This window comes from Anguilla anguilla, chromosome 12, assembly GCF_013347855.1.
Source record: "Anguilla anguilla isolate fAngAng1 chromosome 12, fAngAng1.pri, whole genome shotgun sequence".
Lineage (NCBI taxonomy): Eukaryota > Metazoa > Chordata > Actinopteri > Anguilliformes > Anguillidae > Anguilla > Anguilla anguilla.
In genome coordinates this window covers 1,494,339-1,547,059 of record NC_049212.1, presented here as the reverse complement: position 1 = coordinate 1,547,059, position 52,721 = coordinate 1,494,339, and the positions used below count along the sequence as shown (strand labels likewise).

General features: G+C 44.2%; 1 protein-coding gene across 4 annotated transcripts; it reads right to left on the bottom strand.

Annotated features, from left to right (window-relative positions):
• Nucleotides 1-10,591: 10,591 nt before the first annotated feature.
• Nucleotides 10,592-33,899, bottom strand: LOC118210035 (NACHT, LRR and PYD domains-containing protein 12-like). Of its 4 annotated transcripts, XM_035385857.1 has the most exons (13): nucleotides 33,721-33,899; nucleotides 30,401-30,548; nucleotides 29,375-29,485; nucleotides 28,657-28,767; nucleotides 27,408-27,518; nucleotides 26,748-26,858; nucleotides 25,504-25,614; nucleotides 24,260-24,370; nucleotides 23,189-23,299; nucleotides 22,576-22,645; nucleotides 15,683-16,022; nucleotides 13,112-14,942; nucleotides 10,592-10,856 (listed from the first exon to the last, which is right to left on the bottom strand). In XM_035385857.1, exons 2-13 carry the CDS (start codon nucleotides 30,457-30,459, stop codon nucleotides 10,592-10,594), a joined length of 3,342 nt encoding a protein of 1,113 aa, XP_035241748.1. In that variant the 5' UTR covers nucleotides 30,460-30,548; nucleotides 33,721-33,899. The 4 variants fall into 4 exon arrangements, with proteins under 4 accessions (XP_035241748.1, XP_035241750.1, XP_035241749.1 ...); XM_035385859.1 differs by lacking the exon at nucleotides 23,189-23,299 and having other exon boundaries at nucleotides 33,721-33,898; XM_035385858.1 differs by lacking the exon at nucleotides 30,401-30,548 and having other exon boundaries at nucleotides 33,721-33,898.
• Between the last annotated feature and the right edge of the window lie 18,822 nt (nucleotides 33,900-52,721).

Below are 52,721 nucleotides of genomic sequence, written 5' to 3'. Positions count from 1 at the left end.
CCGCATTCATAATGCCACCAAAATAGCAAAATGTGCTGTGAGTTAAGACCTGGTCTGGATTGGTTTAAATGGAAACAAATGAACGCTGGTGCAAAACCGCCCTAGTAAGAGAGAGACTTTGCACCAAAGATACTGAACTGCTTTCTGTTTCCATGCGTCCACTCTACCTGCCTCGGGAATTTCCGCAGATTTCTGTGACTGTGGTCTATATTCACCCCAAGGCAAACGAAAGCATCGCTTCTGAACTGATCCTACAGATTGTGCAGAAACTACAGTTGCTGTCCCCCGATGCTCCTAATTTAATTCTGGGAGACTTCAACCACTGTTCGCTGGACAAAACTCTCAGGAGCTTTTACAAATATGTGTCTTGCCCCACCAGAAATGGCAAAATACTAGACCAGTGTTATGGCTCAATTAAAGGAGCTTACAAATCCGTCCTACTCCCCCCGCTGGGCACGGCTGACCACAATTGTGTGCAACTTCTTCCAGCATATCGCACATGCCTATGTCACACTCTGAACTGAAGACAGTGTACGGAGTAATATTCAGTTTGTTAATGGAGAGGGCATATCCACCTCCCAGCAGTAAGGGGGCGCTACTAACTGCAGGGCTCTACACTGTGATAGTTAAATCAGAGATTGTCTTCTGTTAATGCTATCTGTAAATGGTGTGGTAATCCTGTGCAGAAAACTCATATTAGGTCCATTTTGCTTCTGTTTTCAGAATTAATAAAATAATTAAATGTGATACAGTGGCAGTTTATTCTACGTCAGGCCTGTAACATATTTTGGTGCCGAAACCCGGGATTCCATTCATTAACTTCAGCAAGAAGGTTAATAAGAGGACCAAGATAATTTGTCTATTGCCCTTGCTCAGAAAAATGGAGCTGGAGGAGCTGCAGGAACAGGCCAGTGCTGCATTGGGGAAGCTTCAGAGAGAAGAGCTGGTCCAGGTCGGCTTGTGGGCGAAATGCAAGGGACTGGATGCAGTGGAAGGAGAGAAGCAAAGCAGACGGGCCTTGTTAAGCTAATTGAGGCTACCATTGATGAAGTGGCGGACAACGAGGAAAATGAGGTGGCTTGCCAGTTTATGAGAGACTTACTCAGCACCATGGAGGGTCTCATAGGCAGTGGAGAAGAGCATGAAGAGGTGCTGGAGATGAGAAAACAATATCTCACCTTAGAGTTGGAGCAGCAGAAAGCCAGAGTGCAGATGGAGCAAGAGATAAAGTCACTCAGTGAGAGGCTGGCTAACAAGAGAGCTGCCCCAGGGGGTGCCACGCTCGCTCCAGAGGTGACAATAAAGAAAGAGTTTAAAATCTGGGGTCAGATTGGAGAAGGTGGCCAGAAGGAGAAGTTGAGCTACACCAGCCTGCTCCACCAGATCAACGGGGGCCTAAGGAAATGCTACAAAGACTCTGAAGTCATCGAAGCAGTAATTCGAGCCATTAGCCCTGGCCTACCATTGCGGAGCATGCTGGAGTCTAAGAGTGACCTCACAATCTCCAAGTTGAAGACTGTGTTGAAAGGTCATTTTAAAGTAGAAAGCCCCTCTGACTTATATCATCAGCTCATCAACCTCCTACAAGAGCCCAAAGAAACAGCCCAGAGTTTCCTCTTCAGAGCTATTGAACTCAAAGACCGTCTCCTTGCCTCGCAGATGATGACGTGGAAGAGCAGTATGGTGCTGATCTGATCCAGAAGAAATTCCTGAGGTCGGTGTACACAGGGCTGCAAAGTGAATTACTGAAACTGGATATGAGGAAAGTGCTGGAGGACAAAGCAATAACTGATGAAGAGCTGACTGAACAACTGAACATGTCCTCACAGTTGTAGGAGGAAAGGAAACTGAAGTTCAAGAAAACTGCCCACATGAGGGCGGTGACCGCAACTGAGCTGCAAATGGATATGACGGTCCATTCCAGTCCTGTCAAGCTCGGGGAAGATGGGCAACAGTCAGACTCCCCGCAGCGGAGCAGTGCGGCAGTGAAAGGAAAAGCTGTGGCAGAAAGACGAGGTGAGGGTTCGACGAACGATGCAGTGCAAGAGTTGAGAGCCGAAATGGCAGAAATTTGAGAGCTTCTAAAAGACTGTATAGGGCAACATGGCACATTTCAGCCGGGACAGTTAGCGAGAAGAAGGCAGACCAGAGCCTGTGCAACATGCATGAAACAGGGACTCATGTGAGCACTGCTTCAAGTGTGGAGCAACAGGAGAACACAAAAAGCAGACGACAGGGTGAACAAAGAACAAGTCCAGGTACCCAAGATAGGCTATCTTAATCCTAAGAGTCATGCTAAATTAGTGGATGTAGTTGGAAAGAGATGCATGGTGCACTGTCTGTTTGACAACACCCCAGTACTGGCCTTGTGGGACACAGGTGCTCAATCCTGTAAGATGAATGAACACTGGAGACAGAAATTCCTCCCTCACACTCAAGTCAGACCCCTCAGTGAGCTGTTGGGATCAGTGAATCTTAGTGGGTTAGCCGTAAATAAAACTCAGATACCGTTTAGTGGTTGGGTGGAGATAGAAGTCAGGTTTGGCCAAACAGAAAATTCCCATAAAGTTATGCAGGTACCTGTCCTCGTGAGTCCTGATCCAAATGTGGCTGAAGAGCCCATTATTGGGTTCAATGTGATTGAGGGCGAGCTGGAAGAGGGCGTAACTCCAGAACTAATCACCACCCTAGAGGTAGCTTTCTCCCTGGAGCCAAAAGATGCTGAGACATTAGCATAAATACTTGAGGCAGAAGTACTTGGAGCACCTGGAGAGAATTATGGGCATCCCCCAGTGAAAGTGGGAAATGTGAGTATTAAAATACCACCCGGAGAACTCACCTTTGTGAGTGGCCGTGCCCTTGCTGGAATTTTAGAAGAGGATAAGGTGATGCTCTTTGTCCCAAATGGAGGACCGGAGTGGCCCGAGGGATTAAGCAGTGGAGAGATGCTGGTCACTCTACACAAGGGAAAATCAACACGAACCAGGATTCCTGTGATAAACACTACTAAACACACAGTAACATTAGATAGAAAAATGCAGATGGGCCACCTAGAGCCTGTGGGCGGCTTATACCCTGCCTCCCGCAACATCCTTGGGGCCAGTGATGATCGAGAAAAAGACGGGGAAAGGTTTCCACTGGCTATCAGTAGTGTCAGGGAAGAAACAGTGGACGACAAGCCCCCGGAAGAAAAGTGGGATCCCCCAGTACAGTTGGACCACCTGCTTGAGGAGCAATGGGTAAGAGTGCGGCAGCTGCTAAGGGAAGAATGTAAGGAATTTTCACGCAATGAGCATGACATTGGGTGTATGCCCTCATTGAAGATGCATATTACTCTCCATGACACGACTCCCGTGAAAAGAACATACATGTCTGTCCCTAAACCCCTTCATCAAGAAGTGAAGCAGTACCTGAGAGACCTGTTGGAAAAGGGGTGGATCCAAACGTCCAGATCGCCTTACTCCTCACCTGTGGTTGTAGTAAAAAAGAAAGATGGGGGGCTACGACTGTGTTGTGATTATCGAGAGTTAAATAAGAAGTCTGTCCCAGATAGGCATCCAATCCCAAGAATTCAGGACTTAATTGATAGCCAATGTGGGAGCTCCTGGTATTCAGTGTTAGACCAGGGAAAGGCTTATCACCAGGGTTTCATGGACGAGGAGAGCCGCCCCTTAACGGCATTCATCACACCCTGGGGCCTTTTTGAGTGGACTCGAATACCGTTTGGGTTAAGTTCTTCCCCTGCAGAATTTCAGAGAGCCATGGAGGAATGCCTAGAGGGGCTGAGAGACAATGTCTGTCTACCCTATTTAGATGACAATCTGGTCCATAGTCACTCCTTTGATGAACACTTGAACCACATTCGTCTGGTATTGCAAAGCTATCAGAAGTACGGCATCAAACTCACCGTCAAGAAATGTGAAATGTTCAAAAGGAGTGTTCGGTTTCTAGGCAGGATAGTGTCAGAGCAGGGCTACACCATGGATCCAGCAGACATTGAGCCAGTGCTGGCTTTGAAAGAGCGGAGACCCACCAACGTGGGAGAGCTGAGGAGATTACTGGGCTTCCTGTCATACTACAGACCATACATACAGAACTTCTCACGCCGTGCCAAAGCTCTGTATAGTCTGTTGTGTCAACTAAGTGAGGTGAGTCTGAAGACACAAGAAGGAGCTCCAAAGGGGCCCCCGCGTGAAAAGAAGGGTACAACAAAGAAACGCCACAACCAGCTGCCCAGTAGTACCCGCATATGCTGGACAAAAGAACATCAACAGGTGTTGGAGGAATTAGTTGACTGTTTGACCAATCCTCCAGTGTTAGGGTACCCTGATTTCACCCAACCATTTATACTGCACTGTGACGCTTCTCAGGAAGGTTTAGGGGTGGTCTTGTACCAGCGACAGAATGGTAACATGGTGGTGATCGACAGGGAAATTGGAATTTCTGGCGCTGAAGTGGGCGGTATGTGAGCGTTTCAAAGATTACCTATACCACGCTCCATCATTTACAGTCTATACGGATAACAATCCATTGACTTATGTTTTAACCACAGCTAAACTGAATGCAACAGGTCACCGCTGGGTGGCCGAACCGGCAGATTACAATTTCAATATCAAGTACCGCCCTGGTCGGGTAAACAGTGACGCCGATGGCCTTTCCCGAATGCCTCTGCAAAGTGAGAAATGGGATGAGGTATACACCGAGCAGACGCAAGTGGATGTGGTGAGTGCTGCTCTGAAGGGAGTGCTTGTACAGACGGAGACCCTCACCACCTGGATCAGCCCGGTAGCTATGGAAACCCTTGGCGGTGACCTAGCTGGCCCAACATTATCCCAAATACAACAAAAACAAGTAAAGACTGCTCAGGAAAAAGATGGAGTTATTAGTCGGACAATGTGGTACATCAAAAGGGTTAGACCACCCACAAATGCTGAGAGGACAAGAGAACACAGAGATGTAGTGGTGCTGTTGAGAGAGTGGAAGAAGCTGTACCTCGATATTGATGGCATCCTCTACCGTCAGACTGCCAAAAGGCGTCAGCTGGTCCTACCGCGAGAGTTCCACCCTTGTGTCTATAAGGAGCTGCATGAGGAGATGGGGCACCTGGGAGCCTAGAGAACCATGTCATTGGTAAGAGAGAGGTTCTTTTGGCCCCGGATGCAGACTGATGTTGAACATTATGTAACTGAAGTCTGTGAGTGCCTTAAGCGCAGGCAGCCATGTAAAAGAACCAGGGCCCCGCTAACAACAATCAAGACAACTTATCCTTTCGAGTTAGTGTCAATTGACTTCTTGCATCTTGAGCCATCTAAGCAGGGCTATGAATACATTTTAGTGATAATGGATCATTACACCAGGTTTGCCCAGGCTTACGCCACAAAGAACAAATCCTCTGGGACAGTGGCTGAGAAACTGTTTGAGGACTTTGTGCTAAAGTTTGGATTCCCTACTTGGTTCCACCATGACCAGGGTCGGGAATTCAATAACAAGCTAATGGCAAGATTGCATGAACTGTGCGGCATACAAAACTCCAAGACAACACCGTATCACCCCCATGGAAATGGGCAGGTGGAACGGTTCAATAGGACATTGCTGTCAATGTTACGGTGTCTACCAGAGGAACGGAAAGCAGATTGGAGGAAAACTCTACCCAAAGTAGTGCATGCCTATAATTGCACAAAGCATGACACAACCGGGTACTCTCCTTTCTATCTCCTTTTGGGGCACTCCCCAAGACTCCCAATCGACTTAATGTTCAACCTGAATCCAGACAACACGGAGAACACCTATGATGAGTATGTACAGCGATGGAGAAATCAAATGGCGGAGGCTTACCAGATTGCGTCACAAACAGTGGAAAAGCACGCTGAAAGGGGGAAAAGCCACTACGATAAGAAGGTGTATGGTACAGACTTGCAGCCAGGGGGCAGAGTTCTCATCAGAAATCTCAGTGAACGTGGTGGCCCCGGAAAATTAAGATCTCATTGGGAGGACAAGATCCATGTTGTGGTGGGCAAGAAAAATGAAGACAGTCCTGTCTTTGAGATTCGACCTGAGGATGGAAAAGGAAAAAATCGAATAGCTCACCGGAATCTACTGTTGCCCTGCGACTCACTCCCATTGAGCCCAGTTGTTGAGGCCAGGAAAAGGAAGAAACATGCAAGGCGTCCCCAACAATGGCACCACGCTAATCAGGGACCAGAGGATTCTGACGAGGAGTATGAAGGTGTTCTCATTCCTTTGACCTCATCAGGGAAGAAAAATAGTTCTACAGCAGAGAGTCAGGAGGACATGGACCTGGGAAGGAGACCAATGGATGGAGCAGGAAGTGAAGTCGTAGGTGAGCCTGAGCAAGCGCAGGATAGTGTGACATCGGCTCAAGAATCAAAGGCGTCAGAGACAGAGTCTTCAGGTCGGGAAGAACAGGACAGCTCCACTGAATTGTTGGATAATCAGGATCAGAGAGTATATCCAACAATAAATAGGAGAGCACCATTGACCTTAGTCTATGATAGGTTGGGACAACCTTCAGTAAGCCAACGAGACCCAGTGGTGAGAAGTCTGAGAGCATACTGCCACCAGCATCCAGCAGGTCATGGATTCTGGAGACCATGGCTATTGTGCAGCCCTTAGTACTTAGATCACAAAGACAGGGATTAAAAATAAAATGTTAACTGTTTCTGGATACCTTGCCACAGAGACTCTAGCGTATTTGAGACTGTGAACTCTTATGGACTGTTTGGGGACACTTCATCACAGAGACACTAATGTATTTGAGACTGTGAATTGTTATGGATGGTGCATCATAGACAGTGGAAGTAATTTTGAAAAGAAAACCTGTTCCTCGGGTTCATGGAGGTTCATGTATGAACATTTTTTTTCCTTCTTTTAGTGGGGAATGGTGTCACACTGAACTGAAGACAGTGTACGGAGTAATATTCAGTTTGTTAATGGAGAGGGCATATCCACCTCCCAGCAGTAAGGGGGCGCTACTAACTTCAGGGCTCTACACTGTGATAGTTAAATCAGAGATTGTCTTCTGTTAATGCTATCTGTAAATGGTGTGGTAGTCCTGTGCAGTAAACTCATATATGTCCATTCTCCTTCTGTTTTCAGGTAATGTAATATTTACTCCTGTAATAGGTTAATGTGTAGTGGAAAGTAGAAAGTGATATGTGGATATGTTTTAGTATAATGTTTAATTGCAACAGGATCGTCAGTGAGATTGTGGAGGGAATACACTGTGTTTCTGAACGCGGTCGCGATCCATTATAGAAAATATTCGGTGATGATGGTTAAATATACCATTTCGGAATGTAAACTAAAATAATTGGGTATGGATTGTGAAATATTCAGAGCATTAAGCGCGGTTTTGGGAAAGGAAGCGGGAAACGGGAAACATAATGGCCGCGAAAGTGTACAAAGCGTGTGTAGCCTGATGGCTACAGTAGCCTACCAAGTTATTTTACGATATGCTCAGTGACCGGCTGTGAGTAAATTCAAAATACCTCAAGGTAGTGATACTTATCGGTAGCCGGGGTAATATGACAGAATCATATAAAGCCTTGAAAAGAAATGGAAAGTTCGTTAAAGATCGGTACAGGGAAAATGCACGAAACTGTATTACCCAGTTTCGTGGGGAAATGAGGTTCGTTCAGTATGGCTAATGGAGTGCAAATAACTGTTTGTCCACTAGGTGGGAGTATTAAGTTAAAGTTAGAGTTATGGAGATTAATAAGCCTAAACATCTTTGTTAATTAGTTTTAGTGACTGTGTGAGATTGCTGGTCTTTTTGAATTGTGAAATGTGATACTGCTATGGAATTCATACTCTGTGGTAGACAACTGTAAGGAAATATGTTTAGTTTGGTAATTGAAACAGGCCCAAGGTAAATGAACCATAAAGGGTAAAGTGTTTTCTTTATTTTTGCAACATTGTGATAGTTAAATCAGAGATTGTCTTCTGTTAATGCTATCTGTAAATGGTGTGGTAATCCTGTGCAGCAAACTCATATATGTCCATTCTCCTTCTGTTTTCAGAATTAATAAAATAATTAAATGTGATACAGTGGTGGGTTTATTACACGTCAGACCTGTAACACCTGCAGAGGGGGAACGTGTTCACCAGAAAGGTGAAACTCTGGTCAGAGGAGGCAACGCTGACGCTGCAAGGCTGTCTGGACTGCACGGCATGGGAGGAGTTCATCAAATCATCTCGGGACATTAACGAACTCACAGAAGTGGTCAGCTCATGGGTATCATATTGCGAGGACATTGTTATCCCTGAAAAGGGAGTTGACAAAGACCAAGGATGTGTGTATTGAGTTTAGACGCCATCACTCCAACCCTGTCAACACTAAAATGAATGGTCAGGATGTAGAAATTGTTGAGTCATATAAGTACTTGGGCATCATAATTGATAATAAGCTGAGTTTTGATTGTAACACCAATATGTTGTGTAAAAAAAGCCAGAAGCGCCTTTTCTGTCTGAGGAAGCTGGCTAAGTTCAATGTTGACAGGTCTCTGATGACTTTGTTTTACAGATCTTTTATTGAATCGATTTTTACTTTTTCTTTTATCTGTTGGTATGCTTCTCTTAATTTAAAAAAGAAAAATGCATTAACAAAGGTGATCAAGGTCTGTAGCAGTATCACGGGTACTCAACAGAAAAGTCTGTCTGATTTGTATAACAAACAGTTGTTAAAGAAAGCAGAATACATCCTGTCTGACAGCACCCACCCCCTGCACCCAGAGTTTCAGACCTTGCCTTCGGGTTTCCGCTTCAAATACCCATTAGCCAAAACCAACAGATACAAAAACTCCTTCATACTGTCAGCCATTTCACTGCTGAACTCCAACAGAAAAAGGTAATACCAGCTGACCACCCAACCAGGCTTGATAATATTATGCACTTTATGTTTTTACAAAAATGTATTTTTATGTTTTTACTGTATTCTGTTTTTACTTGAATTCTATGATTTTTACTGCATTTTATGTTTTTACTTGTATCCTATGTTTTTACTTTTTATTATATGTTGTATTAATTGCCTTGGTACTGTTTCACTGCTGCACAACCAATTGCCCCACTGGGGACAAATAAAGTTCTACTTGACATTATTCAACACCGAACTTGCGCATCTGGGCATACATAAAAACATTCTTTTACCGCTAAAAATTTGTATTCTGTCATTGCAACAAGATAAAGCCAACAATAGCCGAAGGTATGCCAGTACAGCTGTGAAAAATGCTGCTCACTGAACACTTAAATAAAGAAGAGGAATTTTAAAAAATTGCCATGTCATTATACTGTCAATATCTGGGCATTAAAATGGAATAAATATACAACCTTACCATTGGATTTACGTGTAGAGATGTCCCTTTCAAGACTGAGTGGTCATATATTGTCTTGGACAATCCGTTTGTGAAAAATACACTTATTTGTGATGCCTGGGTACCTTCCAAAATAGCTGTGCTATTTTTTTTTAATTGAGTGTAATGTAACTGTAATTGTGATATCACTACTTTTAATGTCAGGCCTATATTTGAATTAATGACTTAAAGACAGTACACTATGTGTAAGTAACTTGGCATTTTTTTATGTTGAAAATGTTTTTCATCAGATATTTCTTTCTTTTTGTACTGGGTTTGTTATGAGTAACTGACAATAGCAATTCATATAAATTAGGCTATGAGAGACATGCATGCATATAAATGCACGCAAACAAACATTCTTGCTGAAAGAAACACATAGGCATAGATTTAATGTTTTTACATTACCAGTAATGACAAATAAATGAAAGTGTATGTCATTTTTAAATGAAAGTGGTTTTGATGGGCTATTGATATATATGATATACCTACATTTCCAATGAGGAGACGTATTCTTTGTGGGCCTGGAGCATTTATGATGATGTAAACTTGGCGGGATGGCATACCGTACCTGCCATCCCAATTAAACATTTAAACTATTGTTTTTGCATCTGTATAATCTTTGTGGAAAATCCATCCAAATGATTGCCTCTTAACATTGTTAAAGCTGTCTATTCCTGGTTATTGGCAACTTTCATATTTTGTCATATGATAAACTGTTTTCTCTTACACTGCACCAAACTACATGGCTCACTTATACGTTGACTGAAGTGTGCATCTCTGTAAGAACCAATCACTGCATTGGCCTCATTAATAAAGTTTTGGGGCAACACCATTACTGTGTTACTCAATGGGCATATTTGTTAATTACATTAGCAGCATGTGCAGCTCCTCTGGGACAGCTGCTAGAGTCAGTGTCCAGATGGATAAAATAATACAGAGGTCATGAATTGCTCACTTGTACGCTGACTGAGGTTTAAGTGTCAGAGAACACTTAGATGGCAGCAGTAGAGTATCTCTCTCTCCAGGGTGCAGTGTCTAGCGATAATTTCATATGAGCACACCCCAGTCAATACGCATGTATGCTAAATTGTATTCACACAAACATTCAGGTTACAGGTTTTGAAAATGAATGAAATCAGGAAATTTGTTTTCTTCCCTGTGACAAAATTCAAATCCTTACACAGCCACAACAGTTAAGGTCACACAGTACACAGCACTACTCACCCCAGTGTCTGTAGTTTAGAGTTTGGACTCATCAGTCCAGCACAGAGCAGCTTCACTCCTGAATCTCTCAGGTTATTGTAGCTGAGGTCCAGTCTCTCTGGTTTACAGTTTGGACTCATCAGTCCAGCACAGATCAGCTTCACTCCTGAATCTCTCAGGTTATTGTAGCTGAGGTCCAGATCTCTCAGGGGTGAGTTTGATGACTGGAGAGCTGAGGCCACAACATCGCAGGACTCCTCTCTGAGGTAACAGTTGTTCAGTCTGCAGAGAGTTAATATAGTATATTATGAATATTGTTTCTTTACTGTCAATTTGTTTAATACCACAATTAAAAATAAAGAAAACATTTCACAACTTCAACTAAGTTTCATTTATTTCAGACATGCACTTGATAAGATGAATGTGTGCTCACAAGAGAAACGGCTCCACAGCCAATCAGTCCCTGCTCTCTCATGCACTCTGTGTGCTGTAATCTCTTTCTCTCTCCCTATGAAAGTCCCGTAATGTCCACTCTGTGGGGTTTGTGTCACATCCAAGGTGTATGGCTATTTAGTGTATAACACAGCACACCACAAAGAATGCATGACTTTCTGAGGGCTGTATTGTAATGTACCACCCAACCCTTCCAAGCATCTAAAATACATTTTTAACATTCCAAACGTTCGCTCAATCATTGACCAATAACACGCAAGTTGGTGGTGTGCTGGCTTAATGTATGGAGAAAGTAGTAAAGGATGAACATTTTTTTGACTGTTCCCAGGCTTTTCACTGAAGCCTCCCTGCTCTCATAGGAAGCGCAGTTGTTTTAATTACAAATTTTTACAAATAATTCATCTTCAGTTTGATGACAGAATGTAATTCATTCAGTATTAGAAATAATCCACTTCACTGAGGCTACTGTGTCAGTTTAGTTACATGATCAGTTCTAAATGATGCTGTTAGCTCCATACAGATGCACTGCAAAAATAGCTGCCATTGGACTGCGTAAATGAGCACAGCTTGCATTTGAAACAGTCAAACTGAAATAAAATATTTCTCACATCTGTGTCATGCATTCACGTGTGTCGCATTCATAACGCCACCAAAATAGCAAAATGTGCTCTTGAGTTAAGACCTGGTCTGGATTGGTTTAAATGGAAACACATTATTCAACACTGAACTTGCACATCTGGGCATACATAAAAACATTCTCATACTGCTAAAAAATTGTATTCCGTCATTGCAACAAGATAAAGCCAACAATAGCCGAAGGTATGCCAGTACAGCTATGAAAAATGCTGCTCACTTAACACTTAAATAAAGAACAACCTTACCACTGGTTTTACGCGTAGAGATGTCCCTTTCAAGACTGAGTGGTCATATATTGTCTTGGACAATCCATTGTGAAATATACACTTATTTGTGATGCCTGGGTACCTTCTAAAATAGCTGAGCTAATTTTTTGACTTTGAGTGTAATGTAACTGTAATGTAAGCGTTCATTGGTTGCTAAGTAGTCATTGTGTTTAATGCATCGGATGAGAGCTGAACTGGAACATAGTGGCGGACAGTTGAATTTGTTTTAATGTCGTCCAATTCCCATACAAGGAAACATTACATACTGTAGAGTACAGGAAAAGATACAAGAATTAATGATTACACATTTAGGTACTGTTCCACATTGTGTGATAATGTTTTTGCATTATTTTTAATCTAATATCAATGCTTCATCTTAAACCTTCAAACGGGGCACGTTTATACGCTTTATAACAGAAAAAAACCATTTCATTTATTTCTTGAGAGATTTTGGATATGTTTCAGGACACCTAGATATGTTAGGCCTCTGTACCGATGGAAATCCTGTAATTCCCCCTTGAAAATGATGCAACAGCCAGTTTCCTCAGACAAAACAGTTGATTTGTAGTGAAATACATCATTTACAGCAATGCATCATTTAGACATTTTGGATAGTTTTGGAGACACTGGGTCCACTGCTTAGTTTTTGCTTCATAAATCTATAGTAGTTCTACATTTCCACCCTTAGATTTTATGAACTTGTGGTCAAGGAGTTTTTGATCCAGGACATGTGTAGTGTAACCTGTTTTATACATGGGTTCTCACAGTATTTAATTGCAAACTAAAATAGAGCAAATTCAATTTGGATTTTTTTGCCCAGACAATTGCATTTGTGGCACTTTATTTCTTCCTACATTATGAATATAAATAAATCTTATTTAGTATTGCAAATGGTAGAAATGTCTTTCTTCATCGAAGCCATTATTCAAGTCTCTGTTTTGCTCACGTCTGGAGTTATAAAGCTTTAAATAAGGTATCCCGTGAATGGACAACGATTGGGCAGATTTGGAATGCGCGCAAAGGGTTTAAATGAGGGCACTAACTGTTAAAATGATCCAGAAGTTATCATTTATACCAAATTTTCACTTCCCAGACAATTTTATTGTACTTTACTCTCCCTAGAAACATTAAGTGTGAAAATACACTGTTAATCATCTACATTATTAATGACATAATACTCACGTGGCCTTCCTGCAGTTCCTGACTACTGGTACCAGTCTCTGACGACCTGCTGCTGATGTGTTGTAGGTCTTCAAGTCAAACTCATCCAGGACCTCCTCTGACATCAGTAACACAAAGGCCAGAGCTGAACACTGGTCTGGTTTCAGCTCGTTCTCAGAAAGTTTTCCTGATTTCAGGGAATTCTGGATTTCCTCCACTAGAGAGTTGTCATTCAGTTCACTGAGACAGTGGAACAGATTGATGGTCCTCTCTGCTGAAGATTCCACTCTGATACATGTCTTAATGTACTGGACTGTTTTCTCAATGCTCTGTGATCTGCTTTCTGTCTGTGTCTGTAGGTCTGGTACAGGTGATCTGCTTCCTGTCTGTGTCAGTAGTCCTCTGAAGAGTATCTGACTGGACTCCAGAGACAGGCCAAGAAGGAATCGGAGGAAAAGGTCCAGGTGTCCATTCTTACTCTTTAAGGCCTGATCCACTGCAGTCCTGTGTAACTCAGACAGCTGCACTCTGTCACTGTGAGGTTCTGATTCTTCTGCTCCGAGTACATTTCTGTTCTCATTTACACATGAATGAAACACAAACAAGGCAGCCAGATACTCCTGAATGCTCAGATGCACAAAGCAGTAGACCTTCTCCTGATATAACCCACACTCCTCTTTAAAGATTTCTGTGCACACCCCAGAGTACACTGAAGCTTCACTGACATCAATGCCACTCTCTCTCAGGTCCTCTTCATAGAATATCAGATTGCCCTTTTCCAGCTGTAGAAAAGCCAGCTGCCCCAGTTTCAGGATGATTTCTGTATCTGATGCTGACATCTTCTTTGGGTCTGTCTCATCAGTGCCATGATACTTCTGATTCTTCACATTAGTCTGAATGAGCAGGAAGTGTGTATACATTTCAGTCAGAGTTTTAGGCAGATCTCCACTCTCTGTTTCACACAACATTGTCTCCAGAACAGTAGCAGAAATCCAGCAGAAGACTGGTATGTGACACATGATGTAAAGACTCCTGGATGACTGTATGTGTGAGATAATTCTGCTGGCCTGGTTCTGATCTTTGATTCTCTTCCTGAAGTACCCCTCCTTCTGTGGGTCATTGAACCCGCGTACCTCTGTCACTCGGTGGACACACTCAGGAGGGATCTGATTGGCTGCTGCTGGTCGGGAGGTGATCCAGACGAGAGCAGAGGGAAGCAGATTCCCCTTAATGAGGTTGGTCAGCAGCACATCCACTGATGATGATTCTGTTATATCACAGCACTTCTTATTGCTTTGGAAATTTAGAGGAAGTCGACACTCATCCAGACCATCAAAGATAAACACCACTTTGACCTCATCACCTTCAACACTTTGGCTCTCTTTCAGTTGTGGAAAGTAGTGCTGCAAAAGTTGCATCAGACTGAATGCTCTTTCCTTCTTCAAATTCAGATCTCGGAAAGGAAGAGTGAAGATGAAATCAACGTCCTGATTGGCTTTTCCTTCTGCCCAGTCCAGAATGAACTTCTGCACAGAGACAGTTTTCCCAATGCCAGCGATGCCCTTTGTAAGCACAGTTCTGATGGGTTTCTTTTGTCCAGGTAAAGGCTTAAAGATGTCATTGCAGAGGATTGCAGTCTCATGTGTGGTTTGTCTCTTGGATGCTGTCTCAATCTGTCTGACCTCGTGTTCATTATTGACCCCCCCACTTCCCCCCTCTGTGATGTGGAGCTCTGTATAGATCTCATTGAGGAGGGTTCGGCCGCTCTGCTTTGATAAACCTTCAAATATGCATTCAAACTTCCTCTTTAGATGAGCTTTAAGTGCCTTCTGGGCTATTTTTATGGATTCATCTGAAGAGAGGAAATATGAGAAACAATTATGTTTAAAATGTGATAAACATTTCCCATTAAATAACAGATTTTTTTTAAACTGCCAATAAAAATATTAATAGACTCATTCTTAACAGCATTTTACACACATCACAGTGTTACATAAGTCTAACAGTGTGTTATGCCTCTCACACAGTGTTGTACATACCTCAAACAGTATGTTACACACCTCTCTCACAGTGTCTTACACACTTCTCACACAGATTATATTACAGAGTTATGTAATACTATCATAAATACATCATATCAGCTAGGAAGCACACACTGTTGCATTTGTACACTACAGATGAAGGGAAAAAACATTAAAACACTGAAAATGGGTTCAAATGTGCTTCTACACTTCATGTCTCAGGTTTTGTTACATGGTAATTTTAAAATATAATATTGTTATCCTGAGTGCTCTTTAGCCCTGGATACAACCTTGGGGCAGTCTGTCTAATGGGACAGTGGTTTAGTCACTGGCTTTTGATTCCTGCTTTGAATCCCCCTCAGGGACATTTAATCTCATGTACATTTGCTTACCCCCATAATCACTGCTTCATGCTATAATTTAATTGCAATGCCTTTGTGTGCACATTGGTTGTGACACTTTCTATATGTAATGTTAATGTCAATATAAAAAACTATTATGAAAGTGTGGATGCTATAGCTAATTCCAGAATTTGAATGGACACACATTCACAATGAGAGAAAACTCTTACTGCGCTGCTCATCTCTCTCCAGTGAGTCAGTGAGATCCTTCTGCTTCATGTTCCTCAAGATGTGGAGTGTGATCTTCAGAGACCTCTCACTGCCACAGGTCTCCAGCAACTTCTCAACTATGTACAGGGCCTCAGGATCCTTCTGCTCTCTCTCAATGCATTCTGGGTAATCTTCAATTCGATGACTTTTGAACAATTCCTTCATCTTCATAAACTTAACCAGTACAGAAGGATCTTCAGACAGAGTCTTAAAGCATTCTGGGCAATCCTGACTCAGATGGCTCTGAAACTGTTTCAACTTCTCATCCTTCTTCAGCTTCATCAAAGTGCGCAGGAGAGACTGAAATAAACACAGGAAGAGGTGTGCTGTATCAGTGTGAAATAAACACATGAAGATGTGTGCTGTATCAGAGTGAAATAAACACATGAAGAGGTGTGCTGTATCAGTGTGAAATAAACACGTGAAGAGGTGTGCTGTAACAGTGTGAAATAAACACACAAAGAGGTGTGCTGTATCAGTGTGAAATAAACACATGAAGAGGTGTGCTGTATCAGTGAGAAATAAACACATGAAGATGTGTGCTGTATCAGAGTGAAATAAACACATGAAGAGGTGTACTGTATCAGTGAGAAATAAACATATGAAGAGGTGGGTTGGTGAGTATGTCAATTCCTCATAATTGACCATTAATCATATTATAATCAAATAATAATTAGATAAATGTTACAAAAATGTTACCAGATGGATGGATAGAATTTTGTCTTGTTTGTTTTTTCACTGCAAAAGGACTTTATCACAAAATTCTACTGCAAAAGAACTCTGTCACGTCTGGTTTCTACTTGTGTTCAACTGCTACACACAGGTGGGGGCCATAAATGCCTAAAGGATGAGACCTGCAGCTAGGAAAGCAATCAATGCATCCTGCATGGGACTGTTTACCACACCGTTTATTGCGGAAGAGCGATCTTCTGCATTCTTCAGCCATCTTGCCCTTTTGAAGATAGGGCTCTGGACATACCAACTTGGGGATCAATGGACATACAGCTCACCCTCCTGCCGCTTGGACATGCCAGGCGGACAAGGCGAGGCTGGACACCACTCACGGACAGTGCCACAGTGCCTCCATATGGTGTCATTGGGTCAGGTCACCCTCAAACAGAATCCTAAATAATTCTGGGGCATGACATGTTCTGTAAATACAGTATTTATTAAAACATTTGAGGCAATATAAAATATACTGAGGTGGAAGAGGCTTGGTTGGATGTGGGTCTGATGGTAATATGGAAAAGATGATAGGATTTAAGGTGTTTGAAGGATTGAGGAGTGAGGGGGATGAATTTGCCTACATAAGTGACTGGATTGTAGAAGAACCACCACCTGGGGCCTCCACAAAATAAAGGTATCAAAATCAATTTTCACAGGCCATCGTACAAAGTATCTTAATACTATCATCTGGATAATGGCTCCCCTGTATCTACAGGGGAAGAAGGGGGAAGGGGATCTCTGGTTGGTGGAGCCACAGTGCTACTTTTGTTCAGCCTTATTTGGGCAAATTGAGGGAAACGTGGAGTTTGGGAGGTATGGTCGGGATGACATTTAAGGGGAGCAAGGAAGCAGATCTGGGAGAAGCCTGCTTATCAGATTCTCCGGGTACCATACTCTTGTCCGTACGGAAACATGCTGGGTATGTGACATATATGTTTGTTTATTAGAATGTATCTATGTTAGAACTTAAATGTGTGAGAAGACTCTTATGTTTCTACTTTCCATATATATATATATATATATATATATATATATATATATATATATATAGTAACAATAAACCACTATGTTTTCAGTATGATCCATAATTTCGTGAATAACCTCACTTTGTCCACAGCATCACCGGCCATATGCTAACCCACTAATATCAGTGCATACAAGCTGAGGTGCGGTGTCTCAGGGCACTGTGGTAAGTGTTCCTGAGCCTCTAGTAACATGTTTAAAGGCTTTAGACCTTAATATAAAAATCTCAGAGTACAAGTCTAGTAACATGTTTAAAGGCTTTAGACCTTAATATAAAAACCTCTGAGTACAAGTCTAGTAACAAGTTTAAAGGCTTTAGACCTTAATATAAACACCTCTGAGTGCAGTAACAAGGTTAAAGGATTAGGTTTCTAGCCTATGAGGAACAAATAAATGACCAGTGCTAAGCCGGGTGCATAGCCTAGGCTCCTAAGTTCCAGCCTGAAAGCAGAGTCTGATAAGTGCTGATACTAAACCCGGATGCCTGGGTCCCACGGCGGTACACGTCTCAACCCCTCTGAGAGTGCAGCTGAGACTGTCCGGTATCTGTCCGGAGGGAACCACACCTTTAAGTCTCAGAGATGGAGGCCGGTACTAGTGGTCACTGGACCTCTGAGTACCGAGCCCACTTTTGAATTCCATCCTGTCTCTATCACCTACCCTGCTAACCTTTATATTATTGTTATTTATCGCCCCCCGGGGCCCCTGGGAAGCTTCCTGGATGAGCTAGACACCCTGCTCAGCTCCTTCCCTGAGGACGGCACCCCGCTGATCCTCCTTGGAGATTTTAACATCCACCTAGAAGCCTCCCAGTCTGCTGCCTTCCTACCACTACTTCACTCCTTTGACCTCTCCCTACAACACTCTCCTCCAACCCACAAGGCAGGCAACCTCCTAGACCTGATCTTCCTGAGGACCTGCTCCAGCTCCAATCTTACAGTTACCCCCCTGCATACGTCTGACCATTTCATCTCCTTCTCCCTCCCCCTCTCTCCACACCCTCCCTCTCCCCCTCCCATCCCCACTGTCACTGTCTGCCGTAACCTCCGCTCCCTTTCACCCTCTTCTCTTGCTCCCAGAGTGACTGCTTCCCTCCCCCCTCTTCAGTCATTTTCCAAGCTCCCCACTAACTCTGCATCCTCCACCCTGACGTCATCTCTCTCCTCAGCACTCGACTCCCTATGCCCCTTCGTCCCTAGGCCAGCACGTTCATCCCCTCCCAGTCCATGGATGTCTGACATCCTACGCACCTCCAGGGACACCCTCCGCGCTGCTGAGAGGAAGTGGGCTAAATCCAGGGACCCATCTGACCTCTCAGCCTATGAGTCTCTCCTGACAGAGTTCTCTTCTTCTGTCACTGCCGCTAAGGCAAAATTCTACCAAACCAAAATTCATAACTCCATTTCTAACCCTCGTCAACTTTTCTCTATTTTCTCTTCTCTCCTCAGCGTGCCACCTCCTCCACCCCAGTCTTCCTTCACTGCAGATGACTTTGCAGCATTCTTTGACGAAAAGATTGCAGACATCCGCAGCTCCTTTGCCCCCTCTGCGTCCTCCGCCCCCTCTGCGTCCTCCGCCCCCTCTGCGTACTCCGCCCCCTCTGCGTACTCCGCCCCCTCTGCGTCCTCCGCCCCCTCTGCGTCCTCCGCCCCCTCTGCGTCCTCCGCCCCCTCTGCGTCCTCCGCCCCCTCTGCGTCCTCCGCCCCCTCTGCGTCCTCTGCGTCCTCCGCCCCCTCTGCGTCCTCTGCGTCCTCCGCCCCCTCCGCCCCCTCTGCGTCCTCCGCCCCCTCTGCGTCCTCTGCGTCCTCCGCCCCCTCTGCGTCCTCCGCCCCCTCTGCGTCCTCCGCCCCCTCTGCGTCCTCCGCCCCCTCTGCGTCTTCCGCCCCCTCTGCGTCCTCCGCCCCCTCTGCGTCCTCCGCCCCCTGTTTCTCCACATTTTCTCTCCTCTCAGACACTGAAGTCTCCCAGCTTCTGCTCACCCACCGCCCTACCACCTGCGCCCTCGACCCTATCCCCTCATCTCTCCTTCAAGCAATCACACCAGACATCCTCCCTTTTGTCGCCTCCCTCGTGAACTCATCCCTATCTTCTGGATGTTTCCCCTCATCCTTCAAAAAGGCCCACATCACCCCGCTGCTGAAGAAACCCACACTAGATCCTTCAGTCATTCAGAACTACCGCCCGGTATCTCTCCTCCCTTTGCTATCCAAAACACTGGAACGTGCTGCATCTAACCAGCTCTCTGCTTTCTTCTCTGAGAACAACCTGCTTGATCCCCACCAGTCTGGCTTCAGGCCTGGCCACTCGACTGAGACTGCACTCCTCTCGGTCAGTGAGTCACTCCATGCCGCACGAGCAGCCTCCCTCTCCTCTGTCCTGATTCTTCTAGACCTCTCCGCTGCATTTGACACTGTGGACCACTCTACCCTCCTGTCCTCCCTGGCAGCAACAGGGATCCGCGGCACAGTCCTTGACTGGATTGAGTCCTACCTCTCTGACCGCTCCTTCCAGGTTGCCTGGGCGGGTAAGGTATCACCACCCCGTCCCCTCACCACCGGAGTTCCCCAGGGCTCAGTCCTTGGTCCCCTTCTCTTCTCCATGTACACCAGATCCCTTGGCCCTGTAATATCTGCCCATGGCTTGTCCTATCATTCCTATGCCGACGACACGCAACTCTTTCTCTCCTTCTCCCCATCGGACACACAGGTCCCTGCCCGCATCTCCGCTTGCCTGAGGGACATACAGAGCTGGATGGACAATCACCACCTGAAGCTCAACCCGGGAAAGACGGAGCTAATCTTTATTCCTGCTCTATCCTCTCCCCTCCTCGACTTTTCCATTTCCTTAGGGGACACCGTAGTGACATCACCACCCTGCGCCAAGAATCTCGGAGTGATGATGGACAACAGGCTGTCCCTCTCCAACAACATTGCAGCAGTAACCCGGGCATGCAGATTTTTCCTATACAACATCCGCAGAATCCGCCCCTTTCTCACCACCTACTCAACCCAGCTCCTGGTCCAAGCAATGGTTCTATCCCGCCTGGACTACTACGTCACTACACGTCTCCTGTCTGTTCTGGCCCCACGATGGTGGAATGACCTCCCTGTGGAGGTCAGAACAGCTGAGACTGTGACCCATTTCAAACGACGACTGAAGACCCACCTCTTCAGGCTGCACCTCTCCCCATTCCTCCCTTCCCCCCTGTAAATGACTAAACTTAAGGTTGTAACTAGGCAGCTGTTTCATAGGTGACTTAGTTGATGCGCCTGTCTTAACGACTAATTGTATTTTTATTTATTTTTATTTTTCCATAGATTGCGTTGTTGCCGTTCTCGTTGTTAGTGTTAATCAGTTTACCCATCAGGGTCCAAGTTGAACTATGCGGTTGTTCCCTGTACTTGGACCGGTACTTCTCTCTAGGGTTTTCGTCATACTTGTTCCTGGTTATGGTTATACACTTTGTTGTACGTCGCTCTGGATAAGAGCGTCTGCCAAATGCCTGTAATGTAATGTAATGTAATGTAATGCAACCTCTGGGTGCCACGGCAGATACAAGTCTCCACCCCTCTGATAGTGCAGCCCCAGGCTACAACAAGAATCTGGAATCTGCCCCATGTGGAACCCATGTTAAAACCTCTAAGACTGGTGCAAAGTGTCATAGCACACAACTTCTGAATTTCTGAGGTGCTGGAACTGAGTCCTCGGGCCTAAACCACCTGTCCCAGTAACTCGGGTTAGAATACAGTATAATTACAATCCTTTGGCATTAGAGTCTGAAAGAAAGTAACTGAATGAGTTCAAGTTCCGAGGCACAAGGATACTGCCGAGCACTGAGGTGTATGTACTGTGTAACTCTAACAACCATAACAAATTGTCCTCTCATAACCCTGCCTCACCAGTAGGTATAAAATTTCCTTATAGCTACCTTGCTAACGACTCATTGGATGCACACGCAAAATGACATGTATAGAAGTGCACTTGTTTAAAACCACAAAATTCTGCTTATATATCTCCTTCGCTAGTGGCTCACTGGGTAGCGTGGCTGCCTGCAGCACTTTTGGAAGTGTGCAGGCAGCTTCAAGCCCCCCTCTGACTCATGAAAACCTCTCGGTCATTACACTGCCTTGCTGGATAACTAAAAATAAAACATTAAACTATTGTTGTTGCACCTGTATAATCTTGCCGGGAAAGTCATTCATATTTCTGTATTTACACAACTACAAATAAAATATACCCACACTTTACACAATTCCACGTCTAGCATTTTTGGCATCACAAGGAGGAAAATGACAAATATATAAAATTGAATCATTAACTATTTATAATAATATAGTGCCCTTTATAGTACTTCAGTATCTTTTATGCAAAGCGTTTGCCAATAGTCAAAGCTCTACTAAAGTGTGCGCTAAGCTTCCACTCATGCGCTATGTGAAAATGCAAAGTGAAAGCAAGTCAGTACGCAGTAGAATAACTAAGCTGTAGTTTCAGCTAGAAGGACGGCGTAAGCTACGTTTGAAAGCTACAGTATGTAAATGAGCTTGAAGAACTCAACACTGTATGATTACTGTAACGTATATGAGGCTTCCAAACAGGGTCAAAAGTCACGATGGGTTGATCTTAGAGAGGGTAGCTGTAGTTTGCTTTTAGGTCATTTACTTGGCACTGGAATGTCTAATTGCAATGTTTTTTTTTTGTTCATAATGTAAAAAGTTGTTTTTTTGTTTTTGTTTTTTTTAAAGAAAAACCACACTTTCTGCTTTTGACATTCTATTTACGTGCATAGCTGAAAATCTGATATAGTACATAAAAGCTGAAATAAACCTGTCTCTTAGCTATTTTTTTTAAAAGACCTCTTATGGAAATGAAGTAGATACTCTAATTGACTTAACACAGGGAATGTATGGTAACATGAAATGTGTGCTGTAGTAAAAAATAGAGTTTGAATGTCCATAGCTTAGATGTATGTAAACGTTTGGCCACAATTATGTATTCTATGTATTCTATGTATATGATGCATGCATTATATATTCAAAAAAAACTTTTACAATTAAAAAATAAAACACAAACTAAGTAAAAACAATTGAAAAAAAACAGAACTCACCTGTCTTGGGGAAGAAAATCTCTCTGAACTGTTCTCTTCTAAAGAGCAGGACTGGAGTGACTGCGGAATCCTGCAAAAAAACAGCTTCCAGTTAAATTCATCCTCAAAGTGTAGATTAAAATTGAGCCCTTGCTCCGAAACACGCCAGAAATAAAACCTGAAGGCATATTTAAAACGTTTAAATAAAAGCTGGTTTATTGTGTTTGTGTGATATTCCACTGTGGATTGTAAAGAATAATATTTGGCACAGGTGCAATAAGTTATAAATGTATAAGACAATCCTGTTCCTGCAGCTCTAACTCACAGCACATGGAGACAGAGCTTCCAGTAAAACTCATCCTCTTACTGCAGCTCAAACTGACAGCACATGGAGACAGAGCTTCCAGTTAAACTCATCCTGTTACTTCAGCTCTAACTCACAGCACAAATGAATATGACAAAATACACTTCATCTACACCTGAATGTGATATAAATCATAAACCTACAGCTATATGTGCAATAATAACCCCCACCTAGATCTGAAAGTCTTAATACACCCACCGCCAACAGAAAGGTGCCAGTAACACTGAAGTATAATTAAACAGTACTGTCAATTTGAACCTTTTTAATTACCTTCGGTCACCGGTGACCTTTCCGCTTAATGTGATAAGACGATCAATTGAATGATCACTCTTCATAGACAGACAGCTGGGTACAGGTGAGCCTGCTCTTTCTACCTGGACTCTGTGAACAAAACATGGAGACTCAACATCCAGTTAAACTCATCCTCTTACTGCAGCTCTAACTCACAGCACATGGAGACAGAGCTTCCAGTTAAACTCATCCTCTTACTGCAGCTCTAACTCACAGCACATGGAGACAGAGCTTCCAGTTAAACTCATCCTCTTACAGCAGCTCTAACTCACAGCACATGGAGACAGAGCTTCCAGTTAAACTCATCCTCTTACTGCATCTCTAACTCACAGCACATGGAGACAGAGCTTCCAGTTAAACTCATCCCCTTACTGCAGCTCAAACTCACAACACATTGGGACAGAGCTTCCAGTTAAACTCATCCTCCAAGCGCAGACTAAAATCGAGCCCTTGCTCCCAAACACACCAGAAATAAAACCTGAAAGCATATTAAAAACGTTTAAATAAAAGCTGGTTTATTGTGTGCGTGTGATATTCCACTGTGGATGGTCAAGAGTAATATTTGGCATAGGTGCAATAAGTTATAAATGTAAAAGACAATCATCTTACTGCAGATCTAACTCTCAACACATGGAGACAGAGCTTCCAGTGAAACTCATCCTCTTACTGCAGCTCTAACGCTCAGCACATGGAGACAGAGCTTCCAGTTAAACTCATCCTTGTACTACAGCTCTAACTCACAGCACATGGAGACAGAGCTTCCAGTTAAACTCATCCTCTTACTGCAGCTCTAACTCACAGCACATGGAGACAGAGCTTCCAGTTAAACTCATCCTCTAACTGCAGCTATAACTCACAGCACAAATGAATATGACAAAATACACCTCACCTACACCTGAATGTGATATAAATCACAAAGCTACAGCTATATGTGCAATAATAACCCCCACCTAGATCTGAAAGTCTTAACACACCCACAGCCAACAGAAAGGTGCCAGTAACATTGAAGTATAATTAAACAGTACTGTCAGTTTGAATCTCTTTAATTACCTTTGATCACCTGTGACCTCTCCTGTGAATGTGATTAGACGATCAACTGAATGATCACTCTTCATAGACAGACAGCTGGGTACAGGTGACCCTGCTCTTTCTACCTGGACTCTGTGAAAAAACATGGAGACACAACATCCAGTTAAACTCATCCTCTTAATGCAGCTCTAACTCACAGCACATAGGGACAGAGCTTCCAGTTAAACTCATCCTCTAACTGCAGACTAAAATCGAGCCCTTGCTCCCAAACACGCCAGAAATAAAATCTGAAAGCATGTTTAAAATGTTTAAATAAAACCTGGTTCATTGTGTTTGTGTGATACTCCACTGTGGATGATCAAGAGTAATATTTGGCATAGGTGGAATAAGTTATAAATGTAAAAGACAATCATGTTCCTGCAGCTATAACTCACAGCACAAGACAAAGCTTCCAGTTAAACTCATCCTCTTACTGCAGCTGTAAATTACAGCACAAGAAGACAGAGCTTCCTGTTATATCCATCCCTTAACTGCAGCTCAAACTCACAACACATTGGGACAGAGCTTCCACTTAAACTCATCCTCCAAGCGCAGACTAAAATCGAGCCCTTGCTCCCAAACACACCAGAAATAAAACCTGAAAGCATATTAAAAACGTTTAAATAAAAGCTGGTTTATTGTGTGTGTGTGATATTCCACTGTGGATGGTCAAGAGTAATATTTGGCATAGGTGCAATAAGTTATAAATGTAAAAGACAATCATCTTACTGCAGATCTAACTCTCAACACATGGAGACAGAGCTTCCAGTTAAACTCATCCTCTTACTGCAGCTCTAACGCTCAGCACATGGAGACAGAGCTTCCAGTTAAACTCATCCTCTTACTGCAGCTCTAACTCACAGCACATGGAGACAGAGCTTCCAGTTAAACTCATCCTGTTACTGCAGCTCTAACTCACAGCACATGGAGACAGAGCTTCCAGTTAAACTCATCCTCTTACTGCAGCTCTAACTCAGCACATGGAGACAGAGCTTCCAGTTAAACTCATCCTCTTACTGCAGCTCTAACTCACAGCACAAATGAATATGACAACATACACCTCACCTACACCTGAATGTGATATAAATCACAAACCTACAGCTATATGTGCAATAATAACCCCCACCTAGATCTGAAAGTCTTAACACACCCACCGCCAACAGAAAGGTGCCAGTAACACTGAAGTATAATTAAACAGTACTGTCAGTTTGAATCTCTTTAATTACCTTTGATCACCTGTGACCTCTCCTGTGAATGTGATTAGACGATCAACTGAATGATCACTCTTCATAGACAGACAGCTGGGTACAGGTGACCCTGCTCTTTCTACCTGGACTCTGTGAAAAAACATGGAGACACAACATCCAGTTAAACTCATCCTCTTAATGCAGCTCTAACTCACAGCACATAGGGACAGAGCTTCCAGTTAAACTCATCCTCTAACTGCAGACTAAAATCGAGCCCTTGCTCCCAAACACGCCAGAAATAAAATCTGAAAGCATGTTTAAAATGTTTAAATAAAACCTGGTTCATTGTGTTTGTGTGATACTCCACTGTGGATGATCAAGAGTAATATTTGGCATAGGTGGAATAAGTTATAAATGTAAAAGACAATCATGTTCCTGCAGCTATAACTCACAGCACAAGACAAAGCTTCCAGTTAAACTCATCCTCTTACTGCAGCTGTAAATTACAGCACAAGAAGACAGAGCTTCCTGTTATATCCATCCCTTAACTGCAGCTCAAACTCACAACACATTGGGACAGAGCTTCCAGTTAAACTCATCCTCCAAGCGCAGACTAAAATCGAGCCCTTGCTCCCAAACACACCAGAAATAAAACCTGAAAGCATATTAAAAACGTTTAAATAAAAGCTGGTTTATTGTGTGTGTGTGATATTCCACTGTGGATGGTCAAGAGTAATATTTGGCATAGGTGCAATAAGTTATAAATGTAAAAGACAATCATCTTACTGCAGATCTAACTCTCAACACATGGAGACAGAGCTTCCAGTTAAACTCATCCTCTTACTGCAGCTCTAACGCTCAGCACATGGAGACAGAGCTTCCAGTTAAACTCATCCTCTTACTGCAGCTCTAACTCACAGCACATGGAGACAGAGCTTCCAGTTAAACTCATCCTGTTACTGCAGCTCTAACTCACAGCACATGGAGACAGAGCTTCCAGTTAAACTCATCCTCTTACTGCAGCTCTAACTCAGCACATGGAGACAGAGCTTCCAGTTAAACTCATCCTCTTACTGCAGCTCTAACTCACAGCACAAATGAATATGACAACATACACCTCACCTACACCTGAATGTGATATAAATCACAAACCTACAGCTATATGTGCAATAATAACCCCCACCTAGATCTGAAAGTCTTCACACACCCACCGCCAACAGAAAGGTGCCAGTAACACTGAAGTATAATTAAACAGTACTGTCAGTTTGAATCTCTTTAATTACCTTTGATCACCTGTGACCTCTCCTGTGAATGTGATTAGACGATCAACTGAATGATCACTCTTCATAGACAGACAGCTGGGTACAGGTGAGCCTGCTCTTTCTACCTGGACTCTGTGAACAAAACATGGAGACTCAACATCCAGTTAAACTCATCCTCTTACTGCAGCTCTAACTCACAGCACATGGAGACAGAGCTTCCAGTTAAACTCATCCTCTTACTGCAGCTCTAACTCACAGCACATGGAGACAGAGCTTCCAGTTAAACTCATCCTCTTACTGCATCTCTAACTCACAGCACATGGAGACAGAGCTTCCAGTTAAACTCATCCTCTTACTGCAGCTCTAACTCACAGCACATGGAGACAGAGCTTCCAGTTAAACTCATCCTCTAACTGCAGCTCAAACTCACAGCACATGGAGACAAAGCTTCCAGTTAAACTCATCCTGTTACTGCAGCTCTAACTCACAGCACAAATGAATATGACAAAATACACCTCACCTACACCTGAATGTGATATAAATCACAAACCTACAGCTATATGTGCAATAATAACCCCCACCTAGATCTGAAACTCTTAATACACCCACCGCCAACAGAAAGGTGCCAGTAACATTGAAGTATAATTAAACAGTACTGTCAGTTTGAACCTCTTTAATTACCTTTGATCACCTGTGACCTCTCCTGTGAATGTGATTAGACGATCAACTGAATGATCACTCTTCATAGACAGACAGCTGGGTACAGGTGACCCTGCTCTTTCTACCTGGACTCTGTGAAAAAACATGGAGACACAACATCCAGTTAAACTCATCCTCTTAATGCAGCTCTAACTCACAGCACATTGGGACAGAGCTTCCAGTTAAACTCATCCTCTAAGTGCAGACTAAAATCGAGCCCTTGCTCCCAAACACGCCAGAAATAAAATCTGAAAGCATGTTTAAAACGTTTAAATAAAACCTGGTTTATTGTGTTTGTCTGATACTCCACTGTGGATGATCAAGAGTAATATTTGGCATAGGTGCAATAAGTTATAAATGTAAAAGACAATCATCTTACTGCAGATCTAACTCTCAACACATGGAGACAGAGTTTCCAGTTAAACTCATCCTCTTACTGCAGCTCAAACTCACAGCACATAGAGACAGAGCTTCCAGTTAAACTCATCCTCTTACTGCAGCTCTAACTCACAGCACATGGAGACAGAGCTTCCAGTTAAGCTCATCCTCTTACTGCATCTCTAACTCACAGCACATGGAGACAGAGCTTCCAGTTAAACTCATCCTCTTACTGCAGCTCTAACTCACAGCACATGGAGTCAGAGCTTCCAGTTAAACTCATCCTCTTACTGCAGCTCTAACTCACAGCACATGGAGACAGAGCTTCCAGTTAAACTCATCCTCTTACTGCATCTCTAACTCACAGCACATGGAGACAGAGCTTCCAGTTAAACTCATCCCCTTACTGCAGCTCAAACTCACAACACATTGGGACAGAGCTTCCAGTTAAACTCATCCTCCAAGCGCAGACTAAAATCGAGCCCTTGCTCCCAAACACACCAGAAATAAAACCTGAAAGCATATTAAAAACGTTTAAATAAAAGCTGGTTTATTGTGTGTGTGTGATATTCCACTGTGGATGGTCAAGAGTAATATTTGGCATAGGTGCAATAAGTTATAAATGTAAAAGACAATCATCTTACTGCAGATCTAACTCACAGCACAAATGAATATGACAAAATACACCTCACCTACACCTGAATGTGATATAAATCACAAACCTACAGCTATATGTGCAATAATAACCCCCACCTAGATCTGAAAGTCTTAACACACCCACCGCCAACAGAAAGGTGCCAGTAACACTGAAGTATAATTAAACAGTACTGTCAGTTTGAATCTCTTTAATTACCTTTGATCACCTGTGACCTCTCCTGTGAATGTGATTAGACGATCAACTGAATGATCACTCTTCATAGACAGACAGCTGGGTACAGGTGAGCCTGCTCTTTCTACCTGGACTCTGTGAACAAAACATGGAGACTCAACATCCAGTTAAACTCATCCTCTTACTGCAGCTCTAACTCACAGCACATGGAGACAGAGCTTCCAGTTAAACTCATCCTCTTACTGCAGCTCTAACTCACAGCACATGGAGACAGAGCTTCCAGTTAAACTCATCCTCTTACTGCATCTCTAACTCACAGCACATGGAGACAGAGCTTCCAGTTAAACTCATCCTCTTACTGCAGCTCTAACTCACAGCACATGGAGACAGAGCTTCCAGTTAAACTCATCCTCTAACTGCAGCTCAAACTCACAGCACATGGAGACAGAGCTTCCAGTTAAACTCATGCTCTAACTGCAGCTCAAACTCACAGCACAAGAAGACAAAGCTTCCAGTTAAACTCATCCTGTTACTGCAGCTCTAACTCACAGCACAAATGAATATGACAAAATACACCTCACCTACACCTGAATGTGATATAAATCACAAACCTACAGCTATATGTGCAATAATAACCCCCACCTAGATCTGAAACTCTTAATACACCCACCGCCAACAGAAAGGTGCCAGTAACACTGAAGTATAATTAAACAGTACTGTCAGTTTGAACCTCTTTAATTACCTTTGATCACCTGTGACCTCTCCTGTGAATGTGATTAGACGATCAACTGAATGATCACTCTTCATAGACAGACAGCTGGGTACAGGTGACCCTGCTCTTTCTACCTGGACTCTGTGAAAAAACATGGAGACACAACATCCAGTTAAACTCATCCTCTTAATGCAGCTCTAACTCACAGCACATTGGGACAGAGCTTCCAGTTAAACTCATCCTCCAAGCGCAGACTAAAATCGAGCCCTTGCTCCCAAACACGCCAGAAATAAAATCTGAAAGCATGTTTAAAACGTTTAAATAAAACCTGGTTTATTGTGTTTGTCTGATACTCCACTGTGGATGATCAAGAGTAATATTTGACATAGGTGCAATAAGTTATAAATGTAAAAGACAATCATCTTACTGCAGATCTAACTCTCAACACATGGAGACAGAGTTTCCAGTTAAACTCATCCTCTTACTGCAGCTCAAACTCACAGCACATAGAGACAGAGCTTCCAGTTAAACTCATCCTCTTACTGCAGCTCTAACTCACAGCACATGGAGACAGAGCTTCCAGTTAAGCTCATCCTCTTACTGCATCTCTAACTCACAGCACATGGAGACAGAGCTTCCAGTTAAACTCATCCTCTTACTGCAGCTATAACTCACAGCACATGGAGTCAGAGCTTCCAGTTAAACTCATCCTCTTACTGCAGCTCTAACTCACAGCACATGGAGACAGAGCTTCCAGTTAAACTCATCCTCTTACTGCATCTCTAACTCACAGCACATGGAGACAGAGCTTCCAGTTAAACTCATCCCCTTACTGCAGCTCAAACTCACAACACATTGGGACAGAGCTTCCAGTTAAACTCATCCTCTTACTGCAGCTCTAACTCACAGCACGCGGAGAGAAAGCTTCCAGTTAAACTCATCCTCTTACTGCAGCTCTAACTCACAGCACAAGGACACAGAGCTTCCAGTTAGACTCATCCTCTTACTGCAGCTCCAACTCTCAGCACATTAAATATCTGGTTCATGCACTTGTACCTCTTCCTCTCAGTGCTGAGGGTTCCTCCTTCGGTGTCTGGCTCCTCTGAGAGACTCATTGTGTATAAACAGCGCCCTCTATCTCAGGAGACTGGAACACATCTGACCAGGTTAGACCACATGTGGGTTCTATCCCAACCCAGCCAAGCTGTAAACACACAAAATGAGAACACACTGAACACACAGAGACACGCATATACAACACGCCGCGGTGTTGACAGTAAGCAATCCAGAACTGAAATGGGCCCTAAACATGTTCTAAACAGCCACCTCAAATGTTTTTGCACCATTGATAATGATGAACAATTGTATTGCATAAAAGTCAGTGGTAAACTATATATTGATTGTCCAACTTGCTACATACTTTTCATTAAGGATTCAATGGAATCAACCAAAATTTTTCAGATCATACATTTAGCCTATTTCCAGAAAATAAGTGTCACAATTATTAACACCCCTGGGTTCATTAAAATAGTTATTTATTTTCCTTTACATGTTTCACTTGTTTTATTATTATTACTATATTATGTATACTCACCGGTCACTTTATTAGGTACACCTGTTCAACTGCTCGTTAACGCAAATATCTAATCAGCCAAATCACGTGGCAGCAACTCAATGCATTTAGGCATGTAGACATGGTCAAGACGATCTGCTGAAGTTCACACCAAGCATCAGAATGGGGAAGAAAGGTGATTTAAGTGACTTTGAATGCGGCATGGTTGTTGGTGCCAGACGGGCTGGTTTCAGTATTTCAGAAACTGCTGATCTACTGGGATTTTCACGCACAACAATCTCTGTAGGATTTACAGAGCAAGGAAAAAGAGAAAATATCTAGTGAGCAGCAGTTCCCTGGGCAAAAATGCCTTGTTGATGGCAGAGGTCAGAGGAGAATGGCCAGACTGGTTCGAGCTGATAGAAAGGCAACAGTAACTCAAATAACCAGTCATTACAACTGAGGTATGCAGAAGAGCATCTCTGAATGCACAACATGTCGAACCTTGAAGTAGATGGGCTATAGCATCAGAAGACCAACCTGGTACTAGCAGGGTGTACCTAATAAAGTGGCTGGTGAGTGTATGTACACTATGTATAGTAGGTATACTATGTATACTATGTATAGTATGTATACTTGGCTTTTTCTGCTTCTTTTGTACTCACTCTCTGCTGCTGTAACACCCGAATCCCCCCCCCCCCCCCCCCCAGGGATTAATAAAGTGTCATCTTATCTTTTCTTATCTTATCAGTAGTTTGTTCACACTCCCCTTGCAAGGATAATGACAAAGGAGAATGGGAAGACTAGTTCAAGCTAACAGAAAGGCCACAAATGAAATAACAGCTATGCTTGGCCAAAGAGCTCTAATGTCATCACTCCGGAGCACAGTAGATGAGACAATTTAGATTCTTGAAACTGTCGATTACTCCCAGTAAAACCATTTTTCCTGAAACCATTCCAAATAGCCTTTTGGCATGGAGGTAGCATCTAATTTTGGAGCATCTAAATGTAGCAATTAATAGAAACTTGGTGACGCCCCGATGCAGCCAAGTTCAGTAATTCTCCAACTGTGGCCACTGGATTGTTCTTTGCTCCCTGAACCATCTACCTCATTGAGCATGGGGCTAAGATACACTAGCGCCCTCTACTGGACAGGTTTCACTCTACTCCAGTGGTTTTAAATTGATTAATATTTGGTCTCACAGTAGTAAGTCATATATATCTTTGTTTAGTTTTTGACCCATTTCCTTATTTTTGAAGGTCAGCAACCATTTTCTCTTCATTTGTGAGTTTGTTGCTTTTGATGAAAAATTGATTTTATAAGCAGGTTGTCTCAGTTTTATACTCCAGTGAAGCAGCAAGCAATGGAAGAGCATGACAGTTCCTTTGGCCTGAGATCAGCTTAATGTCTTTTATACATGCTGGTGTTGAGCAGCTCCATCCCTATCTACACGCTGGTGTAAAGTTCACTCTGTTAGATTTTATTTTTAACAATCTTTAAAGGTGCCAATAATTGTGACCCCGATAAAGTCAGTATCTGAGATGCATGTATTTTGCTTGTATGCGTATACGATATGCTAGCAACAATGTATAGCCGACTGATTATCCCTGTTATTGCGTTTCATGTAAAATCTTAAAACATTTCGCAACGTTAACTACCCGTGCTTCCAGTCAGTGTTTCGACCGCACATTTGGATAAACAACCCCCCTTACATACATTTAACAAACACGAACATGCTCGGGAGAAATCTTCTTGGAAAACATCCAAAAACGACCCAAATCAATAATTCATGAAAGTAAATCATTATTTCTTCTTAAGTAAGCCCAATTTATCTCATAAAAGTCATTTTATCACGTAGGCTATTCTCCGTTTCTAAGTAGTTGTAATTCGATTAGAAATCGCTGCAGTACAATTTATGTTGTATTTCAATTTCAACTTCAGTCCAACTCAGGCAAAACGTAAATTCGGTCTGACGTGGTGGCTTTAAAATCAGACACTTTCGTCATTTTAGGTAGACCTATATACACAGCTCCATGCTGCCATCTTGTGGTTCACACAAGAAACGGCGTCTTAATACAACTATAACCGCAGTTCTTTTCAGTTCTTGCTACTATTAAAGTAGTTGCTGAATGTATTATCATTGAAACCTGTACGAATTAAATAGAACAGAATTAATTGGTAAGGACATTGCCACTAGGTCTTTGTGAATTGAAACTAGTCAGCGTTGGATAGCAAATATGCAAATTAATATCCTTTAAGCATATTTTTAGCATGCTCTTGTATAGCCTACGGAAGCTAATGTCTCGTTTCAAATAATAGAAGTCCAACTATGAAAGCTCCATACGTGAATTAACTACCGACAACCGACTTTAACATGGCAGACATCAATTTAATTTGTTTTAATCCAAACGGTGTGAATACAGAGCAAAAATAACTTTTTGACTTCTCAATCCGCAGTTAAAGTGTTCGGTCTGTTTTTGTTACAGTAGCAGGTGTCATAATGTAGCCGACGACAGGCCTGTGACTTCCGTCGTATCCAAATGGGTAAAATGATCATAAAATACCAAATGAATGCTAAAATAAACGTTAAACTTTTAAAAATGTATTTGAAAAGGTCTTTTTTTGTTTTTGGTCCCAAATGGGGAATTTTAAAAAAACATATTAGGCAACTCCTCGTCTACTCCTCAGGCGCCATTTTATTGTTTGTTTTATTTCACTACATTAAGCGTTATTGCGATCATAGCTACAGATTCCTATTCCTCCAAACACCCCTTCTCATCTAGCTTCTATTCTCCCCATCCCAACCCACAACAGACTACTTACTCAGTTCTTTTAACCAATTTAATTCCTTTTTACTGCATCCTCTTTGTCCTCCGTCTTTTAAATGACGTTTGAGTTTGAAACAGTTTCACTTTCGACTTTTTTTTAACTTCTTTACTAGTCTGACTCACAGGACCCAGACTGTGGGTATAAGCCCGCCATTGGCCAAGTATTTCAGTCGGAATTCTCCTCCCCTTCCACTATCTGCGTGTTACCGTTTTCACGGGCTACGTCGATGCATTCTGGGCTTAGTGCCGCCCAAGACGATTGTGATTGGTTTAAAGAAATACAAACAAGCCATAACGTTTTCTATACCGGAATGATGATGGCTTGAGCCCTGAGCCAGTCCTTCCTCCCGCGCTGAAACGAAGTGTGGAGATAGGCCTGGCTATGCGAGACTGCTTCTTTACTGGTTCAAGTAAGTCTTGCAGTGACTGAAGCCCAAATGTTTCACAGTGAGGCTTGGCTTTGGGTCTGGTTTTACCCACATTAGTGTTTATTTGTGGTTCTCTATAGAGAAATGAGAGCACTGATGCTCTTTAATTCAATTTTGGGCAAAATGTGTTCTCCTGAAGTCAAACACGGCAAAACAATCTGTGTGACGATAAAAAAGCCGGGTGCGAGTCCCGGGTTCGCGTCCTGTCCTCTCTGCATGGAGCTAGCATGTTCCTGTGTTTGTGCTGGTTTCCTCTGGGTACTGGGTCACTCTGTCCATATACTCCTAATAAAGAAAGAATTACACAAGTCTGTCTACAGATGTGTAAAAGCCAACACTGAATCTATAATTTTACACAACATAATGGGTCCCTTCAGAATAAGAAACATGAGTGTCCATGTTCTTGCTCACAAGTGAAAACATGCAACCATTTATGATGTCTACAACAACAACAATAATTTGATGGCACTCGTAGTGCAGCAGTAATGCACAAAAACCCAAACTTTATGCTGATCAGAGAAAGCTTGTGTAATCCATTTATTGACAAGCTATTGCAAGGCTAGCTCTCAGAACTCTGCAAAATGATTATTGCTGCTTGTGTATTTGTTATGCAGATTCTATTATGTTTGCCACAGCCCAAACATGAGATTACTGTTCAAACTAGGAAGCGCCCATGAGACAAATAGAAATTGAACTTCTATTACCATCTAGTGGCTGTTTACAAGAACTACAACATTATTTTACTCCCCAAGAGCTCCACAGGTGTTCTCGTGTCTTAATAAATTGCTGTAGATGTGACTGTAAACTAAAATCTTTTGCAAATAATTAAATGTTTGATTGATCAGAGAAACAGATTTTATGTCTATATGAGTGCACATAGTGAATCACTGCCCATTCTTTCACTGCTCTGCCTCAGTTCCTGTAGATTCAGTGGGAAACCTGCAGTGATTAATGCACTTCAGACTGTGTTCTGCAGTGTACAGCTGCTTGGAGGCTTAAGGTAGTGAAGGGGAGTGTATGTTTCTGTATTTCTGTATGCACTTCTGGCCACTTCTGCCTAGGCCTGTGGCCAGTCTCTACATTCTAAGTTACCGTGGCAATGAAGAGCTATGGGGAGGATGGAACGCAGCTCAGGGCCGTCCCGAGTGCACTCCTGAAAGGACCCGAAAAGCTCTGGCACCCACCATGGGGATATACCACCCCTGTCCCAGGCACTATACTGTGCTGTTGTGTTGTATGCTGAGAGGCCTAATTACTGATGTAACATCCGTGTGTGACCACAGACAGAGCCTCCATGCTTGTGAGATGTGACCTTATGATGTGCGATGCTTAGAAACTACTATCAAGACTGAGACAACTTAGTGAGTCTTTGGAGAATGCCTCTGCATGCTGTGTATTGGGTGTTTCCCTGGTGTATATTGTACTAAATTCTGTTACAGTGGGAAAATGTCCTCTGGCCTTATGATTTCCTGTCTACCTCATGTGCCTGCTTTGAGTGGTTCTTATCAATTCAATGATTATTTGGCATTCTGTATGGTGGTTAGAATTTCTTCTGGATTCTGATAAGTTGTCATTTATTGAAACTAGGCTTGGGGCTGCTGGATGGCTCGTTCGGTTAAGGCAACACGCTGAGGTGCATGGATGAGCCTCACGGCCTCAGGTCGAATTTGGACCGTGCCAGTGCCAACTGTGGCCGGTAGCTCCACAGGGCGAGGCACGATTGGTGCCTGTGCTGCCCAGGGTACGGGAGGGTTCAGACAGACAGGGATCTGCGTTTCATTGCTCTCTAGCGACCCCCCTTGGGTGCTCATATGACTGCATGTCAGAGCCGCTTGTGAAAGGTCTTCCTCCGGCATGAAAATCAGCTTTTCTGTCCTATTCCATTACAAAATATATATGCTCACAACCTGAAATGTGGTAAATGTTTCTTTTTCTCATTCAAGCAGAGTAAAATAATCCATGAATGTGTAGGCTTGTTGTCGTACGAAAGCAGTATTTTTATTTATTTTTTAAAGCAAAGCCTTAAGATTAAACATAAGGTCATGTCTTACTTGATGACATATTTCATGACATCAGTTTACATTCTGTGTTCTGCATTTACCTCAAAGCTTGTATTTTACGAAAGACACCAAACACCAAAACATTAGATATTTTATTTACTGAAGTATAATAATTGCAAATACAGGTATGCTGTCAAAAACAAAACAACACAAAATGTTTTAATACAAATAATGTACAATACTGAACCAGTTTCTGCAGTAGCACAATAAACATACACAATAAATAAATACTTTATATTACAGTATTATTCAGCAAAACAAAGGAAAATAAATGCAATGCTATGATCCTGATCATGCTGTGATCTGGTCTCTCTGCTGTATTTGGCCACAGATTTTCATGCACATCCCGTCTGATGCCTTTATTTCCACGGCAGTGCTGGTTGACTCTTTCTGAGTGCCTTACCCAGTCCTGGCACTGCTGGGCTGTGATGTCATCACAGGGGTCATCATTCTGCTGGGATGCACAGATAGACCTCATTCTGCTGAGTGTTGCTGTTTGTTGCAGCTCCAGCAGCACCAGAGAGACACTGCAGGGCCATTAGCCTGGAGCCACCGGTCCTTAATGTCTCTTTAATCCCAGAACATCTCCTGGTGGAGAGGCAGTGATGGGACTGCTCCCTGCCGCCGCCTGCTGTTGTTTTTGGTGGAGTGGGTGTTAACTCATCCCCCCCCCCCCCCCCCCGGTATCTTTCCTTCTGAGCCAAATCCACCAGCCCCCCTTCTCTGCTTCCTTGGCCAGTCCTCTAGCTGGCCTCCTCAGCCTTGCTCCAGTCATACCCGTGTTCTCCAGAAGGTGAAGCACTGACTGGCGGATGAAACCCCAGAGTCCCAACTCCACTGGATATACTGTTGCTCTCCAACCGGCCTCCTTACACTCCTTACACTCTCACACTCTGCTGCCAGGTCGGAGTACTTCAGCCGTTTCTGCTCATAGGCTGCTTCTGCCCCCTCCTCCCATGGAAGGGTGAGCTCCATAAGGAGCACCACCTTCGCCCGAGTAGACCACGTCTCCATATAAGGAGCACCACCTTCGCCCAAGTAGACCACATCTCCATATAAGGAGCACCACCTTCGCCCGAGTGGACCACGTCTCCATATAAGGAGCACCACCTTCGCCCGAGTAGACCACATCTCCATATAAGGAGCTCCACCTTCACCCGAGAAGACCACGTCTCCATATAAGGAGCACCACCTTTGCCCGAGTAGACCACGTCTCCATGTTAGGCCACAGGGACACTGTGCTGATCTCATTTGGGAAATGGAGCTGTGGATTGAGATCTACACGCATGCTCCACCCTTTACCTGGAACCAGGACTCTACTCCCACCTTTGTGTCCTACGTTCCCCTCCTCCTCTGCTTGCCTCACAAAGTGGGTTTGGTGCTCTTTCACAGGAGAGGCGTCTCTGTTTGGCTGCTGTCTGCTGGTCGTCAGTATTTCCGGAAGCTTCTGCAGCAGCTGGTCATGCCACCCTCACTTTCCCACGCTGTCCATCCTCCCAGACCACCTGAGCAATCTGCTATAACCTGCTACCTCTCCTGCGCCATCCATGGTGGGATGACCCAGAGTCTTCTGTGCCCCTCTGTTTCCCTGATGGGGGGTTGTATCCCTCTGTTTCCCTGCTGGGGGGTTCTCTTGTGGCTTACAGGTGCAGAAGCAGCAGTAATCAGCTTCATTACTGGATTGCTAACCCCTGACTGGGGAATATAAGACTGTTTGCTGATGGTTTCTCTCTTTTCTCTTTGCCACCTCGTCACTGATCTCGTTGTGCTCACACCTGCACACATTCACACTGCATTTCCATTACACTTCACAACTCATATGTACTGCCTATGTCAGACATATATCAGGTCTTTTGTTTATAATAAATTGGTGGTATCTTGTACTCGTGTTGTCTCCATTTTGTATGAATTATGGCCGATCATTCGTTACAGAGGCCTGAAGGAGAGCAGCCTGCTCACACGGACGCCAGTCATACACCTTCCACCTCCAGTCCCAAAATAATTCCTCTATTGGCTTTAGGAAAGGGGAGCGGGAAAAGCATCAATCTGAACTCTGGGGATCTGCTGCAGACCAGAGCATTGTGGTACTGACGTCGGCCAAAACATCGCCTGAGCATTTGGCTCAGCTCCTCAAAATGGCAGCACGCATTGTTATGTTTGCTCCGCACTGTCCCGGCGCATCGCCCATAGCTCTCTGCCCAATCAGGTTCTGGCCACGGCACTGATGTTCGCCAAGGCTGAACCTGCTTCATCAACATAAAGGATCTCATGCTGCTTAGCTCCGGCATTAATCACCATCAATCTCCGAAATAAAGGCACAAGAGCATTACTGAGACAGTAGAAACAGACCAATGCTTGGGTTTTAATGTATAAATTATATAAAATGCATATTTTAATTACTAGTTAAATATACATTATTGACTGTAGCCTTACAGTAAGCACAGTCTATAATTTGTTTTACAAGTGTCTCGGTATGCTGCGACCCTGAGACATCCTACCCTCGCATCTACGATACCATTTGTTCACTTTAAAAGGGAGTTGTCATCTCTGGAGACACACCTGCTTGTCTGCATTTACAATATATCAGTCTGGTGTTTCTCATGGAATAGCCTACAACTGATAGCTTCTAATGATCAATGAGTTTATGACTGTGGTGGGGTGGGCGTGGTTTGAGCGTCGGCTGCAGAGAGAGAGAGAGTGTGAGAGGAGCGGCTCTCGGATCCTTCGTCACAACTGTCAGCTGGAGGTAATCAGCGCCGATAATTGTTAATTGTTTTATTGCGCTGATTGCCTCTGATTGCTTTCAACAGTGAGCCTGGGGTTTTTAAAAGCCAGACCGGAAGCCGGAGGGAGAGGAATCGCCAATGACAAGACGGCTACGGAACTGTAATACGCAGTCTGAAACAGTGTCTGTAAAACCGTCTCTGACAATAAAATAGCACGGAAGTGCGGGTTACGGAAACAGTCAGTCTCCCGTGAGTGTGTTTTATCTGAGAGGGGTGGCACTCACTTGCCACAGTGGTGGCCCGTGCGGGGGGGGCAGCAGCAGAGTAAAACACATTACACCGAGGAGACAAACATGGACCACAGCCAGGAGCCAGGGGAAACGGCACAACCGGTGGTAGCGCTGGCGAGGATGCTGGAGGGGATGGCGGCGATGCAGGAGAGGCAGGCGGCGATGCACGCCGAACAACTGGAGGCTCTGCGGGCACAGACCTCCCTCCAAACCCAGGCTCTACTGCAGCTGGCGGCTGCGGGAGAAACCAGCTCCCGAGAGCGACAGACCGGACCCCCCGTAGCTCTCCATCTGCCCAAAATGACCCAAGAGGACGACGCGGAGGCTTTCCTCGAGGGGTTTGAGGTGGCAGCGAGGGCGAGTAAATGGCCGGAGGAAGAGTGGGTCGTCCGCCTCCTGCCCCTCTTAACTGGGGAGGCACAACAAGCGGCACACAGCCTACCCCCCCCAGCGCGGGCGGTTTACGCCAACCTAAAGAAGGCGGTCCTGGACCGCCTGGGATACAGCCCTGAAGAGCACCGGCGACGGTTCAGGGAGACGGCCCTGGCAGGAGCGGACCGACCGTTCGCCTACGCCCAGAGACTGCTGGACATGGCGCGTCGGTGGCTCCGACCGGAACTCCGGTCAGCCGACGGAGTGGTGGAGCTGGTGACCCTAGAACGTTTTATTGATGGCCTCCCGGGGGAGACGGCGAATTGGGTGAGGTGCCATCGCCCGACCGGGTTGGCGGCCGCCGTCAGCCTGGCGGAGGACCACCTGGCGCTCTACCCCCGTGGCCAGTTACAGCAGCAGCAGCAGCAGCAAGGACGGGCAGACCCGGCTCTGCGCAGGAGAGCCCTTCCTCGTTTCCATCCTTCCCCCCTTTCTTCCTCCCTTCCTCGTGCCCAAACCCCCTCATTTTCCCGTAACAACCCTTTTGTTCCTGTTTCCCCAGCCCCAGGCTCAGTGGCGGCGGGGTGCGACCCACAGAGAGCTCCTCAGACGCCCGGACCGGGGTGTTGGCGGTGCGGACAACCGGGTCACCTGCGCCGCGAGTGCCCGCTCATGGAGGTGGGGCAGGTGGTTCGTGTTGTCGGCCCGCCCACCTCCGCTCCCGACCCAGACGGAGCGTACTGTATTCCGGTAAGGATTCAAGGGAGTGAACACCAGGCGCTGTTGGACTCAGGGGCTATGCAGACCATGATTCGACAAAGACACAGGGAGAAGATGTTCAAAACAGTCCACATTTATTCCACGAGGGTTTGGCAAGATGGTAAAGCCAAATGAGCAGATGTTAACCCTGTCATGACGGAAGCTGCCTGGTGTGGGTGGGGATGGCAGATTTAACCTGTGCGCAGTGATTACCTCACTACGCACAGGTGCAGCCACTCCTGTTCCTGGGTCCAATTAGCCTGGCCAATTATCTAATTCTTCACCAATTATCCAATTGGCCAGGTCTAATTAGCTCGACCCAGGGCAGGTGTGGCTGCTTAAACCAGCCATCCCCACACCACAATGACTATTTAATTATTCATGTCTAATGTGAATATTTTTGATTAAACTCATTTTAATCACACCGAAGTCTCCCGAGTAGAAATCTCACTCCTGGATTAGATGCACCATCGCTATTTAAATATACGCTTTCGTGTCGCTGAAAAGCAGATAATGATTGACCACATTCAAACATTGAGTCATAACTGTGGACATTTAAATCCCAGATGTAGTTGTACACCAAGGAATCATAATTCCTCAGGAAATTATGCAGCAATGAGACATGTCAAAATCTGAATAGGTTTAATAAAATGAGACAAAAAAACACTTATGCCAATAGATGTTTCTTTAATCAAACATCCAAAATAAATACAATCAAGACTATCACATTTATTCAGCCTGTAATGGTGAAATCCACTGGCCATGGCAAATTCTGCCCAATAGCAGCTGAAGCCCTCATTCTTTTCCAAGATCCTGATGATGACCTTTAAAACAGAAAACACAAGTCACTAGTCCCCTTCACACATCACTCCTATTGTTTATCATGCAACCAATATCAGTGAGCGATAACTCAGCATTCACATCTTATCTCTTGAAGTATGACATCAAAGAGGTCGTCCATCATGTTGAATTCACCTCTGTCAATTTTTTCTTCAGAACCCCAGTTACAAGTGCTTTACATTTAGATAATATTAAAGAAAATTGTAAAGCTTTGCAAGAACAGAGTAAAACAAACGTCAGATTAATTTACCCGATTAATTTACCTGACTCTACACAGAGTTTTTGGTGATTTGCTTTGATAGTGGGGGAGGTAGGTATCTGCTCTAACAAGGGGATTGTCTCAGCTAACATGCAGGAAGCAGTCAGGTAGAAGCAAACTGCAAACATAGAATGCATATCAGGCCAGTGCTATATGTACCACAATTAAACCATCAGTGAAAGCCCAGGATATACTGGTATATTTATAAATCAATGACAAACTATGTTCTGCAGCATATCCACCAATTTACCCACCCAGATATAATTTCTGATTAACAATGTTGTACATTTTCAGCTCTCATAAAATGCCAATAGTACAGATTCTGATGTAGTCAGCTGAAAGGAACTTCTTAGCTTACAAAGGAGATGGTACAGTAGAATGGGCACATCCAATTTGTTCAGGTGCAGGGCATAAACAAGATGTAGAGTTAAAAAAATGTCTGATGATTGAACAGACTAGGCAGAATTCGTGTCATTTCAAACAGATTGGAATATGGGTTTAACATCAGCATGCCTTTGGAGCTGAGACGCGCAAGTGAGTACGTTTTACATGGTCGGTGAAAATAGCGTGGATGTGTGTTATTCAACCAATAATTTCAACAGAAACAATTACACTCTAGACATTTGACATGTAAACAGTAAAATAACACATACAAATGCAACATTACAAACTTGCACCAGCAGGCCTTATCTGATAGAAGAACAATAATCACATTATCAGAACAGACAGAACAGACATTGCCACAGGAATACCTAACACAAACGCAATTTTCCCCCATGTGGAATAAGCCGGCATTTTGGAAAAACAGAGTTGCGCGATCTCTAATAAAAATGATTAAAAGGCTTACAGGCTCGTCACGTAACAGAAATAATATAAAATGACATCAACACAACAATCCTATAATGTAATTACAGTATCTCATTTTGCAGTAAATTACTGACTTATCAATGTTCAGTCCAAAAACTCGCATTGGCATTTTTAATCTTGGCCTTACAATCCTTCCAGCTTCTCCCATTGTTATGCCTGGATTTATGACATGGTCAATCACTGTGGCTATAAATTCATTTGATACAGCAGGATTCCTGCTACCTGCTTAACCACAACCTCAGCCACAGCCACGACCCATACATCAGTACCAACAGCATTGGGCTGCTCCATGTTGTCAGACACTGCTGAATGTAGTGCTGTAAAACTGCCTTTTATGTTAGGATTACCAATCGTGCTGCAATGCGACTCACATGGGCAATGTTGCTGGACGAGACAGGATTGCAAACATGTTGCCTTTATTTTACAATCTGCATGTCTAGCAATAATAATTTGGATGTCTTAATATGAAGTGACTGTATTGTGAAAACTGAGTGTGATTTAGAGTTTTGTACTTTGTGTAGGTACAGCAATTTGTGTCTTAAGGTAAGAATTTTGCCGGTTGTTGGTTTAGCTCATTGCATTGAGTCAAAGCAGTCATAACATACTGTAATGCATTTGCAGATATTAGAAATGCATATGAAAAAATGAGAAAAACTGTAGGGTCTCAGGAACAGCTCAGAGACTGGATGTCATGCAAACCACACTTCTGTCTTGATTTTGGCTTAGTGGTCTAATCCATTCAACTGATGTGCAGCAGGTCCAGGTTCAAACCTGCAGGAAAATTATTTCTTTGAGAGGTAACAGAAACATAACTGCTCAATAGGCAAGCAGTGACTTTTCAAAATGTATTGAGTTGTGGCTACACTACAGTAACAGAAGCAAGCATTCATCAGACACTACACAACTTTCCTTATAATGGATTTTATTTCGACAACTGTAGATGAATTTCATTGCTTCATCTGTGTAGATTTCAGCCCCATTCTGATAAACTCACATTGAGCCCAAATGAAATAAGTACTACTGTGTCACAGGAGTTCAATACATCATACAATAATAAATCATAACAGCAAAGCATTTGATATTTTTATCATTCAAATCACTGAAGATTATTGTCTAAAAATACAGAAAATTACAGTAATAGGTTCAAACAAAACAACCATGACAAAAATAAATAAGGAAACTCAACCCATCATTGTTTACAGTAATGAAAGGAAATAAGTACTGTCATGGTTCTGGGGTGTAGTGGCCTTGTGCTGCCACTAGAGGGCACCTGGCCTTTGAGAAATTCTTAATGTGTTCCAGGTGTCTGATTTCTCAATTATTTTCACCTGGGGAGGTGCCTTTATAAGCACTGCCAGAACACCCATCTGCGCTTCTGTGTAAAACCTCATTATCACAAAGCCGGTACGACATTGGTATAGGTGCTCGTTGGACGAGTTACAGAATTGTGTTGTGGGTTGGTTCTGTGTCCTGGGTTAAGGCGATTCAGTCTCTTAGCGCTGTGTGCGCATTCTGACGCCTTAAGAGTATTCATACTTTTCTTTTGAGCTCGTGTGAGCCGGTGGGTATTGGGACGTTGTCCCTGGTGTGTATTTTGTTTGCGTTTTTCTGAGCTGCGTCTCAGGTTTTTCTTTCGCTGAGTAAGTTTTGCGACTCAGTTGTCTATTTTCTTTGTAGACCAGTTTTGGGTTTGGTACCAGAGCCTCGCCTCTGTACCACTGGTCCTCTTCTTTTTTCGCCCTGGTTTTTACGGGTCGCTTTGGTTTCACAAGCCAGTTTTACGGCTGGACAAGGTGGTCCTTCGGAGTGGCTTTTTACTCCGTGTTTTTGGTTCTTGTTTTTGATCCTTTGTGTGCGGGAGCTACTCTCCCTAGGATCTTATTTGTTTGGTGATTTACTTGTGGGTGTTCCCTTTCCCTTTCCCTTTGTCCTTCGGGACTTTGTGGCTAAACGCTTCCGGTAGCGTTAGCTTTTCGTTCCCCTATATTAGTCGCTTCTGGTTCTCCAACACCCCCACACCATTATAAGTACACTGCAGTGACCATTCTGGATTCTCCCTATCAGCTGCATTTGCCCACAGAAATTTGCACATTAGAACTCAAATGAAAGCATGAAAATGAATGAAAGCAACTGTAAAAACTAGCAAAATGCACATTTAAGTGGAGGAGTGCCACTGGCTTCTTTTATACAAAGATACAGATACAGGAGACAGAATTATTTCTTCAAAAACATTTTACCCTGCCATCTTTTGCCATTATTACACTCAATGTTATATTAATGTTTTAATAATAAAAAGTTCATAAACACACCTTGAACATTTGCAATATGAATGTATTCAAATGTAATAAGAAATATAATCATATTTAGATAGGATGTGATAAACCTGAACCTGCTAAAAGATCATACTCTTATGTACAGGGTTTAAGCTGTACTGAGGTTAATATTGGGCACAGCTGAAATTGCTCTGGTAAGGCATTGGTCAAGGAAGATTGCACGTGTGTCAACGTGTGTGTGTGTGTGTGTGTGTGTGTGTGTGTGTATGTGTGTGTGATTGGGTGAGAGTGTGTTTGTGTGTGTGTATTTCTGAATGTGTGTGTGTGCATATGTTTGTGAGAGTGACTGCGGATGTGAGTATATGTGTGCAAGTGCATGCGTATGTGTGTGTGCATGTGTGTGAGTATGTGTGTGTGCACGCATGTATGTGTGTATGTCTGTGTGTCTCCACACGGGTGCATGTGTGTATGGGTAAGAGAATTTGTTTGTGTGCGTTTATAAGTGTGTCTGTGTGTGTGTGTGTGCATTTGTGAATGAATGTGTGCATCTGTTTGAGTGAATTACTGTGGATGTGAGAGTGTGTGTGCAATTGAGAATGAGTGTATGTATGTGTATGTATGTGTGTGTGGGTGTGTGAGAGTGCCTTTGGGAATGTGTGTGTGTGGGTATGAGAATGTTTGTGTAGACATGTGTATATGGTGTGTGCACGCATGTATGTGTGTCTGTGTGAGTGCGTATGTGTGAGTGCATGATTGTGTGTGTGCACGTGTGTGTATGGGCAAGAGAAAGTGTGTGTATTTATACATGTGTGTGCATGCGTAAGGGAATGAGAATGTGTGTGTGTGTGTGTGTGCGTGAGTGCATGAGTTTATGTGTGTGTGTGCGTGCGTTTGTGTGAATGTGTGTGTGACTGTGGACATGAGTGTGAGTGTGAGAGAGAGAGGGTTTGTGTGTGAGTGACTGAGTATGAGAGAGAGAGAGTGTGTGTGTGTGTGTGTGTGCATACAGTTATGAGCGCATGTACGTATGCATGCATGTGTGTGTGTGCGTGAGAGTGCACTGGTGAATGTGTGCGAGAGATTGTGTGTGTCCATGTGTGTGGGTGTGGGTGTGTGTGTGTGATAGTGATTGGGTGTGAGAGAGTGTGTATGTGTATGTGTGTGTGTGTGTGTGTGTGTGCACGAGTGTGTGCGTAGGTGTGTGAGTGCGTGTGCATGAGAGTGAGTGTGAGAGAAAGGGTGTGTGTAAGAGTATGTGTGTGTGTGATGGAGTGTATGTCAGAGAGAGTGTGTGTGTGTGTGTGTGTCTCTACTTTAGTGAGCAAAGGGATACTGAGGAGTCACACACTATAAATCCAGCACAGACAGGTGTGTGTTTAGTGAAGTGTGTGTGTGTGTGTGTGTGTGTGTGTGTATCTGAGTAGGTGAGTGTGTGACTGAGTGTGTGTGTGTATGTGTATATGAGTGTGTGTTGTGTGTAAGTGTGAGTGGGTACATAGATAGATTATTGTCATTGCACAGTGTACAACGAAAATGAACTAATATGAATGTGGTGTGTGTGTGTGTGTGTGTGTGTGTGAGAGTGTCTCTACTCCAGTTGGCAGAGGGACACTGAGGAGGAGCCCCACACTCCAAATCCAGCACAGAGGGGTGCGTGTTGAGTGAAGTGTGTGTGGAATCTGTGCAGGAGGGTCAGTGTGTCAGAGTCAGAGACGCTGTAGAAGGACAGAGTGCCAGCCGGACGGTCCGCACACACTCCTCCTACCCTGTACACACACACTCCTCTACCATCATCATCATCACACACTCCTGCTCTGCGGTAGGGGGAGGTGAGGGCAGGTATGTGTGTTTTGTTATTATTGTGCCAGACAGAGAAACTGAGTTTATCAGAGTAACTGTGTTTAAAGCACCTCAGACTCCAGGAATTTTTATTCCATCCAAACCCACAGTCAGAACCCCATCCTTTCTTGCTGATTTCTTTATATGTCACTGCTATAAAAACCTGTCCCCTCTCAGACACACTGAACTCAGCCTCCTGCTAAACCTGGCCTCTCTCTCCCAAGTGTGTGTCACCTTCCTGTTCCCCTTAGACAGATACAGCTCTCTGTGCGCTGTGTTTGTATCCAGTGTGTGCTGACAGCCGTCTGCACACCAGAGACATTAATGAGATTAATTATCATTATTAATATTCACCTCATTATGTGTGTGAGAGAAAGGACTGTCAAGTACCTCTGTGTGTGTGTTTGTGTACGTGTGTGTTTCTGTTTGTGTGTTTATGCGTGTAAGAGAGAAATCTCTCTCACTCACACACACACACACAGCAGAGTGTGTAAAGTGTGGAAAGTGTTCTGTGTCGATACACACTCACATTTCCTGGGTCCTGGTTTGGGCCTGTTCTCTCTTCCATGGTCCACACTGTAAGAATAGCAGAAGAGAATTTTGAATTTTTACAATCCTTTATTTCCACTCTCAACACACCAATGGAATCTCGTAAATAAAACAAAGACACAATAGAACACAAAACCACGATCATATGAAAAATACACAAATCTGTCACAAAGGAAACTTATTCCATTCCCTCACCCTATTCCATGTGCAAAAATAGCTCCCACCCCTCCACTGAACATAAAACATCCTTATAACACACACACTCTGAAACACACTCAGGCTCTCCATTGCTTTGTAATACTGAAACTCCACCATCACTGTGTCCCTGATCAAACCCCTAACTGCAACAACCACATCTTATTTACTGCAGTGATCCCGTGCAGCACCTTCCACTGGAGAACCCGAACCCTCTTGGGTAACGCTGGTTTGAACAGTGCCCTCCATGCCCCCCCAACTCCTTTTGTGTGTGTGTGTGTGTGTGTGTGTGTGTGAGAGAGAGGTGCAGTGTGTAAACTCTCTGTACGTACAGCAGTGTGAGTGTGTCCAGTTTAGCAGCAGACAGCGCACTCACTCCTGAGTCTCCTGGGTGATTGTATCTCAGGTCCAGCTCTCTCAGGTGTGTGTGTGTGTGTGCGTGTGTGAGGTGCAGTGTGGAAACTCTCTGTACTTACAGCAGTGTGAGTGTGTCCAGTTTAGCAGCAGACAGCGCTCTCACTCCTGAGTCTCCTGGGTGATTGTATCTCAGGTCCAGCTCTCTCAGGTGTGTGTGTGTGCGTGTGTGTGTGTGAGGTGCAGTGTGGAAACTCTCTGTACTTACAGCAGTGTGAGTGTGTCCAGTTTAGCAGCAGACAGCGCTCTCACTCCTGAGTCTCCTGGGTGATTGTATCTCAGGTCGAGCTCTCTCAGGTGTGTGTGTGTGTGTGTGTGTGTGTGCGTGTGTGAGGTGCAGTGTGGAAACTCTCTGTACTTACAGCAGTGTGAGTGTGTCCAGTTTAGCAGCAGACAGCGCTCTCACTTCTGAGTCTCCTGGGTGATTGTATCTCAGGTCCAGCTCTCTCAGGTGTGAGGGGTATGAACACAGAGCTGAAGCCAGAGAATCACAGCCTCTCTGTGTGACTCTACAGCCTGACAGCCTGCAGAGAGAAGGACACACACACCTTACACACATTAATATAAACTAACAGGGCTGTGTGTCAAACACATATTACATTACATTACATTACAGGCATTTAGCAGGCGCTCTTATCCAGAGCGACGTACAACAAGTGCATCAGTTCAAGGTGCAGAGGCGCAAAAGAAAAACACTAGAGTGAAGTAAAGATCGTAGTGCCAGAAGTGACCACATAGATCAGGACTCCAACCCTGTAGGGTAACCTGTTCAGCAAACAAACAAACAATCCTGCCAAGTACAAACTAGCTCTGAAATCACATTTGCCTAATCAGAATCAGACAAAAACAATCCTGCCAAAATAAAAACTAACGTGATCGCATTAGCCTAACTAGGTACATTGAGCTAAACTATAGGCTAGGGAGGGGTGGAGAGAGGTGCAGCCTGAAGAGATGAGTCTTTAGTCTGCGTTTGAAGGTAGTCAGATTTTCTGCTGTTCTGACCGCCACGGGGAGGTTATTCCACCAGCGAGGGGCCAGGACAGACAGCAGACGGGAGCGGGATGTACAGACACGAAGAGGGGGAGGTGCCAAGCGTCCAGAGGTGGCAGAACGGAGAGGTCTGGCTGGTGTGTAGGGTCTGATGATCCTCTGGATGTATCCTAGTGCTGACCCCTTAGCTGCCTGGTATGAAAGCACCAAAGTCTTAAATTTGATGCGAGCCATAACAGGCAGCCAGTGGAGGTCAGTGAGCACGGGGGTGACATGGGAATGTCTGGGGAGGTTGTAGACCAGACGCGCTGCAGCATTCTGGATGAGCTGCAGGGGTCTGATGGGGGATGCTGGCAGACCAGCCAGCAGCAAGTTGCAGTAGTCCAGGCGGGACAGGACCATCGCTTGAACCAGGGGCTGGGTTGCGTAGGTGGTGAGGAAGGGGCACACATATAAGTGTGTTACACACTTTACAGCACATTAATATAAACCAACAGGGCTATGTGTATCAAACACATAGCAGTATGTTACACACCTTACACACATTAATATAAACTAACAGGGCTGAGTGTGTCAAACACATAGCAGTGTGTTACACACCTTCTACAGCCATTTATAAAATAAAATGGATGTGGAATTAGTCATTATCAAACTAATTTGAGTTTACACCCCACTAAAGTTCAGGAAACAGGACTAATTCATTTTATTAATTTTATTCATTCATGTGTATAGAGTCTTATTCTTCCAAGAGGAAGAACAGGGACATGCTCTTTCAGTTCTGTAGAGTGTCTGTTTTCACATTAGAAACATTAACATCAGTGTTGTATTTAGTCATACTGTAGCCCGCATTTATTGAAGGGGTGTGTGTTTGTACTCACCCCAGTCTCTGCAGTTTACAGTGTGGGTCCTCCAGTCCAGCAGAGAGCGCTGTCACTCCTGAATCCTGCAGCTCGTTGTCTCTGAGCTCCATATCTCTCAGCTCTGAGTGAGGAGAACGCAGGACTGAGGCCAGAACATAACAGCAGCCCTCTGTGAGATTACACCAACCCAGCCTGTGGAGAGACCGCACGCACACACACACACACACACACACACACACGCACACGCGCACAAATTCACAGCTGTGACGCTGTGCACTTTGGCAGTTGATATATATGCACCTACGCACATTGTTGAGGAAGCTACTTTGAAAGCATAGCTTTGCAAGCTACCAATTACTTCGCACTGGAAGAAATTGAACTACAGCAAAGCTACCCTAGGGCGAAATCTAGTTTGGTTAACTAAAGCCACTTAGAAAAAGTAGTTCAAACTACTTTGTAAAACAATGATCAAATTGACAATGTACATGTGTTACGACTCTCGGGTGTCTAGGGGCAGGAGGGAGTACGTAACATATTTATGTGATATAAAATGACTGAACTACCGCCCGGTATCTCTCCTCCCTTTCCTATCCAAAACACTTGAACGTGCTGCATCTAACCAGCTCTCTGCTTTCTTCTCTGAGAACAACCTGCTTGATCCCCACAAGTCTGGCTTCAGGCCTGGCCACTCGACTGAGACTGCACTCCTCTCGGTCAGTGAGTCACTCCATGCCGCACGAGCAGCCTCCCTCTCCTCTGTCCTGATTCTTCTAGACCTCTCCGCTGCATTTGACACTGTGGACCACTCTACCCTCCTGTCCTCCCTGGCAGCAACAGGGATCCACGGCACAGTCCTTGACTGGATTGAGTCCTACCTCTCTGACCGCTCCTTCCAGGTTGCCTGGGCGGGTAAGGTATCACCACCCCGTCCCCTCACCACCGGAGTTCCCCAGGGCTCAGTCCTTGGTCCCCTTCTCTTCTCCATGTACACCAGATCCCTTGGCCCTGTAATATCTGCCCATGGCTTGTCCTATCATTCCTATGCCGACGACACGCAACTCTTTCTCTCCTTCTCCCCATTGGACACACAGGTCCCTGCCCGCATCTCCGCCTGCCTGAGGGACATACAGAGCTGGATGGACAATCACCACCTGAAGCTCAACCCGGGAAAGACGGAGCTAATCTTTATTCCTGCTCTAACCTCTCCCCTCCTCGACTTTTCCATTTCCTTAGGGGACACCGTAGTGACATCATCACCCTGCGCCAAGAATCTCGGAGTGATGATGGACAACAGGCTGTCCCTCTCCAACAACATTGCAGCAGTAACCCGGGCATGCAGATTTTTCCTATACAACATCCGCAGAATCCGCCCCTTTCTCACCACCTACTCAACCCAGCTCCTGGTCCAAGCAATGGTTCTATCCCGCCTGGACTACTGCAACTCTCTTCTGGCTGGACTACCGGCATCTGCCACCAGACCCCTGCAGCTCATTCAGAATACTGCGGCTCGTCTGGTCTTCAACCTCCCCAGACACTCCCACGTAACTCCCCTGCTCACTACCCTCCACTGGCTGCCTGTTATCGCTCGCATCAAATTCAAAACATTGGTCCTAGCATACCAGGCAGTCAAGGGATCAGCCCCAGCATACCTTCACAAGATATTCAAACCCTACATGCCAGCCAGATCCCTCCGTTCTGCTACCTCAGGACGCCTAGCACCTCCCCCTCTTCGCACCTGCACTTCCAGAACACGTCTCCTGTCTGTTCTGGCCCCACAATGGTGGAATGACCTCCCTGTGGAGGTCAGAACAGCTGAGACTGTGACCCACTTCAAACGACGACTGAAGACCCACCTCTTCAGGCTGCACCTCTCCCCATCCCTCCCTTCCCCCCTGTAAATGACTAAACTTAGGGTTGTAACTAGGCAGCTGTTTCATAGGTGACTTAGTTGATGCGCCTGTCTTAACGACTACTTGTATTTTTATTTATTTTTTATTTTTTCCATAGATTGCGTTGTTGCCGTTCTCGTTGTTAGTGTTAATCAGTTTAACTATCAGAGTCCAAGTTGAACTATGCGGTTGTTCCCTGTACTTGGACCGGTACTTCTCTCTAGGGGTTTCGTCATACTTGTTCCTGGTTATGGTTATACACTTTGTTGTACGTCGCTCTGGATAAGAGCGTCTGCCAAATGCCTGTAATGTAATGTAATGTAATGTAATGTAATGGGTGGAAAGGTGTTAGGAAACGTTTAGTGGAAATAATCACGACAGACAAGGTTGCAGGTGCTATTAAAGGTGTTATGAGTGCAAGTGAACTGCTATTTACATTTTTACAAGTTTTTACACAAAACCAAGCCACAACTAGGTCACAAGGCCAAGGGACATGGGTGTCGCCAAATAACTGAAATAAACAAAACCAAACAGAGCTAGAAAGAAAGATAATCTGACTAACTAACTAAACACAACAAAAGACTGCCTATCTAACTACTCTTACAAACAAAATACACGGTTGGCAACCACCCTTTCCTAATGTGTCTATACAAGTTCCTCCGGCGTGTAGCACCGGTGTATAGAGGCCTCTGTCTTACCTGCCCCAGGGCCTGGACCACACACAAACAACCACACATACACACAAGCAGGGGAACAATTACACACACAGGTCTCTAAATCTCTAGTTTAGTGCAAATAGAAATATCACATTTCAGAAACAAATGACCTCAGTTTTCTACATACATCAGTCTATATCTGTACACATTCATATCATGAATAAACAAGATGTTAATATTGTGTTATTTCAGACAGTCCCAATTGCAAACGAATGTAGCGGTTGAAATAGTTAAAGGGGATAACACAGCCTCATTTATGCTTGGCTTTGTTTCTGCTTAATTTTACTTCACAGGGCCACTCCAGTTTTGTGACCCACTTGGACTGGTCTGCTGACAGCCAGTACATCGTCACCAACTCAGGAGACTACGAGATCTTATTCTGTGAGCCTTTTTCTTAGAGAGTCGCAGTCTGGTCAGAGAGCCGGTCACAGTCCGCACACTGCTGCCCACGCCCCCGTTCTTTCCCCACTCCACAGGGGAAGCCGCGAGTGGCAAACACCTGACCACTGCAGACACTGTGCGGAACCTGGAGTGGGCCACCTCCACCTGCGTGCTGAGCTTTGTGTGTTCGGTGAGTGGCTGCTCACCCCTGGGGCTGCTTTAGTGTGTTCGGTGAGTGGCTGCTCACCCCTGGGGCTGCTTTACTGTGTTCGGTGAGTGGGTGCTCACC

Bases quoted from the DNA above. Each gene is read 5' to 3' on its own strand.
- LOC118210035 (XM_035385857.1), bottom strand. From the start codon at position 30,459: ATGAGTCTCTCAGAGGAGCCAGACACCGAAGGAGGAACCCTCAGCACT. The intron at 24,371-25,503 runs GTAATTAAAGAG...GTTTTTTCACAG, and splicing joins GAGGTCACAGGTGATCAAAG to AGTCCAGGTAGAAAGAGCAG. The intron at 22,646-23,188 runs GTAATTAAAAAG...GTTTTTTTGCAG, and splicing joins AAGGTCACCGGTGACCGAAG to GATTCCGCAGTCACTCCAGT.